Raw genomic sequence first — 72,089 nt, 5'->3', positions numbered from 1 at the left:
GTTCACATTTCCCCCTATACCCCCAAAAGGAGCATCACCCCCATATCCATGGACTGAAGCGTAGTCCACATAAGTATCAAAAGCTCTGGGGGTGGAATACCCACCTTGGGGGAATTGGAACCAATCGGGAACTAAGGCCTCGGGGGGAATAACCCCTCGGCGTGCATAGTCATCGTACATCGGGTATAAACCCCTCCCGAGGTTCCTTTCTATATGACCCACCCGACTATCCAAAGTGTCTAACCTAGAATCTAGGTTTTGCACCATGCCCTCTACTCTCCCTTGCCCCATCTCTATACGGTCTAGTTGGCTCCGAAAAGTCGAAAAGTCATAAGGGGCATTGGGGTCGATGTTATAATCGACGGAGGAGGTGGGCATGCCATAGGTAAAGGGTTGGGGTGGTGGTTGGGGGTAGTGTGGTGAATGGTGTTGGGGGGAATGGTGGGGTTGTGGTGAAGGGTAAGGTTCTTGAACCTCACCTTGACCGTTTATCTCGAATGTATAAGAAGGCTTCCCCTTCTCAAATTTGGTCAAGGCGGGGTTGGGTAGGGTAAAAGCTTGGTCTCTCCTACCCGATTCCCGGTGGACTACCCACCAAGTCTCACCGCCCATGGGTTGCACCCAGTTTAGGCTCCCTAAGTAAGCTGGTCCATGAGGGTTGAACCCACTACTTTCCTATGCCCATTTGGGTTCCATCCTAGGTGTTTAATAGCAATATGGGTCACTAACCCCCCAAAATAGATAAGCGCCCTTGACCTACCCGTTTCGGCCGCATTAACCGCCTTTTGAAAGTGGTTGGAAATCATATGAGGTATGTTTAATTTCTCAGCATTAGGGATCATATAGGATGCCAACAATTCTAGTTCATCCCTCCTCACGTTTGCCGGTTCATGCCTCCCAAAAATTTTAAGGCCGGCAAACCTTTGCCAAAACTTTGGGACGGGATGTTGAATCCACGTCCCTTTGGCATGTTGGAGGTTAATCAAACCCTCCCCGGTGAGTCTCTTGTAGACCACGACAATGTGGTCTTGGGAGGGTTCGATACGTTTGTCCGATTTTAGCTCAAACAACTTCCCAAATTCTTTTAGAGTTAATCGCACATCGTTGTTTAGCAATCGGAATTGTACATTAGTGATCAAAGCATTCATTTTAATAACATTAAAACTAGAAATGAATTCTAATGTCAAGTAATCATAAGTATCATGATTGTTAATTGAGATGAACACTACAAGAGGGGGGGTGAATTGTAGTTGAGTTCCTAAATAATAATTTTGCAAATATAAAACAGAACAAAATAGGAACTTGCGATGCACACAGATTTTACGAGGAAACCTTCTAGTGCCCAACTAGAAGTAAAACCTCGACCCTACCTTAGGGATTTCAAACACAAATAATTCCACTATAATAGGGCAAACACCAAGTTACAACCTATTATAATTCAGCCACTACTCTCAAGTTCCAGAATGAACTTGCTACAGAACAACACCTTGTTCTACCCAGTTTGAGTCCCACACTCAAACTCACTCGTACTCCCTAAGTACAGATCTTCCCCCTTCTCACTAGAAGCTCTCTCTGTATGCAATGATAAAAAAATTCTCACCCTAATAAACCCGAAACCAAATACAAGAATTAACACCTAGTATATGATCGGCAAGCTATGCATGAAACTCGAAACTAATATGACAGTATGATAAGCTTGGCAAACTTACGCAACTATAGCTCTGTAAATTCTTCACGCATTAAACTCACAAAAACCTAGGCTCATGTTATTCTCTACTATTTATACGAGTATTACATGTATAAACAGTAGGTTTACTAAAGATAAATAAGTAAAACTTAACTTATCTTAAAACACGTTTTTTTAATTAAATCCTTTGAAGAAAATCTTTTCAGAAAATAAGATAGAAATATTGAATTAAAAAGCATAATATCTTTTTAACAAACTGATTTTAAAAGATAAATATTTAAAGAAAATCTTTTTCCGATTTCTATCTTTTATCTTTTCCGATTTTAATTTATTTGCCAAGCTAACTGTCACGCTTCTAATAAGTTTCAAGCATATCCTACTTAACATATTTAACAATGAATCTAGAAGATAAAATCTTAACTAAAACATTGATGCGCTGTACTCTTGTTCTGGTAGGTTTACTTGGACTCCACGCTTACTAAGTTCCTCCAAAGATCTTAGTCAGCAATCTTCAAGTTCCTGTGAAGGAACGTTCCTGTGAGGGAACTCAGTTCCTGTTAGGGAACTCTTCTTTTATATTGAACAACTTTCTTGATAAAGAACTCCTTCAAGTCTTCTCAGCTTTAGTTACTTCTTCCATCTCCAAGATCAATTTCACCTAGGCTGCACAAACACTTGAAAAGTCTTTATGAGATGAGTTTGTTGTAACTTAAGTTCCTCATCATCAAAACCTTTAAACATCAACAATTTCCCCCTTTTTGATGATGACAAACTTAAGCAAACTCTTGAGAAAGTTAAAACAAAATAAAAGGTCGTATTTTTGTATTTTAATTTTATTGACAGAAAATAAACACACAACAGAAATAAAACAAAAACAAAAAGTAAGCTAAGTAAACTAAAAGTAAACTAAACTGAGAAAGTTATGATACTTTCTCAACTGGAACCCAGAACAACTTCAACCTCCATGTTTGCTTCTTCTTTTCCCCCTTTTGGCATTATCAAAAAGTCCTGTATTTTCAAGTTTATGAAACATCCACCAACAGCCCCACAAGCAATTCATCGAGTGTGGGAAACTAAAGGCAGCGCTGCTAAACAACCTCAAGTAAGATCTACTCTTCAGCATAAGTGTTCGAAATATACACAACACACAAGTATAAGCAAGAGTTCTAACTTTTCATTAAAAATATTTAACATCCAGATGAACAATTTTAAAAATTTACAATCAAAATCAATTGTTCAAATACTTAAAAACGAAAATTAAATATGTTCATAACATCCAGAATCTTGTTGAAGTCCTCCTTTGTTTGCTTTGCAGAGGCCTCCAACTTTTCTTCAACCCCCTTGAGCTTCACTAGGAACTCCTCCTTCTGTTCCTGTAGAGCCTTGTGAAGTTCTATCTCCTGGAACTCCTTCTGTTCTTGAAGGTCCTTGGTCTGTTTAAGCGTCATTCTCTTAAGTTCCTTCAACTCCTTCCCCTGCTCCTGGACCAGTTTTTCAAGTGTCAGCACATGAAGTTTTCCAGCAAAGTCCTTCATTTGACTCTCTACCCTCTCCATTCTGTCAGCCAACTCAGCAACTTGCCCTTCATGGATATTCTCCTCGACATCCAATTCCAGTGGTTGTTCCATGCTAGTTTGAGGAACACCACTGGCAGAAATCCTCCTACTCTTCCTTACAGGCTGCTCTGACATAGCCTTTTCCTTCCTCTTCCCTGTCACTTTTTCTTTCTTTTTCTCTCCTTTTTCTAACTTCTAAAATTTTCCTTTTACAACTTCCAAACTTAACCCAGCAAGGGTTTCCTCATTGATCACATTTTCTGGCTTCTCATTCAAAGCCCCATATTTTCCTTTTAAAATCACTCCTGCATTTTCAAAAACAGTAGACAAAATGGCCCCATACCCCACTTTTGTCCTACTTGGAACACAATGAGCTAAATGCTGATACATCAAAGAAGGAAAGTTCACCTTAATCTTCTTTGAAATGCAGAAGATTACAGCCATATCCAGTAAACATGCCTCCCCCTTTTTAGCAGTCCTAGGCAGAATAGTCTTTTTCACCAAATTAAACAGCAGCTTATTTAGAGGGCTTAGATCATTATGACTCATGACCTTCTTACCCCTCTGTCCTCCTAATTCCTCTACTATATCCCCAGCCATGAAATTTCCTACATTGATACTACCCTTTCCCTTTAAGTAAGTATCAAAACCTTCAGTAGGAGCTTTTAGAATTTTACCTAGAGTTTCTAGGTCCAATTCAATCTTTACATCATTCACCATGCTCGTTATTATTCCCAATTTTGCCTGAAAATTCTGGCAAAATTCATTCATAGCAGCAGGATACAAGTAATTTGATGAAACCCTAGTCAACAGAAATTCCCAACCTTGAAATTTTATTAAATCAAGAAACTCTAAAAATCTTGCTTTTCTACACCACACAGTGTCAAGACGATGACCTACTACATACCTTCCTGCCATTGATTCAAGTTCCTCTTGATCAGTTACCTCCTCTTCTTCATCTTCCTTTTCCGATTCTTCCTTTTCTGAGTTGTTCTCCTCTTCTTTTTCTTTCTCTTCTCCCTCACTTATTCTTCTTCTTCTCTGTTCTCCTCTGTTGTCTCTTCCAGGTTTTTCTCTTTCTCAAATTCATCAACTTCCTCAATGTGCTCTTCCAAAGACTTTACACTTTGTTTTCTTTCCTTCCACTCCTTTAATTTTTGAAGAACACTCGAGACAGAGGAGTCCCCTTGATCGATTTTACTCTCTACTTCTTTTGGTTTTGGAGGAGATTTCTTAGGGTTTTCAGAAGGTGTTTGAGAGGTAGAAGATGCTTTGTAGTTTACCATGGCTAACGGAGATGATTCTTCCTGAATTGAGTTTTCTGGACTTTGGGATTCTTCAGAGGAAACAAACTCAGCAATGATCACCATTGAAGCTTAAGGAAGGGTTTTAAAGGGGTTATTAAAGTTTTACTGAGAGGGAGTAAATTTGATGTGACAGTGAGGTGAAAGAAGTGGGTGAAAATTTGCTTTTATAATAAATGAAGCGGTGTGAGGGAATTTAGGAAGTATTCACTGTTTAGTTATTAATTGAACAAATTCAATTAATTTTTCAAAATTTAAACACTGGACGAATATTTCAAAAATTTTAAATTTCCAAATTCAATTAATCTTGAATGAAGTTTCTATAAAACACAATTGGAACACGCTTTCAACATGTATGCTATGTACAAATTTAATAACTTAAGCCGTTGAGCAATTTAATGAACTTACCTTTGGCAGTTAACAACGGTGACACTTTAGCTATGTTTATCACACCAAGTTTGTGGTAGAAGTTCTTTTTGCTCTATTTACAATATTTTTGACTTTGCCATATCTTGAAACTTCAGAGGCTAGTACTTCAGCTTGATCATTCCAAGTTCCAGTCTCAATTTCTCAAATCTTTCTCTGTTCAAGGGCTTGGTTAGAATATCAGCAATTTGATTTTCAGTTTGACAAAATTCTAACTTAATATTCCCTTGCTCCACATTATCTTTAAGAAAGTGATGCCTAATGTGGATATGTTTTACCTTTGAGTGTTGAACTGGATCTTTAGAAATACATATAGCACTTGTATTATCACAATAAATAGGCACACAATCAAAAATAATACCAAAATCTCTGACCTGTTGTTTTATCCATAAGACTTGTGAGCAACATGCTGCTGCAGCTACATACTCAGCTTCTGCTGTAGATAAAGCAATTGTGTTTTGCTTCTTGGAACCCCAAGAAACTAAACAAGGTCCTAAAAACTGTACCATACCTGAAGTGCTTTTCCTGTTTACCAAGTCACCTGCATAGTCAGCACCTGTAAAACTATTCAAATTAAAAGAATCACTTCTAGGATAGAAGAGACTCAAATCGTCAGTTCCTTTCAGGTATCTAAGGATTCTTTTTACTGCTGTCAAGTGAGACTCCTTTGGATTTGCTTGGAACCTGGCACACAGACCTACACTAAAAGATATGTCAAGTCTACTAGCTGTTAGATAAAGTAGTGAGCCTATCATACCTCGATACATAGATTGATCAATGCAAGTTCCAGATGGATCTTCATCCAATCTAGTAGCAATTCCCATAGGAGTATTGTTGGTTTTGGCATTTTCCAACTTGTATTTCTTGATCAGTTCCTTAATATATTTTTGCTGATGAATCATAATTCCCTCTTCAGTTTGCTTAATTTGCAAACCAAGAAAGAAATTTAATTTTCCAGTCATGCTCATTTCAAATTCTCCACTCATAAGGTCAGCAAAATACTTGAACAGAGATTCGTTAGTTGCACCAAATAAAATATCATCAACATAAATTTGTACAACTAAGATATCAGTTCCATTTGACTTTAAAAACAATGTTTTATCAATTTTGCCACGTTTAAAACCATTAGCCAAAAGGAACTTAGATAATCTTTCATACCATGCTCTAGGAGCTTGCTTTAACCCATAAAGAGCCTTGTCAAGCTTATAGACATGGTTTGGGAACTCTGGATTTTCAAATCCAGGAGGCTGTTCCACATAGACTTCCTCATTTAAGTATCCATTTAAGAATGCACATTTGACATCCATCTGGTACAGCCTAAAACCCATATAAGCAGCAAAAGCAATAAGTAAACGAATAGCTTCTAACCTGGCTACAGGTGCAAATGTTTCTTCATAGTCAATTCCTTCTTGCTGGTTGAAACCTTGTACAACTAGTCTAGCTTTGTTCCTGACAATAATACCATGTTCATCTAGTTTGTTTCTGAATACCCATTTTAGTCCAATGGACTTCTTGTCTTTAGGTCTAGGTTCCAGATGCCAAACTTTATTTCTTTCAAATTCATTTAGTTCAGCTTGCATAGCATTAATCCAGTCTGCGTTAGTTAAAGCCTCAACATAATTTTTAGGTTCCATGGAAGAAAGGAATGCATTGAATGCACAGAAGTTCCTAAGCTGAGATCTGGTTTGAGTTCCTTTTGTGATGTCACTCAAGATTGTGTCAACTGGATGAGATTTCTGATATTTCCAGGGCCTTGGAGTGAAATCTTTGATTGGATACATCCTCTCTTCATTATTGTTGATTGGTTCTTCTGTAGGAACTTGATTCTGGAACTCAGGTTGAACTTCTTTAGGAGTTTCCACATTTTGGCCTTCATTCTGATTTTCAATCTGTTCTTGAAGTTGAGTTCCTGGTGCATTCTCCAACTCTGGTTCAACATTTGCTTCAGGATTTGTTACTTCTGCAATTTCAACTTGCTGCTTCTGCAGTGATACTGATTCCTCATCTGGATTTTGCTTACGCACAAGTCCAATCTCGAAATCATCATCACAATCCTGTACATCAACCAAATTTTCAGTCTCATCAAATATAATATGTACAGACTCCTCAACACACATTGTTCTTTTATTATAAACTCTATAAGCTTTACTATTTGAGGCATATCCTAAGAAAACTGCCTCATCACTACGTTCATCAAACTTTCCCAAGTTCCTTTTACCATTATTGTGAACAAAACATTTGCAACCAAAAGATCTAAAGTAAGAAATATTAGGTTTTCTCCCTTTCATAAGTTCATAAGGAGTTTTGTTAGTGATGGCCCTAACAGATACTCTGTTGAGTATATAACATGCAGTGTTCACTGCCTCAGCCCAGAAGTTCCTAGGCAGCTTGCTTGATATCAGCATTGTCCTTGCCATGTCTTCAAGACTCCTATTCTTGCGTTCCACTACTCCATTTTGTTGTGGAGTTCTTGGGGCAGAGAAATTGTGATCCATACCATACTCAGCACAAAATTCATCAAATTTTAAATTCTCAAATTCTGTTCCATGGTCAGATCTAAGATGTATCAACTGATTACATGTTCTTCTCTGTTCTTCTTAACAAAAGCAACAAACTCATCAAACGTTTCATCCTTGCTTACAAGAAAGAAAACCCAAGTGAACCTTGAAAAATCATCAACAATAACCATTACATATTTCTTACCACTTCTGCTTTGGATTCTCATTGGACCACAAAGATCCATATGAATGAGTTCCAAAGGTCTTTTGGTACTTACCATCTTTTTGGACTTGAAGAAAATTCGGGTCTGTTTACCTTTAGCACAAGCTTCACACACTTTATCATACAGGAACTTAATGCAAGGAAGTCCTTCCACTAAGTTCTTAGATCTTAGTTTATCAAGTAAAGAAAAGCTTGCATGGCCAAATCTTTTGTGCCACAACAGAGGATCATCCTCAATAACACTAAGACATGTTAAACTGCTGTTAGGAACCTCGTTAAGATCCACAACATATGTGTTCCCTTTACGAGTTCCTTCTAAAATTATGTTCCCAGTGTCATTGTGGATGATTCTACATTTGTTTGAAGTAAAGCTAACAGAGTTACCTTTGTCACAAAACTGTGAAATACTTAACAAATTATGCTTGAGGCCCTCGACCAAAAATACATTATCAATAGCATGGGAACGTGACCTTCCTATCTTGCCAATAGCAATTATATCACCTTTCATATTATCACCAAAGGTCACAGTCCCACCATAGTAGGCATCCAGTGAGAGAAATCTAGTTTTATCTCTAGTCATGTGCTTAGAACAACCACTGTCGAGGTACCAAGTGTTGTTCCCCCTCACTGGAACCTGCAAGAAGAATTTAAACGTTAGAGTTAGGAACCCAGGTTTCCTTGGGTTCCTGTGTAACATGGGTTAATTCATTTTTCTTTACCCAGATTTGTTTTACATGTTTGATATTCTTCTGAGTACTTTGTTCTTTCTTAGGACACTTAGCTTGCTTATGCCCTGTATTGCCACAAAAATAACAAACAATGCTACTGGGCAAGTTGACATACTTCTTTTCTTTCTGGAACTTCTTTTTAAAACCTAAACCTTCAGTATTCTTAGTTTGAGCCTTAGTGATCCATTCAGGAACTCTATACTCCATTGGTTGCTTACCTTTCCTAGCCCTCTCAAGTTCCCCCTCAAGACGTGCCTTATCCGTTTTTAACTCTTCCAACTCATGTTTTAATTTTTCAAAATTCGGATAATCAGTAGGTGGAGGAACTTCAGAGTTAGGAGTATCAACAGTAAGTTTTAACAAAGACAATTCCACATTCAAGAGTATGTTATTTTGTTTGAGGTTCTCAATGGTGTCTTTTAAAATTTTATTATCATCAAACAGACTGAAGAACCTGTATTGAATATCAAACTTCATGTTATCAACCCATTCACTGTTCTCTTTGAAAGTTACTAAAGCTTTATCACTTTGCTGTTTGGATCTATGCAATTCCTTTAAATCTTCTTGAATTTCCAAAACAGTATTTATTAGATTCTCTTTAGACTGATGTTTTAATTGGTTATAAGAGAACCATACCTCAGACTCAAGCTCCTTTAGCTTGGCAGCTTCATCAGTTTTTGCCATTAAACATAAATGAGCAATTTCTTCTGATGGTTGATCCTCCTCTTCTTCTTCTGAATCTGTATCTCCCCAAGCAGCAAGCATGGCTTTCTTAACGTTGTCCTTGGTGAAGTAAGGCTTGTAGACTCTTGACTCCTTGAATTGCTCCTTGACTTTAGTCTTTCCTTTCTCTCCATCCTGAACAGGACAATCTTTGATAAAATGATCCTTTGATCCACACTTGAAACACGTTGTGTTTCTGGAACTTGTATACTTCTTGTTCCTGTCAAACTTCCTATTGTTCATCATCTTCTTAAATTTCCTCACTAGCATAGCCATCTCTTCTTCATCAACTTCTGATCCTTCTGAGTCTTCAGCCTTGAGTGCCAAACCTTTATTTCTGGAACTTTCAGTGTTGGAACTCAGATGAAGTTCATGAGTCATCAATGATCCAGATAGTTGTTCCATATTGAACTTAGTAAAGTCCTTAGCTTCCTGCATGGCAGTAACCTTGGATCTCCAGCGTTCATCTTGTGGTAGGCTTCTTAAGATCTTCCTTGCCTGTTCATCAATAGGAATTTTCCTGCCAAGGGAGTTCAGTTCATTAATAATATCATTGAATCTAGTAAACATCTCTTCTATGGTTTCTTTGGATTGCATTTCAAACCTTTCATACCTAGACATCAATAAATCTATTTTAGAACGTTTTACCTCGTTAGTACCTTCATGAGTTACCTGTAACAAATCCCAAATCTGTTTAGCAGACTTGCATCCCATGATACGATTATGTTCATGGGGTCCAAGTCCACAGTGCAGATACTTTATAGCTAAAGCGTTCATTTTAAGTTTCTGATAATCTTCTTTATCATAATTAGAAATAGATTTAGAAACTACCTCATGCTTGTCATTGGTTTGAGTTATTTCAAAATCACCAGTTTCAATTACACGGCAAACCTGGTAATTTTCGGCCTTGATGAATATCTCCATCCTGTTCCAGTAGGCATAAAACTTACCGTTGAACATAGGTGGACGTTGGGTAGAGTACCCTTCTTCAAGTTTCTCCTTGTAATTCATCTCTCCAGGAACTTACTCAGCAAAATTATCTGCTTGCACGTGAGAACCGTGCTCTGATACCAATTGTTAATTGAGATGAACACTACAAGAGGGGGGGTGAATTGTAGTTGAGTTCCTAAATAATAATTTTGCAAATATAAAACAGAACAAAATAGGAACTTGCGATGCACACAGATTTTACGAGGAAACCTTCTAGTGCCCAACTAGAAGTAAAACCTCGACCCTACCTTAGGGATTTCAAACACAAATAATTCCACTATAATAGGGCAAACACCAAGTTACAACCTATTATAATTCAGCCACTACTCTCAAGTTCCAGAATGAACTTGCTACAGAACAACACCTTGATCTACCCAGTTTGAGTCCCACACTCAAACTCACTCGTACTCCCTAAGTACAGATCTTCCCCCTTCTCACCAGAAGCTCTCTCTGTATGCAATGATAAAAAAACTCTCACCCTAATAAACCCGAAACCAAATACAAGAATTAACACCTAGTATATGATCGGCAAGCTATGCATGAAACTCGAAACTAATATGACAATATGATAAGCTTGGCAAACTTACGCAACTATAACTCTGTAAATTCTTCACGCATTAAACTCACAAAAACCTAGGCTCATGTTATTCTCTACTATTTATACGAGTATTACCTGTATAAACAGTAGGTTTACATAAAGATAAATAAGTAAAACTTAACTTATCTTAAAACACGGTTTTTTAATTAAATCCTTTGAAGAAAATCTTTTCAGAAAATAAGATAGAAATATTGAATTAAAAAGCATAATATCTTTTTAACAAACTGATTTTAAAAGATAAATATTTAAAGAAAATCTTTTTCCGATTTTTATCTTTTATCTTTTCCGATTTTAATTTATTTGCCAAGCTAACTGTCACGCTTCTAATAAGTTTCAAGCATATCCTACTTAACATATTTAACAATGAATCTAGAAGATAAAATCTTAACTAAAACATTGTTGCGCTGTACTCTTGTTCTGGTAGGTTTACTTGGACTCCACGCTTACTAAGTTCCTCCAAAGATCTTAGTCAACAATCTTCAAGTTCCTGTGAAGGAACGTTCCTGTGAGGGAACTCAGTTCCTGTTAGGGAACTCTTCTTTTATATTGAACAACTTTCTTGATAAAGAACTCCTTCAAGTCTTCTCAGCTTTAGTTACTTCTTCCATCTCCAAGATCAATTTCACCTAGGCTGCACAAACACTTGAAAAGTCTTTATGAGATGAGTTTGCTGTAACTTAAGTTCCTCATCATCAAAACCTTTAAACATCAACAATGATGCATTTGGAAGAAACCATTCATGCCTATACCCTTAAATAATTTCTCTACATGTTTATCAAGACCTAATCTAGATAATGTAGGATGATGAACAAAACGGGTAGAGATTACCTGCCTCTCGATGAGATTGAGCATCCTTTCCCGTTGTTCCGTTGAGGTGATAACAACCTCCTCCCATCCCGGTATTTGAAGCTCCGGGTCGACCATTGGTTGTTGTTGCCTCGAACTTTCACCCCTTTTTTGTCTAGATCGTTTGGAAGCCATTTGTAGATAGAAATTTGGGTATTGAAGCTTTCTCTCTCTAAGGGTTTTAAGAAATTATGAGAGAAAGTGGGTGGAAAATGTAGAGGAGGATGTGAGGATTAAGAAAATGTAAAAAATTTAAGGTTTTGATGGATGAATTTGAGAAGATCTTGGAAAGAAAGTGAGGTTGAAGGTTTGAAAATGGAGGTTTTAGAGAGAGAAAGTGTGAATAAAGAAGAAGAAGTAAGAAAGAAAAAGAAAAGAAAGGGGGAGAAGGAGGAATTAATCCTCCGGAAAATAGGCGCGCCCGATCGGGCGAAATTAGTTTCTTCTGGAATGTGAAGTGCGTGCCCGATCGGGCGACCTCCCCCCGATCGGGCGCGAACACGAACCTTAAAATCGCCAGATCGCTCGCCCGATCGGGCGAGCTTTGCTCGATATTTCTTTTCGTGGCACTCGATTTCTCCAAATTTCCGCCCGATCGGGCGAAGTTTCCCTTGATTTTCTTCCTCACTTACGCGCCCGATCGGGCGTGCTTCGCCAGATTGGGCGATTATATGCTCCGATAAAATCCATATTTCGCGCCCGATCGGGACTCCTTTCCCGATCGGGAGAAATTATGCTCAATTCTGACCCTTAGGTGCGCGCCCGATCGGGCCCGCACCCAATCTGGAGCTTCTCTTTTCTTCGCCTTTTTCTCTTGAAATCTCCGTACTTTGTGATCTAAAACCTGTACAAAACACTCATGAAAGGTAAAATTTCACTCTCCTCACCTCTCTAAAAAAAATAAAAAAATAAAAATAACGAAAAAAAATAATCTAGAAAGCAAGAAATACGGGTTGCCTCCCGCAAAGCGCTGGTTTATCTAGGTCCCGCACGACCCTCTTACCACATTAAAGCTCAAAGTGAAACGGAACCACTTAGGTGAAGTAATTCAACTGCACCAATCGTAGCCCCCTCATGATATAGCTTGAGTCTTTGGCCATTAACCTTGAACTCGTTACCATGTTCATCGAAACCCTCCACAGAACCGAATTTATTGTCCCTTTTTACAATAAAAGGACCCGGCCACCTTGACCTCAACTTTCTTGGGAATAGTTTAAGTCTAGAGTTGAACAACAACACTTTATCACCCTCTTTGAATTCTATCGGAAGGATCATCTTGTCGTGCCACCTCTTTGTCTTCTCCTTGTAGACACGAGCACTATCATAGGCCGTCAACCTAAACTCATCGAGTTGGTTAAGTTGAAGTAACCTCTTTTCTCCCGCTAGTTTGGCATCCAAATTTAGCTCCTTAATAGCCCAGTATGCCTTATATTCTAATTCGACCGGGAGATGACATGCTTTACCGTACACGAGTCTATATGGAGTAGTACCTATAGGGGTCTTGAATGCAGTTATGTACGCCCAAAGGGTGTCATCCAACTTATCGCTTCAATCTTTCCTTGACTTTGCTACCACCTTATCTAGAATGGCCTTGATCTCATGGTTAGAAACTTCAACTTGGCCACTAGTTTGGGGGTGGTAGGCTAAACCTGTTGTAGACACCCATTTGTGTCTCCCCAAAACAAAACCCAGTGATGAGTACCTTTCGCGTAGAATCATAATCGAATGAGGTGAAAGTGTGGAAAGTTTAGTGTTGCGGATAGTTTAATCGAATGAGCCTCGACTAACGATAGACCTTTCGTTTTTCAACCCATATCTACCTAACCTTGGGATGGGATGGTGTGCAACTTATGCAATTTTCAATTTCATAAAAATCTTGAGTGACTTCAAAAGATCAAAATAAGAAAAAGAAAGAGCAAAAAATAAATAAAATAAGAAAAAATAAATAAAAGTGTACAAAAAGGGCAAGTGTTCCAATGTCTTTGATAAGAACATGTCTCAGATTGCGTCTCTTATCGAGTGCTCGGTACCGTGCCTGAGAAACATGAATGCCAAGTGAGTGATAGATCGCATGATCAAGATTGCCCACTCTTATAAAAAGAAAATAAATTCTAAAGCAAAAAGAAATAAAAAAAAAGAGTGAGAAACCTCAAGCATAAAAATATAAAGATTCAAAAGCAAGGTTGCACACCTTAGGGGCTTATCGAGGGTCTTGAGCCTTTATCCCTTTCTTCTTCAACCTTTAGCCTAACAACGTTACAACCCTTAAAAAGACCTTTTGAGGTATACACACACTTGTGCGAGGTTCGGCTAGAGCTACGTTCGGTCTGATTCCTAACGGATACGTAGGCAACCTCACATCGAGGTGCGGCCGTAATAAAAATGCATTCATATTCAAATTCACACACTTACACCATGATCATATCAAGGGATCTCCTATGCTCATCCCTATTCACTTAGAGCTAGACTTGGGGGGCTTGATACCTACATCATTAGCTTACCTAACCTAAGAGTCACCACCATTTGACTATTCTTGAAATAATATATTTTCCCACACACTTAGCCTTTGCGGCCTAACTTTAGTATCACTTTCACACACTGCACAAATACATGACTAAATATACTTCCTTTAGGAACCCTTTGTCATGAAATCTTAAAACAACGTTGAAGCATGCCTTGTCATATCAAAATCGCTCATCAATCATAAATTGTCATTGCATCACGAAGTATGAAGTGCTTAGCCTCCGTGCCTAAGTTACCAAAATACTTTCATCATTGAGTCAACCATTGAGATAGCCTAGGATGGATTAATCCTTACACCTTGAGAGATAGTATCAAACAACATTTGACTAAGCTCATTCAACATGCATTCGAACACTTCGATTCTTTTTCGCGTCTTTCTTTTTCGGGAGAAAGTCGGTACCCTCCACAAAAATGACGAAGGAAAATTTTTGCTTTTTTGCATTTTTGAGTCGCACGATCACAATACAATGCACACACGATTCATGAGTCACACGTGTCCTTTCACTTTGAGCCGAGTCAATTACAGCGAGTCAAGTTTATACCTTAAGTCATGTCAAGTCAATGAGTTGAGTCAAGCGACATTAAACCTTAGGTCAACCATAAAGAAAGATAAGAAAAGTCCTATAGTCAAAAATATAAATGCAGGTGCATCCCAGCAAGCGAGGACATTCCCGGATTTTTTTCAAAAAAACCGCGAATATGATACAGGAGATTCCTCCAAGATAGGAGGAGTTACATTGATCGCTAAATTAGAGATGAAGAGCTTTAATTTACAAAAGATTTGAGCGGATTTGGTTGAAAGGAAACGACCAAGCTCAAAGTTCGGAGCAAAACCAAGCAACAGCGGCAGCAAGAGCAGAATAGGGAAGACCCGACTCCAGCGCCAGATGGCAACATCTAGCGTCTGGCAATAGATTTCAGCGCCTGGCGCTAGATCTCAGTGTCTGGCGACAGAGTCAATTCTTGGCGCCAGAGATATTTCAGCAGCGACAGAGCTCGAAGCCTCTTAGAAAGGTGATTTCGACCTCAAACAGCAATTTCGGGTTCCTTGGTACGCCAGTTAGCCCCTATAAGCAATTTGACATGATTAAGTAGTTGGTTTGATTACAATCGCAATAGGTGATCGACCTGACGAAAGATCGTTTCACTTAGCTTAAAGCGCCTAAGCGTTGGCTCATCATGGAGACACCGACATAATGGTTCACAAGCAGCAAACCGCCGACGTACTGGCATAACGGAAGCAAAGTTCAAGCGAGCTTTAGAGATCGGCAAGCGTTGGTCTTCGGAAATTTTTCTTCGGAATATTATCGCAACAAACATCCTATTATCAAGCTCTTTGTTCAGAGACGCGTGGACACATCAGTTAGAAGTTCATGTTAAAAAAATATAAGCTCTTTGTTCAGAGACGCGTGGACATGTATTTCAAGCTCTATTGTTCAGAGACGCGTGGACATATTAAAAAAAGAAGCTCTTTGTTCAGAGGCGCGTGAACATATCCAAAAAAGAGAAGCTCTTTGTTCAGAGACGAGTGAACATCGAAACAGCAAGATGGTGTTCCCTAGATTGTGGAGAGTTGTCACAAACAACTGAAGGTAATTTCAAGCGAAGTTGTCTTCGATCATGCTCCCTTAGACGTGGAGGATGGTCACAAGGCGGAAGAGGATCGTTTCAAGCGAAGCAATCTTCAAAATTGGAAGCAGTTACAAGCGTAGCAGTTTTCAAACGGGATGGCATTCTCTTGGCAGGAGGTCATTAAAACAGTAAAGCGGCAGCAAATCGGTTACTTCAGAGACGTGTGCTCGACGGTGCAAGATACGCGTTTCTTAACTTTTTTATCTGTTTAACTAACGCTAGTTTGCAGATATCGGCGTTAAAAGAGTGATTTGGGATCGCAGAACGTTCTGAATCATTCTCCGTCCCTATCAATACTTTGACTTTTGTTTTCGAAACTTGCGTTTCTCCAAACTCAGTCAAAGTGGGGGATTTTGTAGACACCCATTTGTGTCTCCCCAAAACCAAACCCAGTGATGAGTACCTTTTGCGTCGAATCATAATCGAATGAGGTGAAAGTGTGGAAAGTTTAGTGTTGCGGATAGTTTTAATTTATTTTCTCTTTTGTTTTTGAAAACCTATTTTAAGAAAACAGACAATCCAGTTTGGTTGGTCCATGATATGGGTCCAATAGTAGTGTAGTTGGATGGGGCTTGAAAAGAGCTTTTCAACGATATATTATAAGCCGAATTCCGATAAATATTGAGAAAGTTATTGCCAAATTACTGAACTGGGCCCGGTTTGAGCCTTATATGCGGCCCAATGATCTAGGGAAGGGCCTAATATAGATTTATCATTCAGGAATGGTTTTAGTCTTCTAGATTCTTCTAGAAGGTTCTTTTTCATTCCTAATTCAATTAGCATTGATTAATTGACTTTCGTTGACTTTTTAGAGTTTTAATCAAAATCAAAGAACGTTTTTTGAGGAAAATACGATTTTATCCTCCTGTACGGCAATTTTTATTTTATTTAAAGAAAACGCGTGAATTTCTGAGTCAGCGCCAAACGCCAGTTGTAGCGCCTGACGCTACGCTTGGCGCATGGCGCTAGCCTTAGCGTCTAGCGCTAAGGTCAGCGTTTGGCGCTAACTTGGTTTTTTGCGTCAGAACTTTGTTTTGATGTTTTATCTTTTTGGCTGATTTTCTCTATAAATAACGTGTTAAAAACTCCGTTTTGACTCACCAACTCTCATCAAGATTCTCTTGATTACTCTCTCTCTCTCTCTCTTTTCTAAACTAGCCTTCTCTCATATATAAAAATTCCGCATTCATTATATTTAGATACACCTAGCCAAGTTCGAAGTTGCCTTTGCCCTAGACGTGAAAGGTTTAATTTCTGAGGGTTTGGTCCCAAATCTCTCTTTCAATTATTTAATTTAATTGTTATTTATTATTTTCCTTGAAGTTACTAATGTGTGTATTTTGTTATTAGAAAGAGGTACGAGGCATCAAAGTAAGTACTTTAATGGTTTTTATTGATGTTAGGATATAGAGTTCATGCTTAGGTTGTTATTATGATATTCCTAGTATCATGTCTAGGGTAAATTTAATACTAAATATGATTGTTATGATGCCTTTTATTTTCTTCCTAATATTTATGATTGTTAGTATCATGTTAGGGCTAAATATATGATTTTTTATATGTTAGTAACATGCTAGGGTTTGTTATTTAATCTTGTTAGTATCATGCCTAGGATCTTGCTATTAATATGCTTTAACGTTGATATAATTATTTTAAGTATGATTATAATTGTTATAATTTATGATGATTATTTTTATTATTATTATTATGATTATGACGATTGTTATGATTATTATAATTATTATATTGATTATTTATTATGTTGCTTGATATATTTATTGTTATTGATCATACCTTTTATGCATGTTTAAAGGGAATTTGTACTTGTAATCACGCTTAATAAGATAATTAATAATCTTGTTTAGGGATAATTTGGTTATAATTCAAGTGATCGCCAATAATAGTTTTGTTTGTGCATTAATATTCAACCAACATAGATTAAACAGGTTTAGGGTTAACCTATTGATTGTATGTTAGTCAGAAAGCGCACATGAATACGATCAGAATAAAGTAGAGGCCTATTATTAGGGCAGGTTCAATCTCTTTTAGGTTGGATTTGTACCTTCATCCCCGAACCCTATTTGGTTCAAGACCTTATGGAGTTGACGATCTCTTGGATCGTTAAGGGGTGTAACCTTCACCTCGTGAACGGTTTACAAGTTCCTAAAAAAACTTGTTGGCGACTCTTTTACTCTATCTTCTTTCCCTTTGGACGCCACCGTACTTTAGTGTATGATAACGGTGGGGTTCAAGCTAGGGGTTAACGCTTGAAATATTCCCTACACCTGTCCTATGGTAGACACCATACTTTTTGAGGAGGGTGTCTAACTTCCGCTCATGAAAGTGAGATCCTCCGTCATTGATTATCGCTCTAGGCAAGCCAAATCTTGGAAAGATGGTCTTCTTGAAAAGTCTATGGACCACCTTGGCATCATTAGTAGGAGTAGCGATGGCCTCAACCCACTTGGATACATAGTCGACGGCGACAAGTATATAGCGGTTCCTTTTTGAAGAACGGAACGGTCCCATGTAATCAACACCCCAAACATCAAAAATTTCAACTTCTAGAATTCCGGTTTGAGGCATCTCATACCGCCGCAAGATGTTGCCAGTCCTCTGGCAAGAGTCACAAGCCTGCACAAAAGTGTTAGCATCCTTAAACATTGTAGGCCAATAAAAACCCGACTCATTAATCTTGGCCACCGTTTTAGTGGGGCCATGATGTCCTCCATATGGTGAGGTGTGGCAACTAGTAAGCACACCGTGGACTTCCCATTCGGGAACACACCTGCAAAATAATCCATCTGCACACTCACGAAACAAAAAAGAATCATCCCAAAAATAATGCTTAACATCAGAAAGGAATTTCCTTTTTTGTTGATAGGACAAGTCAAGAGGTAAAGTACCACCCACTAAATAATTAGCAAAATCGGCATAGCATGGGTGTTGCTCTACAACTGCATATAGGTTGTCATCAGGGAAAGAATCATCTATAGGAAGAGAATCCTTACCCTCATCATACCTGATACGTGACAAGTGGTCTGCCACTACGTTCTCTGCTCCCTTTTTATCTTTTATTTCGATGTTGAAATCTTGGAGAAAAAGAACCCATCGGAGTAGCCTTGGCTTTGATTCCGCCTTAGCTATCAAGTACTTCAACGCTGCATGGTCAGTAAAAACAATAACTTTAGAACCAATAAGATATGATCTAAATTTTTCTAAAGCATATATAACAGCAAGAAACTCCTTCTCCATAGTGGCATAGTTGACTTGGGCTTCATCCAAAGTTTTGCTTGCATAATAAATAGCATGCAAAACCTTGTTCTTTCTTTTTCCGAGCACGGCTCCTAGTGCAAAGTCACTTGCATCACACATGATCTCGAAAGGAAGATTCTAATCGGGAGCACATATGATGGGTGCCGATATCAAGGCCTGCTTAATCCTGTTGAAAGCCTCAAGACACTCTTCAGTAAAAATAAAAGGAGCATCCTTGAGCAAAAGCTGAGTCAGTGGTTTAGCAATTTTAGAAAAATCTTTGATAAAGCGACAATAAAACCCCGCATAACCCAAGAAACTTCTAACTCCCTTAACATTAACTGGGGGAGGTAATTGCTTAATCACTGAAATCTTAGCTTTGTCTACTTGTATTCCCTTATCAGATACAATGTGACCTAGAACTACTCCCTCTGTCACCATAAAGTGACATTTCTCCCAGTTTAGAACTAAGTTGCATTCTTCACATCGTTTTAGAATTTTAGCGAGGTTAATTAGACATGAATCAAATGAAGAACCATACACGCTAAAATCATCCATAAAGACTTCCATAATAGACTCTATGAAATCAGAAAAGATGCTCATCATACAACGTTGAAAGGTAGCGGGAGCATTACATAAACCGAAAGGCATTCTACGATATGCAAAAGTGCCATAAGGGCATGTAAAGGTTGTCTTTTCCTGATCTTCAGGGTGAATCGGAATTTGGAAAAATCCCAAATACCCATCCAAATAGCAAAAGAACTTATGGTTAGCTAACCTCTCAAACATTTGATCTATAAAGGGAAGAGGGAAGTGGTCCTTTTTAATGGCGATATTCAGTCTACGATAATCAATACACATACGCCACCCTGTTACAGTTCTAGTGGGATTTAATTCATTTTTTTCATTAGTTATCACAGTCATCCCACCTTTTTTAGGCACTACCTGCACAGGACTTACCCACTTGAAGTCAGAAATAGGATAGATAAAACCTGCATCAAGTAATTTCATAACCTCTTTCTTGACTACTTCTTGCATGTTAGGATTCAATCTTCTTTAGGGTTAAATGTAGGGCTTATAGTTATCCTCTAGATGTATCCTGTGCATACAAAAATCAGGGCTAATACCCTTGAGATCATCAATACTGTACCCAATAGCTTTCTTATGGGTTTGAAGAACCCCTAGAAGTTGGGAAGTTTGTAGGTCATTAAGTGCAGTACTGATGATCACGGGGTATAGTTCCTGTTCATCCAGAAAAATATATTTTAAATGAGAAGGGAGAGGTTTTAGTTCAGGTTTCTTGACCTCTGCAAGTTTCGATTCCTGAAACTAAATTTACTACCTTCATTTTTTCCTTGGGCCTAACTCTTTTAAGGAAAGAGCTCTTTCAATATCTTGTACCTCATTACCCCAAACGCTTGCATTGTCTGTAGATAAATTCCCACAAAGAATTTCCTCCAGGGGATCCCTTGCAAGAACCTGTGGCAAGCTATCATCACAAATATCGTCCATTATATCAATTATATCAATATAACAACAATTTCCATGTAGCATAGGCCCCTTTAAAACTTTCCCTAGATTAAAAGTAACATTATCATCACCAACAGAAAGGGTTAGTTTGTCATCTTTCACATCAATAATGGCTCCTGCAGTATGGAGAAAAGGTCTACCTAATATAATGGGTATTTGTGTATCCTCTGCCATGTCTAAAACAACAAAATCAACAGGAATAAAAAATTTACCAACTCTGACAGGAACATCCTCTAAAATACCTAGGGGTATTTTATAGAACGATTTGCCATTTGCAAAGTTATATTAGTAACTTTTAATTCTCCCATATTAAGTTTAGCACAGATAGATGATGGCATAACACTAACACTGGCACCCAAATCACACAAAGCTTTATCAATAAAAACATTCCCTATATGACAAGGGATAGAAAAACTACAGGGATCCTTTAATTTAGGAGGGGATTTATTTTGCAATAGAGCGCTACACTCCTCTGTGAAAGCTACAGTTTCTACTTCATTAAAGGCTCGTTTCCTAGTCAGAATGTCTTTCATAAATTTAGCATATGCAGGAACCTGAGTGATTAAATCAGTGAAAGGAACTATTACCTGCAGGTTTTTCACAACCTCTAAGAACTTACCAAATTGTTTATTAAACTTACTCTTCAATTGTCTATTAGGGAACGGTAGTTTGATAACCGGGCTCTGCACATCTCCTCCCTTATCCTGAGATTTACCCTGCATAGAAACATTAGAAGGGTTGGTATCTGTTTGTAGCCCTGCAAGGTTAGCAGGATTAGCGTTTGGTATAGAGGAATCTAAATCAGGAACTGGTCCATCTTCCTTCGGCATAGGAGGTCCATCATAATGTGAACCACTCCTTAGAGTGATTGCATTGGCATGGTCTGTAGGATGGATAGGTTGTGATGGTAGAGCTCCCTGCTGAGGGGATTGTAGGGTAGATGAAAGTTGTGCAATTTGATTATCCATGATTTTATTGTGGGTTAAAATAAAATCAATTTGCGCATCCCTACTTTCCATATGATTTTGCATATTAGTAAGCATTGCTCTAATTTCTGTCATGGCAGGGTCAGAAGATGTTGAGGGTGATGATTGGCTTTTCTACCCAGAATTTGGATGGTAATATTTTTGCCGTGATAGGGGTTTCTGTTGTGGTTGTTGTGGAGGTGGAGGGTTTTGTACATTGGTACTCCGGTACGAAAGATATGGATGGTTCCGGTAACCGGCATTATAAGAGTTGGAATATGGGTTATTCTGCCTATAGGTTTGAAAGGCATTAACTTGTTCCATGGAACTCCTACAATCTTGCTCCCAATGCCCTACAATTCCACAATTTTTCACAAAAAACTTCATTGTTAGCAACAGCAGAAACATTAGCTATAGAGTTAGGAGTAGTAGTAAGATTATCTAATTTTTGACAAATAGACGTTAATTGAGCTTGCAAAAAGGATACGTGTAGACACCTAAAAATGTCTCCCCAAAACCAAACTCGATGATGAACAACCTTTCACCGCCACTATTGGTCGGGTTCAGTATTTAATCCCGAGAGTGCTTTAAAAATCGTATTTTATTAAATTCATATTTTTGAACAGTCCATGGATTAGTCTTGATGTTTGGTAAAAGCATAGTTTTAATTTCAGCCCAAACTTATTTTTAGCCCAAACCTTTTTTTTTATTTTATTGTTTTATTATTTTTGGCCCAAACCCTTTATTTATTTTTATTTTAATTATTTTATTATTTTAGCCCGAATAATAAAAAGTCAGAAAAGGCCCGAAATTATCAATCGACACTTAAAATGCCGAAGGAAATGAGGGTTAAAAATGTATTTAGACGGAAAAACAGGCTGGAATTTCCCGCGCCACGGAAGGTACCTACCGTGTCACGGGAATCCTTCCCGTCTGACGGTGAGATTTCCAGTGACACGGGAGGTCTGCCGTGACACGGGACATTCCATGTCTTTTCCGCGTAAACCCTTAACGCGTTTTTTATCCCGTTTTCTGAAAACTTCCCGCGTCACACCAAAAATGTACCGTGTCACGGGAAAGTGTACCGTCTGACGGTGGAGCTTCCCGTGTTACGGTACAGTTTGACCGTGTCACGGGATACTTTTTTAGGGTTTTTATCATTTTAGGGTTCCGTGTGCTCCCTCATCACATTTTCCCTATAAATACCCCCTCATTTCTGATGAACGGGACACCGAGTAATTTTCTTATTTTATTTTCTCTCTTCTATGCTTTAGCCTAAACACTAGCCTACCCTTTTCTACTTCAAAATTCCTCCTTCAAGTACTCAAAGGAGTCCATACTTCACTCGTGGTTCTATCCTTAAGCCAAGGCGTGAAAGGTAGAATTGTTTGAGGGTTTGGCCCCAAAATCAACTTTATTTTATTTAATTTAATTTAATCATCGTTTTATTATTTCCTTGAAGTTACTAACTCGTTTATTATTTTGTAGTTGCAAACAAACAGAATCAAAGTAAGGATCATGCTCCTTTTGTTTTTATTATTTTTCTAACGATTTTATGTTGTTGGAATTGTGATTAAATTGGTTTTAATATTAATGTTATTCTATTGATCACTATATTGCATGTTTAAAGGGAATATGTAATTGAAAATCACGCCTAATAAGATAATTTGGACAACCGGTTTAGGATCCCTTTTAATCTTATTATTAATTGAAGTGGTCACCAATATTTTAGAATTATGTGTGCATTAATATTAAACCAACTTAGTTAAATAATAGTTTGGAGCGAATTGAATTATTGTTTGTATGCCTTTGAGATCACAGGAATGCTTTTCAATATAAGAATCGAGTAGAGGCCAATACGGGCGAATGTGACTCCATGACTCACTTCGTACCATTATCCCCGATCCTCCTTTCGTGGTTCCGAACCATATGGAGTTAGTAATCTCATGGATTATGAATGGGGTGTAACCTTCACGGGTCAATCGTTGTTGCCTTCGTTGTCCCTTTATCGTGGTTGCCTTTTTATGATCCGTGAACGGTTTACAAGTTCCTTAAAAACTTGTTGGCGGCTCCCTACTTTCCTTGTCCCTAATCGTATTATGTCAATTCCTACTTCCTATGAGTGCCAAGCATATTCACACATGCTTTTACGTAGGCGCACTTCGAGCGACGCCTACAATACGGAATCGACATTATGTTTTCCTTTATTTGCAAACCCTATCGGATTCCCGTATTAGGAATTGTGTATTGTCATGTCTTTGATAATCTGTCCTGCATCGTCCACATTTAAATTCATGAATCTCCCACTAGCTGCAGAATCTAGAACTGATCTAGAAGAATTTCCAAGTCCATTGTAGAAAGCTTGGATCAATTGCCATTGTGCTAGGTTGTGGTGGGGGCATTCTCTCTGTAGATCCTTGAACCGCTCCCAAGCCTCATATAGAGTTTCATATCATAATCCCAAGCCTCATATCGGCCTCTTGAGCGAAGTTCTGAAAAGCACTCCTTAGTACCGATGTTCTCTCTGCAGGATAATATTTATTATAGAAATTCAAAGCAAGAGTTTCCCAGTCAGTAAAGTGCAGTTCTATTCAAACCATTAAACCATAATTTAGCTTTGCCACATAATGAAAAGGGAAAAAGAATCTCCCTGATTTGGTCCTGCGTGACCCCGACTTGTCTAATGGTGTTACAATACTGGCAGAAATCTTCGATGTGAAGATTAGGATCTTCACCCTTAGCTCCACTGAATTGCTTCCTCTCTATCATAGTGATAAATTGGGGCTTAATCTCAAATTGAACTCCATCTAGAGCCGGAGTGGGAGTAAGGTGCGGGAAATCTGTGAGCTTCAGCTGCGAGTAGGCACTGAGTTTCTTTTGGGTCGTCATCTCTGATTCTGAATCTGAAGGAATTTCTGCGTCACTAGAATCAGAGGGAGGGTCTCTTTGACTGTTGTCCTCCTCAGAACCCGCCAGAATTTGTCTATAAATTTTCCTTTGCCTATGAAACGAGCGCTCGATCTAAGGATCGAAAGGAATGTAACCTGATGTGGAACACCTGAGCATAAACAAGGAACTAAAAGACAAATATGAGAATTGCCTCAAAGAACTAACGTTCTCTTAGACAAAAGGGGATAATCTAGACTACAAAAAATAATTAGAAAATAAAAATAAAACTGTTTCCCCAACAACGGCGTCAAATTTTGACAGGGTAAAGTCGTATCCCCTAATCAAAAGTATTACCTAAGTCCTCTAACTAATGCAGATAGGGAAGTAGGGTCGAATCCATAGGGAAACAAGTCTTTCTACTCCTAATTAATTATTATAACCTAAATTATCAAGGTAACCAATGTTGTTGTAATTAAAGACTATACTACAAAGAATATGATCAAAGAAAATAAAGTAGGGAGAAATTAAATATTAAAAGGCATGGGGCATAGGTTCACTAATAACAATATTCCAGGGCAAAACATAATAAACAATCATCAAGCATTGATTAATCAGATTATAAAAGGCTTTCGCTACGTATTATAATCACAAAGTTAATTTACCGGTATTAAATCTCATCTGTCGAATCTCGACTTAACCATTTATAAATTAGTCCGCCTATTAAAACTAAGCCTAAACATCAATTCTCATTTGTCGAATCTCGAATTAATATTGCTAAACTCATACAATTAAATCTGGCCAAACCTAATTGCATAGCATTAAATCAATCAATAGGAAATTAACCAAGCATTGATAATCAACAATCACAAATTTACCCCTTCATATTATTTATTAGATCCCCATAAACCCTAGAAATAAAACTACTCAAGCATAATTAAATCTAAACTAATCAAATCAATAAAGCAAGACATAATGAAAGAATTAAATAAAATAACCGAAATTAAAAGAGAAGAAATTTTTACCAAAAGAAATCTGGATTAATGAATGTAATTAAGAACAATGTTGAGAGAGAGTTTAAGAGAGTTTAAGAGAGAGAGAATATCCTAAGTAGAGAGAGAAAATCTAAAAGAGAAGGTAATAAAAAATTACGTACAAAATTCGTACTTAAACATCCCTAAAACAAATCCTTAAAAAAAACTAATCAGGTCCTTAGAAAAACACGCGCCAGATCGGGCGAAGGGCCGCCCGATCGGGCCCGCCTTTTTTACTACGCCCTTGCTAGTGTGCTGCGCCCGATCGAGCCTACGCTCACCCGATCGGGCGCGGCTTCTTCCTTGAGGCTGCTTTGCGAGCGCCCGCCCGATCGGGCGTATGCTTGCCCGATCGGGCCCGACTTCTTCTTCGAGGCTTGGATTTCGATTGGGCTCGATTCCTCGGCCCATTCCGGATTTCCTCATCGCGTCTTGATTACTTGATCCAATTTCCCCGGTATCACATACCGAGCCCTTAATCACCGGCTTTCACCGGTCCTGGGCTTAAAGGATGGTCGTGTCCTCCTAACGCTCGTAGTTGCTTCATGAAAAACCCGGAAAACGCTCTAAGTGTGCAATTACCTACAAAACTCAAGCAAAACTACAAAAACACTAGAAAACACAAATTAGTAATAAAAGTGGCCCTAAAGAGCCAAAAACACTACTAATTATGACCATGGGACGGGGGTAAAACACTATATAAATTGGACATATCATCTATCCAAGAAATGGAAATCCTACTCTCATGGGATATGCTGATGCATGCTGCCTATAAAATTTAATATAAACAAAATCATAAATAGGTTATCTTTTCAGCTATGGCAATATAGCGATCTCATGGAAGTTAACTAATCAAACATTAACAACGACTTCATCAAACCAAGATGAATTGATTGCCCTCTATGGAGTTGGTAGAGAATGTATATGGTTGCGATCTGTGACCCAACATATACTCAAAGAAAGTGGCATCAAAACAACCGAAGAAGACATAATTACAAAATTTGAAGCCAACACTACTTGCATTACACAAATTAAGGAAGGCTATATCAAAGGCGATAAAACAAAACACATCGACTCAAAGTTCTTTTCTACTCATGACTTGGAAAAAGAAGGAAGGATCGAACTCAAGCAGATCTAGTCATGCAACAACTTAGCCGATATATTCATGAAGGCATTACCACCTAGCAAATTTCAAGAACTCGTGCATATGATCGGCATGCGTTGTCTTTGTGATATATGTTAAACTTAGGGGATCCCTAGTTGTGTTGTACTCTTTTTCCTTCGTCCAAGTTTTATCCCACAGGGTTTTTCTTGGCAAGGTTTTAACGAGATAGTAAACATATAAGTATAATAGCGGTAATATTTGTTTTTACATAAATGTAAACTTTAGATAAGATTCATTCTATAGAAATCCGTTCAAGGGGGAGTGTTGTATTACACATTATCTGCGTAATATGAACGGATTAACAATATTGCCAAATATCACCGCTTACCTTCCCATGCAAGAGTATATATTGACGCTTAGAACCTCATGCTTGATTAGACATTTCACTACATGTTTAATATATCAAGCAAACATCGTTCATGTAGGGGTGCTATAAATTCCCGCATAATCTAAAGATAATATACACAACAATTATCAGAGTATCTAAAAGTTTTCTTTTGATATCTTGGAAATAAATCCTTTTTTTTAAAGATCTTGGAAATCCAAGTTGATTTTGATGTTGTAACTTAGGCCCTGTTCTCTTCACCTTAAAAAAATAATATTAAGTAAAAATAATTTCAATTTAGTAAAATAAATTCAGTTTAGTAAAATTAATTTCAGTTCAGTAAAAATAAGTTCAATTTAGTAAAATTCAGTTTTCTTAAAGAAGAATTATAACAAATAATTCAGTAAAATTAATTTAAGTTCAGCAAAAAATAATTTCATTTCAGTAAAATTAATTTAAGTTCAGTAAAAATAATTTAAGTTCAGCAGATATAATATTGTTTCAGTAAAAACAATTTCAGTTCAGTAAAAATAAGGTGAAGAGAACGAGGCCTTATACTTGGGCTGCAATGGTCGGTTTTGGACTGGTCAACTTTATGGAACTCTGCTTAGCTTTGTTCTAGTGAGTATTAGTAATCGTATTAATAATGTGCTGACACTTGTTATGTCGTGCTGACACCTGCTCTGCATATGATATTCCCTGCTTTGCTTAGAAGCTAAAAAAATAGGGTCTTACTCTTTTATGTCGGTGGCCACGCAATGTAGCTAGCTATTATGGGGTTTATTTTGTCAAAGTTATAGAGTTTACCGGTTTAGTGTTATAGGGGTTACTCGGGTTGCTCAAGTTAGTGTCTTGCTTTAGGAGTTATATACTTTAATCTGTTGCAAATATTTATTCGGTGAGACAAGTTGCGCAAAAACGTGTTGTACATTTATTTTTTTATTATTTTTTTATTTTTTTGGTTTCGATGATTAGAGAAGGGGAAGTTATTTAGATGGTAGTCCCTAAAAAGTGCATATAATTGAAGGGTTGGGGATTTAGGGTACTATAGTGAATTGTTGATAAAGGAACTGTATACTCGTGCTAATGCATGACATATATTATAGTATGTTCCAAAAAATATTCGTAAAATAAATTGAAATGTTAGTACATATTGTTTAAAAAAATGAAATGTTGGAGATTTTGAGTGCTATATTAGCATGTCATATATTATACTGCGTACCAAAAAAAAAAAAAAAAAAAAACAAAGTGAAATGTTAGTAGTAGTTCCTTAAAAAAAAAAAAAAAACAGAAACAAAAAGGAAATATTGGATGGGTAGTTATTGAATTTTTTAAAAAATGATAAAAATAAATAAATAAAAATAAAATAGTGGGATAGGTACTCATTTTATTATTATTATTATTATTATTATTATTATTATTATTATTATTATTAAAAAAAAACTAATAGAGTTGAGTATTGGATTTTGGAGGATTATCGTGAAAAGTGTCTCTTTATAGACTTTTATTTTATTTTATTTTTTCCTAATAAAAAAACAAAAAAGTTGGTTGATTTACAAACACTCAAACAGCTTAAGTACGTTCTAAAGGGAAAAAAAAAACAGCTTGATAAATTTGATTTTACTCGTTTTTACTTCCTCTACTCGGTATTGTTTTTCGGTAAAGACTAAAATAGACCCGGTCTATAATAACTTATTGTAGACCCAACTTTCTAGTGTACCATACGAATGTGATTATATCATACGAAATGTGATTATATTACTACACAAGTGATTATATCATCCTGAAACTATTATGTAAATGTATCACTCAGAAAGTAAATTTATCATTATAAAAAGTATCAAATAGTAAATTACATCATTCAAAAGATAGATTTTTAAATTTTATCATCCTAAAGATAATTATATAATCTCATTAAATGGTTTAATATAAGATTATATAATTCAATATATGACTCACAAAAAGATAATTATATCGTTTAAAAAAGTAATTATATCAATGTAATTATATCATTTGAAACTGTGTCAAATTTTGAGTATAGAATAATTTATTGTACACCGGATCCATAGAAGACCAATTGTTATTTTTCGAGTAAGTAACCAATTCTATTACCCCGTATCTTCGTAAAACACCATTGTGTGGAGAACTCAAACCTTAAAGATTAGGCATCAATGGCGAGAATAGCTTGTCATCAATGGCGGCCTGCTCTATCTGGTTTGCAAATGCCATTCAAGTCTTCCTTTCTCTCTACTGACCCATCTCTCACTCGTTGTATTACAACGAACCATGTAATCCTTAGCAAACGAAGCTTATCTTCTTCACCATTCAAAGTTTCCATGAGTTTGAAAGCTGGCATTGTTGGTCTCCCTAATGTTGGAAAATCCACTCTTTTCAATGCTGTTGTAAGCCCATCTTCCTCTTTCTCGCTATTCTACTCACATTGCTGCTATTTGGGTTTATGCCTGAAAGGTGTTTGATTATATAAGTTATGCTATTAATTTTCGATTAAATGTCTTGACTTTTATGATTTTTTTTTTTTTTTTTTTTTTTTGTTTGTGGGTAGTTTAGTGAATGTTTTATCTGATTAAGTTGTTCACTGTTAGGTTAGCTTTGTGTTCTTTGTTGGTGGTGATGAACGAGTTACGGCATGTTGAATTTGGGGTTAACTTTAGTTATTGGCAATAGATATTTCAACTGTAAATCCTGCCAATTTGTTTAGATTTGGGTGATGTCGTTTCATCTGATGTTCATCTGTTAGCAGGTTATTTTTTATTTATTTATTTAATTATTTTTATTTTCCACTCTTCTGTTGTACTTGAATGCCTAATCGGTGAAGCTAGAGCTCGAGAATAATGAAAGGTGAGGCATTGTTAACATGAAGGGGTGGAAAGAATTCACATGTAAACTATAAGAGTATATTGTAGGGGGAGTGGACAATCAAGTAGAATGGCTTGAAATAGGAAGCCAGACAATAGGCTGCGAACGAGCTAGTTATGTATTTACATGGTAGTGATTCTAAGGTTTCAACTATAGAGTTGTATTTGATAAAAATCTGGTGTGTTGGGGATACTAGATCTCTTGGCCTATAATTCCTTCTTTGGAGTTTGGCAAAGCAGTAATAAAATAATAAGCACATCAATAAAGGTTCACTTTCAACTCCATTGTTGTTGTCCTGTTTGTTTTTCTCTATCACAAGACCTTGCAAACTTTTAGGTCCTGTGTGATTTGATGTAAAACATTTTCAATGAAATATTAGTTTTCAGGGAAAACCTATTTTCAAAGAAAAGCACAATTGCAAATTAGTTTTCCTTTGTTTGGTTGCATACAAGAGAAGTTCAAGAAAAGTAAAAAATAAGAGTGGAATGTGAGGATGGATGCGAGAGAAGTAAAAAAGAGGTAAGGAGGAGGGAGGAAAATGTGGCTTCTGTTGTTTTGGAAAGGAATTTTTTTCCATCATTTAGGATGCAATTTTACACCATTAGGAAAATTGTTTTCCATCCCTTCACAAACAAAACAAAGGAAAATGGGAAAAAAATGGGAAAGTCATTTTCCATGATAACATTTTACACAAAAACAAACGAGGCCTTAGTAGTAGTTATTAGGAACATCATGCTGGGTATGATAGTTCCTTTTTGTGACTTGTATTTACTTCTATTTGTATTATTATTTAAAAGATCTTCAAATGAATTCCTTAGCTGTAGTTTTTAGTTTAAAACTATCACAACCTGACTTTTCATTACTAATTTATAAGTGTTTAGCCTCAATTCTCCAAGCACAGAGGCTGCTGAATTTGTAAATATGTTCCTTAGATGTATGTGATTATGTCTCTTTGTGTAGATAACTAGAGACTGATTCTTCGTTACTTATTTTGTTTGACAAGTTCCCTTTTTAACAGTAGAATCCAATGCCAAAGTAGTGTTGCACTTTGTTACCGCAAATGTTTAATATTGGAATTTTTTTATGTAGTTTTAATTCTTTACTCCATGGCATGTCAACTGTCATATTAAGTGTATTAGAACTTTACAGGTTGAAAATGGGAAGGCGCAAGCTGCTAATTTTCCTTTTTGCACAATAGAACCAAATGTTGGGACTGTGGCTGTTCCAGACCCAAGGTTACAGGTGCTTTCTGATTTAAGTAAATCTCAGAAAATGGTCCCTGCATCTGTAGAATTTGTGGATATTGCTGGACTTGTTAAGGGAGCCAGCCAGGGAGAGGTTTGAACATATACTTTAATAGAAAGTGTATATCCTTGTTTAATTTCCTTCTTTTTGGTGTCCCTTATAGGATTGATGTCCTCATACACACTACTCTAATTTGCTGTTGTTCGAATTGCAGGGATTAGGGAATAAGTTCTTATCTCATATTCGTGAAGTTGATTCCATACTTCAGGTGCTTATTATATATGTTACTAGTAATTTAGTTCAGTTATATAGACCCCTTAGCCAAGGAAGGCTGTAAATCACAGTGACATGAAAGTGGGTAAGGAGAATGTTTGATGTGCAATAGCGAGTATAGTTTTGCTGTAAAGAAGTTTTATTTTTCTCAATTGTATTGTGTGTGTAGATTTAAATCTACTAAATCATTTATATATCAAAAAACAAGGTTCAATTATAAAAATATTAAGTGATTTAAAGATAATGCAATACCATCCAAAGATCCAACTTGCATCATAGAATTTTGAGAAATGTGAAGCCTTTGTCATGGTGCCCAATGACCATATAGATGAATGTGGGTTTGACCATATAGGGTATATGATTGAGTACACCACCTGAGTTATTATTTCATAGTTGTCTACATTTATACAATAATGTTATTTTATTTTTTGTATTTTGTAATTAATGTTTGTGAAAAATTATCAGAATTAAGAATTGCAGAGAAGAAAAAGTTAAAAATTGTAATTGGAGTCTTGTTGGGATAATTGCTACACAGAATGTAAATTAAATGGGAGACTAATGGTGATGGCTAAAGAGGCTGATTTGGTGTCACTTATGCCTCCCATTTTTATATAATGTAGAAAATGAAGCACTTGATTTTGGATGAATGATCCTTGGTCTTACTCATAAAAAGCTTTTTGTCCATGTGTGTTACTTTCCCTTCTAGGTCTATATAGAAAAAAAAAAATCCCGCTCAAAGTATAATAGAAAACTTTGGGATCTTTATATTAAATTCCCTGAAACTCTTGGGCCTAATACAACACTTAAATTAATACATGAGCTGCATGATCTACTGTTTCAGTCTTTCCATTGTGAGGTATTAGTCATTGCTACAATGCATTTTATAAGCTGTAAGTGTCAGATTAATGTCATCATTATTTTGGTGCCAAATGTAAAGTTCTTCTCTTCTGAATCATAGACAATAAAGTTAGTTTTTATTCTTTACTATATATAATACAATTGGTTCTGACTGTTAACGTGTTTAGGTTGTACGATGTTTTGAGGATAATGATATTATTCACGTAAATGGACGTGTTGAACCAAAGTCTGACATTGATGTCATCAATCTAGAGTTAATCTTCTCAGATTTGGATCAGGTACATTGTGTGGCTGTTATATTATGTATAGATCTTTAATGCTTGAATTAAATTTATATCATTACTGCTTTTAGGGCTACTGCGTGGGTGTAGAGGTTTAGAGAAATGACAAGATTTTCCTAATTAATATGTCTGATGAAATATTTTATTTTTGTAATGAATTTATCTTCCTGCCTTCATATTGGTCTTATGTCTTTGGTGTTTTTGTAATTTTCCTTAATCTTGTATTCAGAGCAAAGGGTATTATGGGCCTAGAAACTAGGTGTCCTTGTTTTAAGTCATCAAGTTTGATTCTAGACAAATTCCTGGCAAAGGTTTAGGCTATTCTGCTCTCAAGTAGCTTCCGAATCTGTTTGACTCAGTTTCACTGTTAACTATTCTTGTGTTTGCTGTTATACTATAAATTAACAATGATCTTTAAAAGTCTGTATCAAAGATATATTAATTGAAATATTAGCAATGTTTTCCAGATTGTCAAGAGTGCTTATATAGTTAATGCTGGGGAAAATTCTTTGATTTAGTGCTAATTTTATTTGGATTTATGTTCACTAAGATAGTTACTGGCAGGCTAATTGCATACATAATCAAAGATAACTTAAGGTCCACATTGTTTAGGGTAAAAAATACCCTAGTACGTGGTCCAATCTTGTGATGACACGTGGCCCAATCAACGGGTGACACGTGTCACCATAGGAAGATGACACATACAAAAGAGCAAGAGAGCACCTAAAATAAAGAGAATGACAAAAGGCCTTCTTACATCAGGAGGCCCAAACTCCTAGAAAGCCGCAAAACGGCGCCCCCAAGAGGCCACGTGTCCTTCCTTGATTGCGCAGCTAATCAGGACCCTGAATCTTAGGTCACTTACCCTCTGGCACAAATCCCCACCCCTATAAATACCCCAATCATTGATGATGGGAGCGGTGGATTATGACATAACATTCAATAAAGCACTAAATAGCTCCAAATTCTCTCTACTTTCTTTCTCTTGTTAAATCCGTTTTCCGATCACTAACTTGATCGTTGGAGGCGGATCTTCGGCCACTGAAGTTCCGTGTTTTTGCAGGTGTCCGAGTCTCACTGCCAGCAAAGCGTGACCAGTATCCTGAGGGATTCCAAAAAACCCCGAAACACACGTCCACGTCCACGTAATACTATAGATAAGGATGTGAGAGTCGAACCATGAGGAGATAATTATCCTATGGATGTCAAATAAAAGGATAGACTATGCAAAAGGGACTTGTTTTGGTGTTGTAAGAAATATTTAAATAAAGAACTAGATCAAACAACACGAATATAATCAAATAATACCATGAATGAATACCAGAAATGGATCAAGAATCATATATATAACACTATTAGGTGAACAGGTCCTCTCAAATCATCCCTTATAACATCATTACTATCTCTTCAGTTTTAAGCTCGTTTAACATAATTATGTGGTATTCTCAAATTGATCTTTCTGTTAAGGCTTTTAGTATGGTCACTGCACTTCTAAAAGATGCAATTCACATTGAAGGCTGTAGCTAGTGATTCTTTTTCATCCATTTATTGTTTACTCCCAACTATCCATGTATGAATCATTGGAAAATTTGCTTGTACTCGATATAAAATGGTTCACCGAATTTATACAGCCAATTCTAAATACTTAAAAAGCGAAAAGTAGCTATTGAATTATGTTGAATTAGCTGTCATATTTCTTAGCTTACTTTTCCTTTGGAGATTCCTTCCTCGAAGATTTGTCCTAGGGCAAAGGACTCTTGAGCTGTAAAGACTTAATTGGTAAAGAAATTAAAGCCTACCCCCTCCCCCCTCTCCAGGTAATCGTAAATAATTAACCTGTCATTATTTTTCCTTGAAGTCTCTCATTATTGGCAGTGAACATTGTTCGAGACAATCATTCTTATGATGGCATATACAGATATACCATAAATAGTAGTGGCCTAGGACTTTGTAGTCAGCTAATACGTAGTATTTAGGATTATAGCTCATATTCAGTTAGAGAACAGGTTTATAATTTTGGAACCAGTTCGCAAAGATACTGGATACCACTCAATACTAGTTGATACTGGTTTCTTAATGCATCAGTCAGCACTCAGCAGTTGTTACATGCATTACTTATTCGACTTGTAAAGGGCTGTCATGTGTTGACCTGTAGAAAGTAAAACTGATATCATGCTACATCAATCTTTACCATTTACATAAATTGTTTAGTTTTTTTTTTTTTTTTTTTTTTTTTTTTTTTTTTTTAGTGATGTGAGATTTTTACTCCTTACTATGATTTCAACCTTAATCATGATATACTTTGCTTGGAGCTAGTCTAAAACTGGTTGTGGCATGAGTTACCCAGATACTTTTGCTTACTTGAGAACAAGATTTTATATAATTATATTGAAGAAAATGTATTTTTAGTTGATTTAAATGAACCCGCTCCCTTTTTCTTTTTTTTCTTTTTGTCAACTTTTCCCTAACTGTATCATTTTATTCTTAAGGTTAGATAAACTCTACGAATTATAGTTTACAAAAATGATACTGGACCATCCCAGATGAGGTCTCAAATCCAATAATTATGGATTTGGTATAGAAACTGAAATTATTTCAGTTAGAATAATTTAAACTGGAATCAATTAGGACAGGTTTCAAGCACTATGTCACCACCATTCTAGGAAAAATCATCCGGTTGTTACCCATTGCTAAATTTTTTTGCTTGCTACTAATCATGCACCACACTGTAACCCCACTTCCTCTTTTTTTCCTAGGAGTGGAAAAACGATTAAGGTGGGTTAATATTTGGAAAGCATTTTGATGAGATATTTGGTTTGGTTTGGTTCCGTTCGGTTTGATTGAAATTTAAGGTTGGGTTATTATTGAGTCGGTTGTTAATTAACTTGTTGATCATTCAATAGGTATAAGTGATACTGTTTTAGGAGTAGATTCGTTAGAGGCTGATTAGAATGAGGTCATGTCACTTTGGGTTTAGATCGGGCATTCCAGATCTGGTAATTTGGTATGGGCTGGTTTTGTATCTTTACTCTGGGATGGTAGTTGTCTGAGAAAAAAAAAGGAAGGAGAGGTGGTTGTAAGGGAATTTAGACTTTAGATTAAACTGTTGTACTCGTACATTTGTGAATAGGCTATTTTGCATTACTCGTTAATCTGATTGGACTTAGTTGCTCAGTGCTTATGTTGGATAATCTGATTGGATCTTTAGTTGTTAGCTTGTTACAGTGCTTATGTTGGATCTAAGTCCTCTTACTGATCATAATGGTTTACACTAATTTAATTAATCTAAAAGACATTATTACAACTTAAGACGACTCAGGTCTCTCTGTCTATAAAAAAGACCAGGGAATTATGATGGATCTAACTTGCATCTCTGGATGTTGAATAATTTTCTGAATGCAGATTGAAAAAAGATTGGATAAACTTAAAAAAAGCAAGGCAAAAGATTCACAAACAAAAGCAAAGGTAATTAAAATTGTAATTACATAATTATCAAGCTGTACAATTACTTTTTTGTTTAATAGAGAAGCTGATCGAATATTTGCTCCAACTTTTGGTACATTCAGGAGGAAGCAGAAAGATCTGCGCTGGAAAAGATTCAACAGGTGCTTATGGATGGAAAACCAGCTCGATCAATTAACTTGTCAGATCCTGAAAAGGATGCTATAAAGCACCTTTGTTTGCTTACGATGAAACCGGTAATTTATGTTGCAAATGTAGCAGAGTCTGAAGTGGCTGATCCTGAAAAGAATCCTTTTGTCCAAGAAGTAACAAAGCTTGCATCGAACTTGCAATCAGGAGTGGTGACTGTCTCAGCACAGGTTTAGTAAACCAGTAAAAAAGCATCTTTAAGTTGATATATCTGCAAGGATGATGTAGATATTATATTGATGATAGATCCTGAACACTGTTAAGCCTGAGTTGGTACATGTGCTTTTGGTTCATTATATATCGCCAAAACAAATAATTCCACTAGATTAAGGTGTTGTTTCATAACTTTCTCTCTCCTAACTCCATAATTTACAATCTATTGTTGGCATAAAGTTTACAAAGTACGCCCTTTTGTAAGAGGGATCCCAGTCAAATGTACCTCTCTTATAGTACTGTGTTTTTTTAGTTTATTTTGGATATAACGCACATATTTCTTTATACTTGGTATTTTACAATATTTGGTTAATTATAAGTGTAAAGGTGGAAAACTGGAAATGGATCCATCACCCATATGTCATGTGATGCAAGGATATTAAGTAGGGTCCCTTGAGCCCACTTGAATATAAAAAAAGATTTCTTATCAAATTAATTTTTTTTTTTAAATTGCTTATATTTTTAATCAAATGACCCCATAAAAATTTATCAAATGAATTTTGATCCCGTTAAATATTTTTTTAGATCTGCCACTATCAATGTAATCATTTGGTTGGAAATTACAGGGTACATCACGTTCATAATCCTTTGGAATTCTGCAATTCTGATATGAACTAACATGGGATATATTTGTAGGTTGAGGCAGAACTTACTGAACTTCCATCTGAGGATAGAGTAGAATACTTAAAATCTCTTGGAGTCAGTGAAAGTGGTCTAGGAAATCTTATTAGAGCAACATATAGCCTTTTGGGTTTGCGAACATATTTTACTTCTGGAGAGAAGGTAATGCAGATTATTTTGGTTTCTATAATGTTTTTGGGTTCCAGATCTTTTCTAATAAGCTCAATAATTATTTCTTTTTTTATGTAGGAAACAAAAGCATGGACAATTCTTTCAGGTAAGATTTTTGGTCTTTCAAAATCATAAACCAGGGGAAGTTCATTTCATTACCCCTTCTTTTCAAAAAGTTTGAAATAACTCTTCTGAATATTGTTTGGACAATTATACCCTCTAAAATGTTTATTTACTTTTTTTTTTTTTTTTTTCCCTCATTAATGTTAAATGCCTCTTTTTTTGAACTCTTAAGAACAGTGTGCCGATATTTATATCCCTATAATAGTTTTTTTTACCTATTTCCCCTCATTTGCCAACAACTAAATTTGTGACACAAGGCAAACCCAAAAGAGCTCCTTGGACATGGCTAGCCATGGCATGCATATCCCGCGCGTTAGCTGCCTTTGTTAATTAGAAAATGTTTATGTTTTCAAAACCTAAACATACATCTCAACATCTGTTTAAAGAAAACTTTATATGCCATTTATGTACGTTTAGCCTGCACATTCTCTTTTCCTAATCCCTCTGATCGTTTTTTATTATTCTCAATTTTCATATTACTTAGCTCTTCTTTGTTCAATTCACTTTGCTCTATTTTATTTTTGGTTTACCTCTAATACCATCTTACACTATAACTTCACAATAATTACTTCTTCCCACACACTATCTCTTACTTAATTTCCGTTTTTCTAACACAATTTTTACATTCTCTCTCTTACTCTACCCTACTTTATCTTACACCCCCTCACATTCTTCAGTACTTTCTTTAATTTTGTATCTATTGAGTAGAAAATAAAAGAATGGAAGAAGTATACTGCAACAAATCCTTATATATTGTGCAATTTGCAAGGCTTTTAACTGTATTAACACATTCTTTTTCACCTACATATTGTGGTGTATATGTAAAGAAAAATGTAGTCATGTGGTGTAGAGATGGCAATTTAGTACGCATCTGGTCCAAATCGAAGAAAAAAGTTCCTTTCGAGTTCAATAATAAAATGCATGAATCTGAGTCTAACAAAAAGTGTGTGAATTTGAATGGAAGGTGGACCGGACTTACATTCTTTGTAGAGTCCGACCAAGTCCAATTTATTAACACTTTGTTTTGATAGAAGAAAATGGAAGGAAAAGAAGAGAAGGGAAAGGAAGGAGGACAAATCTTTTTTGTTTAGGTAAAGAGTTAGGGGAAGGAAAGGGAAGGAGAGGGAGGGATCTATTTTCCCTCTTCCTTTAATAAGCATAATTCCTTCATAATTGGAGAGATTTGGAGGGAAAATGAAGCTCACCTTTTTCTTCCCTTTATTTTCTCTCCCCTTCGTCCTCTATCCCTCTCCAAACAAATCGTAAATGACTAGCTCTATATATAACCTTTATAATTTGCACTCATATACAATTAAATATATATTCATGTTCAATGATATGAATTGGAGACTGAAAATCTACATAAAAAGATGAAATCAAAGGAAAACATGAAGTTAAAAGTTAAGGAAACCAAAAAAAATTTAAAGTAAATGAACTTATCAGCATCAACAAATAAATTAATATTTTGCTCGAATAAGAGAGAAAACTGAGAATGATACCATCACGTATTTTTACTCTATATCTTTTTTTTTTTTGTAGTAAAAAGAACTCATGTTGCTTCAAGAACTTTAGATATTCGAACTTCTTAATTACCTCAAGCTAAAAATCAAAATTTAATTGAAACAATTTGTTCCAAAACAACAGAGAAGAAAAATTATGAAATATAGAGACACCATAAGGGAAAGAATATAGGGGGAGGATGTAGTCTCATGTAGACATTAAATGATAATGAAGGAGAAGTTAATTTTCTAGGGAGAAAGAGGCACAATAGGCAAAAAGAGGAAGAGGAAAATAAGGTAAAGAGTTTTATTTTCTTCCTTTTTTTTTTTTTTTTTTTTTGGGGTGTGTGGATGGGGTGGGGTGGGGTGGGGTGGGGGGAGCATGATCATTTATTAGGTGAATGGGTAGACACACTTTTCAGGTTTGATTAAAAACAAAGAAATGAAAATTAAAAAGAAGATGACGTCAAAATTAGATTTGGTAAGTAATTTTTCTGATGAAAAATCGACACTTCTCCAAATGTCCATCATTGATGTTAGCAACGTCTTGTTTTATTAATTGATTCTCAATTCAAACATGGTTCTAAAAGGAAGTTGAAAGCCGTTTTCAATGGCGAGAAATCTGTGATCTAAAATGATATGATCTGATCTTAATTAAACTTATTAACTTTTAATGAACTTTTAAATCGTTATGATTCCAACTCAGCAGTCCTTACATGGATTTTTTATTGGCCCTTATTATAATTTATTTATATACTTCTCTTAAGGTGTATTGAACTAGACCTTAATCCACCCTCTTAAGACAAAAAAGCTTCTTGGAGCCTTCTAAACAGTCTTTCATTTTATGACGTGATCCTAGAATTAACATCCTATTGAGGACCCTATCGGTTATGGGAAATTAAGGATGGAACATAATAGGCTAAGTCGTAACCACCTAATAAAAAATAATTCCTAAGTCCTCTAAATATGCAGATAGGGAAGAAGGGTCGAATCCACAGGGAAACTGGTCTTTCTATTCCTAATTAATTAAAGCAATCTAAATTATTAAGTACCCAATTGATAATTTGGATAGGAAACTAAACTACAGAGATTAAGAGTAAGGAGAAATCAATGAATAAAGGCCTAGGGCATAGGTACACCAATAATTAATAATCCAGCATAAAACATAACAACTAATGATTAACATTGCACGAACAACATGATTATCAGGCTCTCGCAATTTATTAATCAACATAGATCTACCTGACTCTTGCAAATTACTAGATCTAAGTTCCTATTAAAAATAGCCTTTAATATTAAATTAACATCTACTCGATTCATCAATTCAATATTGCTAAACTTTTACAAGCAAATCGCATTTGCTCGATTCATAATCTGGTTGTAAAGCGTTAAAACAATTCAATAAGAAATTATCATGCAATATTAATAATCAACAATGACAAATTATCCCTTCATATTAATTATAGATCCCCATAAACCCTAGAATTAAACTAGTCAGACATAAATAAAACCAAACTAATCAAAGCAATTAAACAAGACATGATGAAAGAAATAAAGTAAATAGCTGAGATTAAAGTAAAAAGAAATCGTTACCACAGTAATCGAAATTAAGGAGTTGAATTAAGAACAAAATAGAGAACAAAGTTGTGGAGAGAGAAACTAATCTAAAACTAAGTAGAGAGAGAGTCTAAGAGAAGAGAGGTACTAATCGAAAGCATTAAAATCGTATTTATACTTTAAATAATTACTCCTAATTAAAACTAAGATATATCTCCGAAATCAGCTCCTAAAAACCTCGCGCCCGATTGGGCCCGCCTTTTTCCCATTATGGCCGTCTCTCGTGCCCGGCCGGGCGCGAGCTCGAGCGCAAATTACTCTTCCTCGCCCGGCCGGGCGCGCCTTCAGGCGGGAGCTCACTTGGCCGGGCCCGGACACTTGGGCAAGTTTGGACTTCTCGATTGGGCTCCGATTCTTCGGCCTAATCCGAATTTCCTCTTTGGCTCTTGAATGCTGGGTCCAAATGCCTCGGAATCTCAAATGCTAAGCCCTTAACCACCGGTTCGATCCCGACCCTGGGCTATAAAACTGGTCGTGCTCCTCCAATGCTCGTAGTTGCTCCATAAAAATACCGGAAAAATTCTCCATAGGTGCAAATCCCTACAAAAGTCAACCAAAACTACGAAAACACTAGAAAACACCAATTAGTAATAAAAATGGCTCTAAAGAGCCAAAAAAACACTACTAATTATGACCAAGGGACGAGGGTAAAATACTATATAAAGTGGACATATCAAACCCCCCCAAGCCAAACCTTTGGTTGTCCCTAAGCAAAGATCTCATCAATGAATAAATAATTACACGCCTTACCTTAAATAGTCAAAATCAAGCACAAACAATTCAAGGCAAATCTAATAAACATGCTTCAACATCGACCAATCTCATCCATCCAATTACTCTTCCTCCCTAACAATTGTCAAATAGAGCAAACCACAAGAGCATATAGAATTCAAGACTAGTGCTCACACACTCAACTCTCATTTATGTGGCGAGTAAAAGATGTACTCGATCGCTCTCCATCCTAACCCCTTTATGTGAACAATGCCCTCCCAAACTCACAACTCTCCTGTGTTTAAAAAGATAAGCATTCAACCTATATAGTCGACTCGGAATATGTCAAGTCATTCCTTGCATTGATAAACAACACTTTCACATTCACACAACTCTATGCCCAAGGTCGGAAGGTCTTTAAAGCTTATAATTTAAGGCTAGGGTAAAAGGTAGGAAATATTTGGGAAAATATGAGAGTAAAGCCATGCTTAAGGGAGCAAAACCTAATAAACCCAATGTCAAAAATCAATAATGACCAATCATCTCCAACATACTCAACTCCAACATAATTTCACAAAATATAACTCCAAACATAACAATCCCAACACTTACAATATCACTCACAAAAGATATAATAATGTGACACTTGAGCGAATAACAACCTTTACTTTCCAAACTCTGATTTTCATTGAAACTCACTTTTTTTCTTTTTTTTTTTACTTTTTTTTTTTTTTTCTTTTGATCTATTCCGACTAGAACATTTGAACATTAAACAATTTTTTTTTCTTTTGCTCTTTTTCTTTTGAAGTTCACTTATTTTTTTTCATCATTTTTTTTTCTTGAACTTCTCTGTTTTTTTTTTCCATGACATTGTACTTTATTTTTTTTCTTAAGAAGATTAAACATTCAAGCTCATCAAAAATAGACTACTATCAAGAACAAAATAACTTCTCAAAGCCCACCCAAATTGTGCAAATAATAAGCACAATAAAAACTCCCTCACCTCACTCACTAATAGCTCCCTCAAGCCAAGGTTGAGACTAGTAACCAATGGGGAAAAATAGGCTTGTAATGGCTAATAAACAACAAAATGGTCAAGGCAACAACAAGGGTAGCAAGAAGGGAACAAAAGTATCTAAAATCATCTGAAGGCTACCTAAAAGAACAAATGCCTTCGTCCTCCTCAATGTGCATAATAATCAGACATGAAAACATTACTCATATTTGCAAATCAATACTCAAATTCATTGACATACCAGGAACTATCACATAATTCCTAACCAAATCAACTAGTCAAACACTATATTCACAAGTAGTTTGGCAAAATTGACGCATGTTAGGGCATCCAAGCAATCAAACTTCAAATCATGATCAACAAATCCACAATGCTTATCATCATATACCAAGAATCAAAACAATATTTTCCAAATATGGGGCACAGGGAAGCATGATTTACAATCCATTGGAATGTATTTTTGGATTTTTTTTTATTTTCTAATTTTTTTTGTATTTTTCATATAAGAAAGCAATAAAACTATACTAGAAAGCAATAAATCTAATCTAAGAAAACACACCAAGAATAAAAGAAAAGGGAAAAAGAAAGATACCAAATCCAAAAATCTCCCCCCAAACCAGAATCAAACAATGTTCTCATTAGCTCAGGAACTAGCCCAGCTGGCTAATCCTCATCTATGGAGCCGAATCCTCTACCGCTACCACCTGCACCACCATAAGAGCTACCACCAAAATAGTTAGGCCTAAAACCCCCCAGCCGGTCCCCCAAAAGGTATGTCCTGACCGTACCCGTAGAAAGATGAATAGTCAGTATAAATACCATGGGCGGTGGGATCTCTATCGTTTCCTTGGGGTGGGGGCTAAAACCAATCAGGGTAAATAGCATCGTCGGGAATATTGCCCCAACGAGCATAATCATCATACATAGGATACAAGGCTCTACCCTGGTTCCTCTCAAGGTACCCTAATCGCTGGTCAAGGGAGCCTACCATCCTCCTAAGGTCGCTATGTGAATACTTTATGCGTCTTATGGCCTGACCTATACTCTGAAGATCCCAAACTGTCTAGAGTCGCTATGGGGAGAGGGTGGGGCTGGATGAGACATGTGAGGTGGTAAAAGCACTACCTCGGGCTCAGGCCGGGGTGGTGGTGGAACTGGTGGTGCTTGCCCCCTAGCGTGGGCAACGAAAAGGTCATATCTGTAAAAAGCGGTCAACTCGGGATTAGGCAGGGGAAAGATAGGCAATGGTTGCTCCGTCCTAATGCACCAGTGGGGGACTCTCTAGTGGGGGACTCTCTGCTATCCAAACGTATCCAACCCAAATCCTCTAGGTACCTAGCATTCATGTAAGTGTCTGGTCCACAGTTAGTGAGACCGTGAGGTCCACTCTTAACAAACCCAGCCTTCTTAACTGTGGTAATGAGGCCTCCTAGACGAATCGGGGTACCAGCATGGTTACTAGCCTACTAGCCGAGGCATGTCTACCAAGGTGAAAGATGATGTATCTAGCAATGTTTAGTTTACCGTACCCAAACACATAATGTCCAATTACAGCTAATTCATTGTTTAGGCGTTATGCGGCTCATTCCTACCTAAAAAACATACACCTGCAAATCTTTGCCAGATTTTAGGAATAGGGTGATGGATAGGTTTGGCACTAGCATATGTTGGGCGTTAGGCGCTGGTAAACCAGTCAAAACATGATATATGTCTTCCATTTTATATTGCTCATGCCATTGAATGGGTAGTTCATAATTTAAATAAAAAATCTTACAAAAATCAACAAAGGTTAAAATGATATTTCTATTATTTAACCTAAACATCAATTTCGGACCATTTTTGCTATTTACAATAGACAAAGAGGAAAGGAATTCACACGTTAATTCACGATAAGTAGGGTAGTGCATATTTACAAATTTTCTCATTCCTATATCGTTCAAAAAACGTTAAATATAATCAAATAAACCATAGGATTCAAGAGTAGGGCGGTGTAACCACCGTGAAGGGATTACCTCACGCCCATAGAGTTGCTCAAGCCGTTCTCTTTGCTCCGGGGTAGCAATTCTGATGGTCAGCCATTGCGGAAATTGTAATTCCGGATCGTATTGTTGACTTGAGCTAGAACTCCTCCCTAGAATCGTCCTTGACCTCTTTGATGCCATATTTCAAAAATGGGTATGATTTTTTTCGGATTGGAATTTGGGGATTTTGGTATGGAAATGTAGAGGATGAAGAGAGGGTTAGAAATATGTAAAAATTATTGAATTTGGGTGAGAAATGGAGAAGAGATCTTAGAGAGAAGTTAGAGAGTTTAAGGTTTTAGAGAGAGAAAAAATGGTGGAAAGAGAAAGAAGTGAGAAAAGAAAGAAGGAAGAAGAAGAAAAGCATCGGTGGAGATATTCGCGCTCGGTCGGGCGGGCTCTCCCCCGATCGGGTGATCTAAATTTCTGAAAATGCATAACTCTCGCGCCCTGTCAAGCGCAGTTCGCCCGGTCGGGCGACAAAATGCTCGAATTTTCTTCGACTCTCGCGCCTGGTCGGGCGCCCTTCACCCGATCGGGCGATCAAAAGTTTCGTACTTCGTCAATTCTCGCGCCCTTAGTCTTAAATTTTTACCCTTAGTCTCGCGCCCGGTCAGGCGTTGCTTCGCCCGGTCGGGCGTTGCTTCGCCCGGTCGGGCCCGAGAGTATACTTGGTACGAGAGAATTTATTTTCTTTTCTCTAAATTTAACTAACTCTTTTTCTCCTTTAAACCTGTACGAAAACTCAATAAACACATTAAACTCCCTCCTCTCTCCTCTCCCAAGAAAAAGAGAGAAAGGTAGACTAAAAAGCAGGAAAATACGGGTTGCCTCCCGCACAGCGCTGATTTATCTAGGTCTCGTACGACCCTCTTACCAAGATAAAAAATTAGGACCCTTGGCCTACCGCTTGATCGGGTGGTTTCCCGGTTGAGCGGTGTTTAGACCACGACGCGACTTCCTGACATATCATGTGGGACGCCAATTCACCTTATCCGGTGGATCCTCCTTGTCATGAACTGGGGGTTCCTTACTACTACTCACAAGAGACCCTTTTTGACCGATGGTTGCTTCAAATTATCACTGGATTGAGCAATTGCAACTCGATCTGGTGGAACACTTACCGTAGACTCAATTTCCACAACTTGCTTGTTTATTTTCACCTTCTCATCTTCAAAGCCAAGACCGACAGTATAGAGGGCTCTTTCTATTACATCAACTTCCTTTTGCCATTTGTCTATTTCATTTGTAGAAGATGCAACACAAGATATCGCCTTCGAGGGATCTTTTACAAGAGCTTGGGGCTTATTAGAACAATTATTCACCACATTAACACTAAAACACTTCTCCTCTATCATGGGGCTTTTAGGGGTATTATTCAAATTGAAAGTAATTTTATCGTCCTGTATTGATAGTGTCAATTTGCCACATTTCACATCTATAATTGCTCCTGCAGTGTTAAGGAACGGTCTACCCAAAATAATTGGGATTTGCATATCCTCAGCCATATCAAAAACAACAAAATCCACAGTTATATAAAATTTACCTATACTCTAACAGGGACATCCTCTAAAACACCTAAGGGGTATTTAAAAGAACGGTCGGCCATTTGTAGAGTAATATTAGTAGCTTTTAATTTACCCATATTTAGCTTGGAACACATAGATAATGGCATGACACTAACACTAGCACCCAAATCATATAATGTATTATCAATCATTAGATTGCCAATATGACAAGGGATAGAAAAACTACCCGGATCTTTCAGTTTAGGTGGAGATTAATTTTGTAGTACGACATTACATTCTGCAGTGAAAGCGACTGTCTCTACCTCACTAATAGATTTGTTTCTAGTTAATATTTCCTTCATGAATTTAGCATATGCAGGAATTTGTGTAATTAATTCTGTGAATGGAACTATGCTGGCCTGTTGACGGGCTTGTAGAGTAGAAGAAATCTGCGTGATTTGATTATCTACAATTTTATTATGTGCTATGATCGAATCAATTTGGGCATCTCTACTCTCCATGTGCTTTTGCATACTAGCCGACATCGCTCTAATTTCTGCTAAAGCGTGGTAATATTTCTGCTGTGTTTGTTATGGTACCTATGATTGTTGTGGAGGTGGCGGATTTTGAACATTGATGCTCTGGTAAGAAAGATATGGATGATTCCAGAATCCAGGATTATAGGTGTTGGAGTATGGGTCATTCTGCCTATAAGCTTGAAAGGCATTGACTTGCTCCACGGAATTTCTGCAATCTTGCTCCCAATGACCTACAATTCCACAATTTTCACAGAAAGCCTCATTAGAATTATTATTAATTGCAGAAACATTAGCTATATTTGCAGTACTAAGATTATCTAATTTTTGGCAAATAGAGGTTAATTGAGCTTGTAAAAAGGATATAGAGTCTACACTATGTTTCCCCTTGTTAGCAAAGCCTCTAGGATACCCATATTGGGAATTATGGATTGCCATATCTTCTGATGAATTTCCAATCCCATTGTAAAAGGCTTGGATTAACTGCCACTGTGCTAAATTATGGTGGGGACACTCCCTCTGCAGATCCTTGAATTTTTCCCCAAGCCTCATACAAAGTCTCATCTAGCTCTTGGGCAAAGTTTTGAATTGCACTTCTTAGTAAAGCTGTCCTCTCTGCAGGGTAATATTTATTATAAAAATTTAAAACAAGAGTCTCCCAGTTAGTTATACCAAGTGCAGTTCTATTTAATCCATTATACCATAATTTGGCTTTTCCACATAAAGATAAAGGAAAGAGAATCCCCCTGATTTAGTCCTGTGTGACCCCTGATGGTATTACAATATTGACAGTAGTCTACAATATGAAGATTTGGGTCTTCACCCTTAGCTCCACCAAATTGCTTCCTTTCTATCATCGTGATAAATTGGGGTTTAATCTCAAATTGTACCCCATCATGAGCCGGAGTGGGAGTAAGGTGTGGAAAATCTGTAAGCGTCGGCTGCGAATAATCACTGAGCTTCTTAGGTACCGCAATCTCTGATACTGAATCTTTTGAATCACTAGAATCAGTGGAGGGTCTCAACGATTATTGTTATCACCAGCACCCGCCAGGATTTGCCTGTAAAAATTCTTTTGTCTATGGAAAGAGCGTTCGATCTCAGGATCGAATGGGATATAACCTAAAATGGAACACCTGGGCATAAACAAAGAACTTAAAAGCAAATATGACAAGAAGAAATAACCTAGACTACAGAAAACAATAAGAAATAAAAATAAAGCTGTCTCCCCGGCGCCAAATAAAGATCAGGCCTAATCTAGTCACAGTCACAACATTAAATCAATCAATAGGAAATTAATCTAGCATTAACAATTAACAACAATAAATTATCCCTTCATATTAATTATAGATCCCCATAAACCCTAGAATTAAACTACTCAGATATAATTAAAACCAAACTAATCAAAGTAATTAAACAAGACATGATGAAAGAAATAAAGTAAATAGCTGAGATTAAAGTAGAAAAAATCGTTACCAAAGTAATCGAAATTAAGGAGTTGAATTAAGAACAAAATAGAGAACAAAGTTGTAGAGAGAGAAACTAATCTAAAACTATGTAGAGAGAGAAAGTCTAAGAGAAGAGAGGTACTAATCTAAAGCAATAAAGTCGTATTTATACTTAAAATAATTACTCCTAATTAAAACTAAGATAAATCGCCGAAATCAACTCCTAAAAACCTCGCGCCCGATCGGGCGAAGGGCGCCCGATTGGGCCCGCCTTTTTCCCACTATGGCCATCTCTCGCGCCCGGCCGGGCGTGAGCTCGGGTGTGAACTACTCTTCCTCGCCCGGCCGGGCGCGCCTTCGGGCGGGAGCTTACTTGGCCGGGCCGGATACTTGGGCAAGTTTGGACTTTTCGATTGGGCTCCGATTCTTCGGCCCAATCCAGATTTCCTCTTCGGGTCTTGAATGCTCGGTCCAAATGCCTCGGAATCTCAAATGCTAAGCCCTTAACCACCGGTTCGATGACTCTAACCGGCCCTGGGCTATAAAAACTGGTCGTGCTCCTCCAATACTCGTAGTTGCTTCATAAAAATACCTGGAAAATGCTCCAAAGGTGCAAATCCCTACAAAAGTCAACCAAAACTACGAAAACACTAGAAAACACCAATTAGTAATAAAAGTGACTCTAAATAGCCAAAAACACTACTAATTATGACCAAGGGAGGGGGGTAAAATACTATATAAAGTGGACATATCAGAACACTGTTCTTAGAATATTATATATCTTAAAGCTTGAATCAACATTTTTATTGCACATTATAATATCTTAATATAAGCTGGTTTCTTTACAGCTTAATAGTTCTTACAACATCTTATATGCGAGCAATTGAAAGGACATAATAATACAATATGACAACAGTTTTGCATGTTGGTTATTCATTTTGGTGTTTGTTAAGAACATTAGGCATCACACCAGGTTCCAAGACAGCCCAAAATTATTAATTGGAATTGATTTGGAAATTAGTTTACTTATAGTGAATATAGGGCTGATCACGGATTAGATATCCGATCCAAAATTGGATTTCGGATGATATCCGTATCCGATCCGTAAATTTCGAATATCTGAAAAATTCGGATATCCGAAATTTTCGGATCGGATAGTCCGGACATCCATCCGAATACTTTACTACAAGGGTTTTTGAATGGCAAAATTGATTTTTTTGACCCTTTTTTTCCCCTCATGTTATTGACTTGTGGACCTTTTTAACTAATAACTATGTAGACAATTACTTTATAACCTGAACAAAGAGTGAAAGAAAGCTAAAATAGAGTTGAAATTTTGTCTAACAACCAATTTTCAGAAATTACAAAATAATAAAATTATACGCATTACACAACCTGCAAAATGCAAACTAATTCAAGAGAAAAATCTAGCACTTGCCGAAGATCTGAGAAGTGAGGGAAGTCGCTGCTTCTGTTGGAGGAGTGAGGGACACGCTGCTTCTGGTGGAGGAGTGAGGGAATCCGCTGTTTCTGGTGGAGGAGTGAGGGAAGCCGCCACTTCTGGTGGAGTGAGGAAAGCTGCCGCTTCTGGTGGAGGAGTGTGGGAAGCCGCTTCTGGTGGAGCGAGGAAAGTCACCGCGAGGAAAGTCACCGCTTCTAATAGAGGAGTGAGGGAAGCCACTTTGAACGACGGTGAAATATGGGGGTTTCTCATAGAGAAGAGAGAAGAGAGATTCCGGAGATCAGAGAAAAGAGAGGAGAGAGAAGGGAGGAGAGAGAAGAGAGAGGCGGACATGTGAGTGTGAGGGACAAAATATTGAAATTAGGGTAAGCTGAGTTTTTGTCTTTTGGGCATATGAATGAAATTTGAAAATTGAAATATGGTTAAAAAAAAAAAAAGTAATTTTCGGATTTGGATATCCGAAATTTTCGGATCGGATATCCGATCCGAATTTTTTTTTGGATCGGTTATCCTAAATTTTCGGGTTGGATGCGGATCAGATTTTCGGGTTATAAGATAATTTTGCTCAGCCCTAGTTGAGTACAAGAACCATAAGGGCTTTTTGTGAAATTTATCTTCATAGTTTGATATGTACATTTTTTCACTTGGCATCAACATCAGCTAACATGTTTTGAGCGTTATGAAGGTCATGGTGGCGATTTATTGATGGGTATTTTAAAAGGAATCCTTAAGCGGATGCTATAACTATTAGTATTTCCATTTTTGTAATTACATAGTGAACCTGTATGACTTATGAGGTTGGTAGCGTTGTTTTATTGGCCAACTTTTCATCTTAGTCTATAGCTAGTTTATTCTCTAAAGTATTTTCTTATTTCCAGGGATGACTGCCCCTCAAGCTGCTGGAGTTATCCATTCTGACTTTGAAAAAGGTTTTATTCGTGCTGAGACGGTAAGCATTCATGATATTCTTCGTCTCAAGGAAAATTTGCTTTGCTAAACTATGCTTAGAAATATGAGAGGTTTGTATTCCTACATTAAGAGACTTAGAGTAGGGAAGCTTAGTAAATACCAGATCCACTCTTCTTCTTGATGCAACAATAATTTTGAATAATCTTGATGAATATACGAGTTTTGGCAACCTAAACATGGAAATCAATTGAAAATAGTTAGAAGTAACGTAGATTGTTGAAGCCATGAAGAGAGACATTTAACATAATTGAGAACTTAGGTGAAGTGAAGCAGCACATAATCTTATCAACAAATTGTGTAGGAAAAACCAAAGCAATTATCATCTCATGAATACATCTCCATTCAACTGTAATTTAGGATTTCAGCTGAATCTTGAAATGATGGTCAGTATTTATCTTCTTAATGCCTCAGCATGTCATAATATCCTGCATACAACCCACATGTTCATTGAGATCAACTTCTTACCACCCTGTCCCATATTAATGAGGATAGCAACTCCATTCTTACCCTTATCCCTTTCCAAGTACTAAAGCTTATAACCCCATGGTGCTTTTTCTCTCGCCTTGTGTCCGACCCACTTGGTCTTGTGTAGACAATTATGTTAATTCTCCTTCTCTTTATGACCTCTACTAGTTCAACTAACCTCCAATCAAAGAGCCGATATTTCACGTCCAAAGACACATTCTACTGCCAGCTTCATTATGACTTTATCTGCATTCGTCTGTCTTGAGGGAATCCTTGCATATTTGACACCACCCCCAAGCACTGGGATGGTGTGTTGCTTCTGGACGATGACCTAGAACTTCTTGCATATCTTAAACTACACCAGCGCGTCACTGAGAAGGGAAGGCCCTCACAATATTTAAATTATGTCCATAAGATATGACCAAGTTTTGACGCTGGTTGTCGTAGACCTACAACACTCCCTGAATGCCACAAGGTGACACTCTCAGAGTCACATGTGGTCTACCCCAAATCTAATTTAGGATATTGTACCCAAATTGACATGACTTTACAGCTTCTTCTTTAATTCAATGTTAGGTGCATGCTTTGATTGCCATTATTCAATTGACAAGAAAAATGATAACTAGCAGCCAAAATTCTCTCTATTCTCAACAGTTTTAAGTTTGGCAATGAACACTCCTCTGAAAATTACAGCAATCTTATCTACACCAGAATTTTCCATATTCTCCTCATAAATCCTTGCATTAGAATCTAAGGTGAATTTACGCCAATCACATAACAAACAATTGCAAACTTCTAGGAATCCATTTCTTCCTGTATATCTTCTAATTCAATTCTAACTCTAAATTGTATACACATCATGTTTTAACTGAGCATTATCTATTCATACCATCACTAGGTATTCTATCAGCATTTAGAGTTTAAAATTCGAAACTTGGCAATGGAACAGTAATTTATAATTTATGACTACTTTCAACATTATCTAACCTCTAAGTCGAGTTCCATAATATTTTATACCCATCTGAATCTTTTTCCTCTAAATTAAAAAGTTTCTAAGGCTCATTTGTACTCTATTGCTACCATAATACACAAACTAGATAATAATTTCATAACAGTATGCGTCAATTTCATTAATACCTTTTACACATAAATTTAAAACATGACATGTCACATCTAACATGAAGTAACTATCTATCTAGCAAGATATCACTCATTTTGCTTATTCAAAAGCATTGATATTCACTAAAGATTTTTTATCAATAGTTACAATCATAATCTTATAAGTAAAATTAACTTACCTAATAAGGTGGTGCAAAACAGCAACAGTTACACAAATGTTTGGGTAATTCAAAATCTTAAAATTCCGTATACATTTTTGAACCATTAGTATGGGAAATTACAATTATAGCTTGATAGTTTATTCTTTCATCTTTGTTCATATAGTAATTATAACCTCATTGCACCTAAGCAAGAACTTTTTCTCACAGTTCTCTTACATTGGGCTATGATGTAGCATGAAGATAATGTTTAAAAGTATCACTTTTGGCAATTAAAACTAACTTTTGAATGAACATTTAGAATGTCATTAAAGGACTAAAGTTGGCCAATTAAAAGTATCACTTATTCTAAGGGCTTGCTTTATAAATTTTTTTTAATGAATTGCCTTTTTGAAATATCTTTCACCTTTTGTCTTGAATATTCGACCACATGTTTACACCTATATTTATCCAATTTTTGTTTAAAACAAATTAGGCTGTATTTCACTCATCCTACGTGTATAAGTCAAAATTTCTATTATCAACTATACATCATTTAGGTTTGAAACTCTTGGGATTGAGTATATACGAAGGAAGTGAATTGGTGAAACGAGAAAGTTGATATAGGTCACATTAGTCTTACCAATTTGGACTAAGTTGTGGTTAGAGAAATTGAGTTCAAAGGAAGATAAAATGATGTTTGTGAAATTAGGGATGAAGTGGAGGTATGCCCAACTTTGTTTTCCATTAAAATCTTTGACTATAATTTGTTTGCCGTTATTAATAATTCCTCCCTTTGTTTGTCATTTTCTTTTACTTTTTGGGTAGGGATGTTCCTTACTAATTTAAAATCTTTTTCTTTATTCCTTCTATGACAATACAGTTCTCTTTTCCCCTTTCTTACCCAATCAAGTTTCCATGGGTTTTCTTATGTTATTTTATAACACATAAATCTTAACTTTCTCTTTCCTACTCAAAAGGTAAAAGAAAATAAAAGACCACTTTTCACAAATTTTCTCCTTGTGATACAACGAATTAAGATCACTAGGAAACATAGGGAGTAATTTTCAAATATGAACAATAAACAATTATCAAATTCTTGTAACTAATAACTAACTAATCTCGACCGTTTTTTTTTATATTTAAATAACTAAAAAAATAATTTAATTAGTAAAGAAATAAAATAATAGACAAATTACTATATAAAATGTTATTAAGTATGAGATTAAGAGCCTTTAATAAAAGAATGAGAACAGGAACTTCTCTTAATTGTTAATTGCAACCCTTCACTAAGTAATCTAGAAATTTTTATAATTTTTTTTTGTAAGGATTCAGAATATAATTCTGTATTTTTAAAGAATATATAGGCTCCATTCGTTTTTGCTGTACTCATTTCCATTTTGGGTCGTTCTTTTTTGTTCTACTCAATATCTTTTTCTGGTCGCTCTATTTTGTTCTACTCGCTTTAATTTTACTATTATTGGCGCCCTTTTTTTTTTAATTTTTTAATTTTTTATTTTATCATCTTACGTCTTCAACCACAATAATTGCACCTTTCCATACTCTTTGTTTACTTTATTCACCTTTGAAACAAACCCACCTTTTACTTTCTCACACTAAGTCATTATCCTAGTTTATCTTCATTCTTCAATATTTTTGTATGTTACGTATTTATAGTAACCGATTAGAACATAAAAGAACGAAGGGAGTATAATTTCTGGGAGATTATTTAAATATTTGAAAAATCTTGGTAGATTTTAGTGTAAACATTTTTTGGTGTATGAAATCATTTGAAATATTTGAAAAAAAATGAGAGGTTAATTGGTGTGGGAGGTTCATGGCTGGGAGTTTGAAATTGTTGTAAAATATTATTTGTTTTGAAATTTTGTAAATAACCACCCCTCAAAATACCTCATTTAAAAGTCCCTTTTTTCAAATGTCTTAGATTACCACCCATTGTTATAGCCTGGCCAGTTTTCTGACCGTGGAGCCTACACCGGCTAGTTTCATCTTTTTATAAACCCTTTGCCTCATTTTTTTTCCTCACTTCATTTTTACCTACCAATGATCCTAAATTTTTTTTTCAAATATTCAAAAAATTCTCTAAATTCTCCACTTTTTGCAGAAAATCAATGAAATCGAGGCAAATGTTTTTCAAAAAGAAGAAACTAGCCTTTATATAGGCCTTAGGTCGGAAAATTTGTTGGACTCAATCAATGGGTGGTGATATCATTTCAAGGACTGGTAATTTAAAATATTCGAAAAAAGGGGGTGGATACTAGGGTGTTTTGAGAGGTGGTTATTTACAAAGTTTCTTATTTTGTTGAAAATATATAAATTTTGGAATAAAATAGGTGTGAATTAAAAAACATTTTGTTACAAAAAAAAAAAAAAAAAAAAAAAAATAGAACATGGTTTGAAAATACGATTTTGGTTGTGATTATGGGAATAATTGTGGTGTCACGAGTGTCGGGTGCGGATATGATGCGTTGATCATGGACCGTGTCTCAGTTGTCACGATGCAAATTGTAGCCAATCTCCATAGTGTCATAGTGCTTCATTAAACTTCTTTGTCACTTAGTGCTGGCTGCTGCTCCTTTTTGTCTTGTGTCTCAAGGTGCCTCCTCCTTCGAGTATAAACTTGCATATAGGTGGCTGATTTGGTGGCCAACCAAAGCCCACCAACCCGGTTCATCACAATGGCTATAGCTACTTCGAGGCCTTTTGACTGGAAGCAAGCAGGCTTAAACAGGCTCATTTGGGTAGAAATGAGACGAATTCAGATCAGCAGTTAGGGCCCTGCACAGGGGCCATCTTTGAACAATTGGTTAATTTATTATATGAAGGTAAAACCGCTTGGTTGAGGAAGTATAGTCTGAGCTTTTCAGTGATTTATCCCTCATAATTAGGGGCTTGCTTATTAGCTTTGGATGATGTAGATGAGATATTCAGCTCAAGGATTGTTTTTAGTGCTCTCTTAACTGGTCTACAGTATCTAGTTCTTTGATTTTGTTTCATCTTCTAAATCCTTTGTGGTTATTGTTTTTCTGAGCTCATTTGTCATGGCCTTGTGTTATAAATTGAACAACGCTCTTGAAATCTTGGATGGAGGTTACTTTATATTGTGTTGGCATCTGATCTAGATGTTCATATTCCTACATTTTTCCCGCAAAAATCAAATACAAATCCCCTAATTTTTTTTTTCCTTTGAAATTCTGATTCTTACTTGCATCAATTGGCTCAAACATGGATAAGTATATGTCTTATGGAGGAAGCAATTATTCCCCAAAGTCTGTGGATGATCCTCAGACACGATGCTCTAGTCATCATTGCTTCTAGTGGAAATGCCTTTTGTATCTATACAATTAAAGTAGACAATTAATACGGTTGTTGATAGGAGATAAGATGTAATGGGTAAGTCAAAGCAACAAATTTCGCCTAGAATTATGAGCTAGGCTTGTGTAGCGAAGCTTAATATAATATATGTGCCATTTTGCAAGTCATGGGCTGGGTTGTGCTGTTGACAAATACTAGGCCTAGGCTTGGCCTGTAATCTAGTCAGGAGTGTACTATTTTTATTATTGGGGTATCCATGGTGTAGTACCGTTGTATATATTTTTTGTTGGCAAAATTAAGAAAAAAACAATTGTTTTCATTAACCACTACTGTCTGTTGAGTTGAATTGTTAATCTATTAGAGATTTTTTATTTCTTTCATAAACAATACCAGTTTTTAAAGGCACCTTAAAAGTGTTTGCAGAAAGAGAAAGTCTATTGACAAGTCTACATAACATCCTTTGTTGTGCTCTACTGTACTTCCAATCTTTTGTGTTAAGGTCTATTCCACATCCTATAATCTCATCTTTTAATTCTTCAGGTTGCATATGATGATTTCGTTGCTGCTGGTTCACTTGCGGCTGCAAGGGAGAAAGGACTGGTTAGTACATTACTTTGAGCAAGAAATTTAACTTAATGCTTCTTTACATTAATCATTTTTCATAACTAACATGTGAAATACTTGCAATCAAATATACTGAATACCAATAAATTGGTGGTTAATATTTTGCACATCAAAAATGTTATTCAGTTTGAAGATCTATGCACAGACTGCTAGTGATGTAATTTTTCTATAAATTATGTGAACTGATTTAGACAAAAAGTATATTGCCTGCTTTCCTTGACATTATGAGTCTTGTTTCACTAAAGCTCTCATTCTCTCATAATATTTCCTTGGCCTATTCCCCTGTATGGCATCAACTACTAAATAAAACACATATATAATCTCCCTTGATGCTTTCATACAAGTTCCTTTGATTTATGAAACTGACATTATCTTTTCTCCTTATCAATCATCAGACGCTCCAATGGTAGTTCTTGTGCCAGTAAACCTTAAATTTCAATTATTTCTTATTGAAGTAGTTTCATAGCAAATTCTTGTAGCGTAAACTCCATTAGCGCATTTGCTGAGTGTCCATCCTTCCCTTTCTTCGAGCCCTCAGCTTACCCCTTCTCCCAAGGTAGTACTGATACACATGAGCTCAAGCAAACAGACCCACACACATTTGTATATTTGCATTGTATCAAAGCACAGTTTCAAGGGCAGTCAATAATCCTAGTTGAGGACCTTTATCCCCTTTGATCCAATTTGAACGTGTTGGGCTCCCATCTTTACTATCATGTATTGAGGTCTGTTCTATCCCATAGCATTTGAGTCAATTCCATATGTAATGGAAACTTTATTAGAATACATACCGTGTTCTAGACGAATTGTAATCGATACTAAATGAATACCTATAAATTTGTGCAGTTGTAGGGAGGTTTGTATAGCATGTAACATTCATGTTGATATCTTGCTACATAGGTTATACTATACCACAACTACAGTGATGTGCTACACAATTACACATCCTGTTCAACTCTCATAGTTTTTTTGGTCCAGTTTTTGCGGGTCAAGTACTTGAAAGTGAGGGGGAAGGGTAAGAGATCCTCTCACTCTCAAGTACTGCAGTTCGAAGAATTCAACCTTGTTACCTCAAGGTTACAAGGTGAATTCTTCACCAACTAAACCAAGCCTTGCTTGGTAATTGATCTTAATCTAGTGATTAAATAGTTTCGCCATCAACATGGTGAAATTGGATTTTATTATCAAATCCTTGATGGTGAGAGACTGAGAGATGTTACTCATTGGTTTATTGCTTTCATGTATTGCAGTTGAGATCTGAAGGGAAGGAATATGTTGTACAAGAAGGAGATGTCATGTTGTTTCGCTTCAATGTTTGATTACAGTATCGCTGGAGCAGAAGGATTTGTTACCTGTCAGTTACAGCAAAAAAACGACATTGCTGACAAGTTGTACAAGCACATCACTATATTCTTGAACTGTGGGAGCCTGACCTCAAAAGTGAGGAAGATTCATTGAGTAATCACCAAATTTTGTCAAAGAAGCAATTGATTCGTTCATGAGTCTATACTTATTTCATGTATAAAGGCCAGAGATAATTGGATTATTGATCAAAGGAAGATAGAATAATTAAATATAGAATGCTACTAATTTTCTATACCGTATTGCATGCTGAAAGATAGTTTATAAAGAAAAGCAACATTAAAAAAAAAAAAAAAAAAAAAGCTAAAAACTATGATTTTAGCCCATAGTTCTTGTTCATGAGTCTGTTCACATTTACTGAGTTGAACTGAACTAATTGGAAATGAATTGATTGGAGCTGAATTGAATTGAGCTGAGCTGAAATGAATATTTTATGAGAGAGGGAAATTAGGAGCTAAACTGAATTGAATTGATTGGAGTTGAATTGAATTGAACTGAAAGTACGTAAATGTGAAAGGCCCTTAGTTGGAATAGTGGTTACTCCCTTTGATCCCTTGTGTTCTTTGCATTTTCCAATTAAATTGTTTTTTAAAAAATTATGGTTTCAAAGAAACAAAAAAAATTCTTTTATTTTCTTTTACTTTTTTTGGTGAATGAGCTAACATTTGTTACATTTTTCATATTTATATTCAGTAAAAATAATTTCAGCTTTAGAAAACAATTTCAGTTTAGTAAAAATAATTTCGATTCTATAAAATTAAGTAACATTATAGAAGAATTACAATAGTAAAATGGAAAAAAATTATTTTAGTTCAGCAAAAATAATTTCAGTTCAATAAAAATTGATTTCAATAAAGTAAAAAAAGTTCAGCAAAAATAAGATGAAGTTAACGGGGCCTTAGATAAGGTGATAATGTGGAGCGGATTTGCTTGTCTTATTTTTGTAATGTTATTTCTAAAAAGAAATACTTGATTCTACTATAAAAATTATATTGATTTCAAAATTAATTTTATTACTTTGATTGATTCTAAATAATGGGTTACATTCCAACATGATAATTTTGGTATATATATTTTATTATAAGACAAGCAGATCAATGTGTAGCTAACAAGTGTAACTTTATGATTCACTAACATATTTTTTATTAGTTTATTTTTGTAACTAGTTTTGTACCCGTGCGATGCTCGAGTTGTTAATTAAACTTTAAGATAAAACTTTTATCTAAAACATATATGTTATTTGAATTTTCTACTCATGGATTAATAATCCCATTTGACAATCCTACTTGTAAAATAAAAACTTTACTAAATACCGGGTGGCTATAAGAAAGAGTTGGGTTGGTAGTTCTTGAAAGTGACGCAAGTAGCATGGTTAGAGCAATTAGAAGAAATCAGTTTGAAGTTGCACTTATTTTCATATTATTGGAGAAAGTTTAAAAATAAGCTGTGATTTTAATGTCTTTAATTTTAGCTAGATGGGAGATCTATATGAATTAATAATACTTATGTATGATTTCCTCCAAAGCCTTCAAATAACACTAATCGAGTAGTCCCTATAACACTGACAAAATAATTCTTGTAACACTGGCCAAGTAACACTAAATAATCCTTGTAACACTGACCGAGCAACCTCTTTAACACTGACAAAGTAACCCCTGTTTCGGGGGTTTTTGTCGCTTGGAAGAGTTACAACACTAAGACTGGATTCAGCAAAGGGCGTCTGTACCTGCAAAGCAAACGTACTGCCGGTTGGTCAGTGGTCCGCCTCCGAAGATTAAGTTAGTAAGTATTTGGAGTAAAATGTGCGGAAATAAAGTTATCTGCTCGGATTCCAAGCTCAGGTAAGGTGCTGTCTGTTTCCGGAAAACGAAAGCTCTGTAATAAATGTGAAAGTGACGTGTTGTCTAGTATTCAGTGTATTCCTCCCATAAATGTAGGAACTGTCCCTATTTATAGGGTCTTTTTGAAAATTGTGCCCTCCCTAAGATCTGGTGACCTAGGGATTAGGTCACGCCGTAAAACGACGCCTCAAGGTTTGGGCCCTTGAAGGCCGCCATTCTAGAAGCAATGTCTGAGTGACACGTGTCACTGAGCCCAAAAGGCTTTTGGGCATCTCTTAAGGTGACACATGTCGCCCTCTTAATGGTCCATGCTGGATCATCAATCATCCCAGAACGGAGGAATGTCTGCCTACCACGTGTCACCATCTCAAAGGTCCAGGTGGCACCTCTACCAATGACACGTGGCGGCTTCTGATTGGGCCACCTGGCCGGGTATAAAAATACCCAAATCATTTGTCCCTCACAGGGGTTATGTGCATTGCACATGACACCTGTGACAGGTGTCAACATCCGACTGGCCGGATTTTCAAATTATATTTTTTGGGGGAAAAATTAGGGTTTACCCCTTCTATAAATAGAAGGGTTTGACCCCCCTTTTGTTTTCACACCTTTGCGAATCTTGGAGAATCTTTGGACTTTTGACTTTCAAAGACTCTCAAAGACTTAAACTTATCAAGCATCTGGCGCTCGGCTTTCAGTCCGTCTGTTTCAGCAACCCAGGCGTCTCATAGTACCTTCTTCTAAGGTAACACCTGCTTTCCTCTTTTACTTATTTTTTCTTGCATTTTTTCTTTATCAAATGGTTTCCCAAACGCACACGGCACGGCCTAGGTTAGCGATCAGCCGGTCACCGAGGACGGCTGAATCTAGAACTAGGAGTGCCGAATGCTCGTTCGAGAACTTTCCTTTAAGTACATCTCCAAATCCGACAGTGTCTGTGCATCTGCAGGACACGATGGCCAGAACAAAGCAGACAACGAGGAGATATAGGGCGGATGGTTCCTTTTACCATTCGGACAGTGAGACTATCAACTCTGATGGCTTCATTAGGGTGCCTGCTAGTGAAATTTCTGAGAACCCCCAAACCCTTCTTCGACCTTCCCCAAACTCCAACTTATTACTCTTCCCCTTCTTCAAGCGGCACCCCCAGTGATACTATAATGCGGGAAGCCGACAGTCAATACCAGGCCGAGCCTTCAGAACAGGCGTCGGAGGAGAGTCTAGGGGAGGAACCTCTTGGCCCCAGCCGGCAGTCCCCTAGCTCTGGGGAGAGCTCTGATGACGATTTGGCCTCGTCATCTTCTGAAAATGCCTCCGTTACTTCAGAGGAGGCCAGAGCAAAGATAAGCACTGCAAGGGAATCCTTGTCAGTGGAAAAGGGGGAAGGTTGGGCGGAGCCGAGTGCTTCTAGGCGCTTGGAACGTGCCCCCTACTATCACCATGTCTCGCAAAGTAAGCGGACTTCTATGATATCCGGTCTTGCCAATTTTAAGCGCAAGACCGCAATGGGTCATGGCTTTTCCTTGTCTGTTCCCAACAAGGATGATACAATAACCTGGCTGGCCTTGGCCAGCTATAAGGACCAAGCATTCGGCTGCTACGAGGCGTTCCTCTAGGCTGGTCTACGCTTCCCTCTCCATCCGGCCGTGGAGAGAATACTGGACGGATACCAACTGGGTATCTGGCAACTTGTCCCGAATTCATGGATTAATATCATCGGGTACGTTGCCGCATGTGAAATGCTGGAGGTGGATCCCAACTTTGAGGCATTCGCCCACATGCATTATCTCAGCCGAGCGCCTGTTAAGGGCGGCGAAGGCTGGTACACCTTGTCCACCTGGAAGGGGTACATAATGGCAGTCGGCAAGGAGAACAAGTGGAAGGACTGGAGAACAAAGTTCTACATAGTCCATTCCTCTGATAGCCGACTGAACCAGAAATACAATAGGCGGAACAAGGATCCGCCCCTCCTGGCTGGCAAGAGTGCCTTGCCCCCTCTCCCTAGGCGGGCCCAGGAGGAAATTTTTGATCGGGGTTTGTTCAAAGTGTCCGTTCGGACAAATGAGCAGGGGGAGAAAAGAGTCGTCCCCCAGAGCTACATTCCCCTTTACAAGTGGCTGGAAGATGGGGTGTTCTTGGCCGCTTGTGGGATAAGCTCTAAGATGCCGAGAGGTAGTCGGCCGTCTGATTTTATGAAACCTTTAAATTGCTTTTCAATGTTTGTTTATAAAGTCTAACTCCTGATTTTGGTGCACACAAAGCTATGGAAAAGGTCTCGGCAACAAGGAAGCTGGCTGCTGTCTCTGCAGCAAAATATCGCTCAAACGTCCTTAATCGAGCGAGTGACGAGCAGAAAACAGTCGGGACTCCCAAGGTAGCTGTTTATAACACTTGGTATAGTTTTCAACAAAGGTTAATTTTTTCCCGCATGTTTTTCTGACGCCTTTCTTTTTGCTAATGCAGAGTGGTTCCACTAGGCCCTTTCCATCCAAGCAATCCCAACCCAAAATCCAGAAGACTGGGGCTGGTGATGTGAGTGCATCCGGCAAGAACCGGAAGCACATTGCTCACAAGCCCAAGAAAGGAGACGGCTCTACTCTCGAAGCTGACAGGGAGGTCATGGGAAGGAGGAGGAGGTTCAAACGGACGGTATAAACCGCATCTTCATTGAATTTCAACATCAAGATAGTTTCTTAGAATTTTCTTGACTAACTTAATTTTGCATCTCCTGTGCAAAGGCCGACTTTCGTCCAGATGGCCAAGGAGATGCTAAGGGCGCTTAATCCATAGGACAAGGCGTCCGTGAGAGGAGTCGGCACCCTTAACTTGGATGCCATCTTGGGGAACCTCTGTGAGGTAAAAAGTTAGCTTAATTTTCTTATTGTTTAAGCACATATCCGACTGGTCTTGACCATTCGGCTCTTTTCTCATTTTCAGGCTATGCTGCGCATCCAGGGGCTAAGAAGGCCAATCTAGGAGAAGTTCAAAGAGGTAACAGCCGCTAAAGCTCGAGTCGAGTCCGCCTTAGACCGAGCTCAATTTGAAATTGCTTAGAATGAGCTACTGACCCTTGATATGATGTATTCCCAGGCGGATGCCAACCTGTAGGTAAAGAAGGACCTGGATTCGGCTCGCTCCAAAATCATTGACCTTAAGGCTGAAATTAAAGGTCCTAAGGAAAAGCTTGAGCCTCTTCAAGAGGCCAAGAAAGAGGCCGAGAGGGCCAAGGAGCGGGTTGGCCGCCTGGAGGTGCGCCTGGCAAACCAAGAGAAGTAGCTGAAGGCCAAGTTCCAGTCCCGAGCTGAGGAGGAGAAGGAGGCCCTTGTCAAACAAATGATGGAGGACTATGAGGCCATCATGCGGATGGCATGGGAGGCGGTACAGCCGGGTGCTGACTATAGCACCTGGAAATCCAAGTTTGATCAAGCTAACGAGGATTTCAATGCTAAACTTCTTCGCCAATCTCAAGAGGAGGCGAACAAGGCTGATGCTGAGGGCGAAGAGGCCGGTTGCTCATCAGGCTCTTCTGGGGACGAGGAGGGGGACGAGGAGAATGATGAAAATGCGGAGCAGCCGTCGGGTGATGATGTGGCTGCCAATGTTGATAACTCCCCTGCCCCTTAAGCTTTTAATAAGTTCTTTCTGCGGCCGAATGGCCATTTATCTCTCCGGCCTGCGTTCCGAGTAAATGTGTATCTTTACCGACCGAGGGGTCAGGTAAACTAACAATTTCTTAGGCTTTTCCAGCAAACAATCTTACCCAGTCGTCTGGTGGCGATTGGGCTTTTTAATTCAAAAACATTCGGTCGTTTGGCTGAAGTTATTCATATTGTTTTCCTTTAAACTTTTTCATTGCATGTTTTTTGGCTAAGTATTATAACCTGTATACCATGCGAATGTTCTTGCCCCTGGACGGATGTCGAGTGGTTTCGGTTGATTGGATTGATTGACTTAGAAATTATTGATACTTAGAAGATTATGCATGGTTTCTAAGTCAATCAATCACTATGGTGATTGCCCCAAACCACGCGACAGACGGCCATCCGGAGCTTATGAATAATTGTTTTCATTCGGCCATTGGCACAAACGAGATACAAAATTCGACTTAGCAAATTTGCTAAAAAGAAAACCTCCGCCTGTTTTACCCCAAGAGCTAAAAACAGGCGCATCCGACCATAGGCCTCGTCGAGATAGGATGCTAAGTTTTAACTTAGCTTAATTTTACTTAAGAAGAATAATCCGCCTGTCTTGCCCCAAGAGCAAAGAACAGGAGCATCCAACCCACAGGTCTCTTTGTAATCTGCTAAGTATTTTAGCTCGTTTTCTTCGTAAGTAATAGTCCGCCTGTCCTGCGTTTGAGCAGAAACAGGCGTATCTGGCCAAAGGCCTCATAAGTTAACTTAGCTTGTAGATTAGAAAAAATTTTCCGCCTGTCTTTCCCTAGAGCAAAAACAGGCGCATCCGGCTTAGTGCCTCAATAGCCTCTACTTATGAAACAGTGACCCTTTTCCGACTGTGCTAGAACAGTTAGAAAATTCTAGCCTTTTAGATTTCACTTTCAATTAAATCAAACGATTGCGAATGCTGCCTTAGCATTAGGTAGGGCCGCCTGATGTATTTGTAGAGCAATGTGCCACCCAAATGGGAGATGCTTCTCCTCGACGAATTCGCCCGAATGGACGTCGCCGGTTATCTGACTCATGTTGGAGCAGACGGTCATACTCATGTTGGAGCAGACTATGACCATTCGACCTCTATTTGTTTATTAATATCCGACCATTGGCCTCATTATGATTTTATCTGGCCTTAGGCCTTTAAATAATTAAGCAAATATTCGTTAAGTGTTGTCATAAATTTAAAGAATTTCGTAGGAACGACTGCTTTAAAGCAGTCGGCTTCTTCAGAGAGATTGGGGCGTCTGCTGTTGGGGAAGACGCTTTCCAAATACTTTGGTCGTCTGTATTTTGTACAGGCGACGCTAATAAAAAAGGCAAGTTGGGAAATGAAGGCATATTCTCATTAACAAAATTTGAGATGACAAAATTTGACGTATTTACATTCGTACTTAGAAATAGTACTTTTTCAAGTTGTCTACATTCCAAGTTCTAGGCAGCTGCCTGCTGTCTGGTTCTTCCAGGCGGTAAGTGCCGTCTCTTACTTCCTCATATATTCGGTAGGGGCCTTCCCAATTTGGGGTTAGCTTTCCCTGCTCATTCGCCCTACCGACTGCCTCCATTTTCCGTAGCACAAAGTACCCCACTTTGAGAGGACGCTTGTGTACTCTTTTGTTGTAAGCCCGTGTGATTCTCAGACGGTAAATCTCATGGCACAAGGCAACATTGCCCCTGCGCTCTGGAAGTGAGTCCAATGCCAGCTGCATGGCCTCCCAGTTTACTTATTCGTCATATAACATGACTCGAAGAGTCGGCTCATAGTGTTTAATGGGCAGGACAACTTCTGCACCATATACCATGAGGAATGGGGTTTCTCCAGTCGGCCCTTTAGCAGTCGTTCGGATGGACCAGAGGACGTGTGGTAATTCATCTGCCCAAAGGCCACCAGCCCGTTCAATTTTCTTTTTAATCCCGTCTGAGATTAGCTTGTTGAAGGCTTCGACCTGGCCGTTTGCTTGAGGCCGGCCGACTGATGCATAGAAGCTTGAGACCCCTTGGTCTCCCAGCCAAGTCTTGAGTTGAGGCTTCTCAAATTGAGGACCATTGTCAAAAACCATAGACATTGGCACCTCGAAACGAGTGATAATATTCCTCCAGATGAAGGAAATGACATCTTTTGTCTTGATGTTTTTGACCGCCTCCGCCTCTACCCACTTGGTAAAGTAATCCACAACTACCAATATGTAGCACTTGCCGCCTGGTGCTGCTGTGTAAGGCGCAAGTATGTCCATGCCCCAATATGTAGCGCTTGCCGCCTGGTGCTGCTGTGTAAGGCCCAAGTATGTCCATGCCCCAAGTAATTCCAATGGGGTCTTCATTAGATATACTTCTCTTTTCCATGAACTCCCAGAAAACCGACCGAGGCGTTTCACAGGAGGCGGATGATGCCAGTTTCGACAAAGCATCCGCCTGATTGTTTGAATATCTAGGCACTTGGGTTAGATGAAACTCCTCAAGTGTCCCGACTTCGTTTTTGACCGCCTACAAATATTTTATCATGGCCGGATGAGTGGCCTCGTACGTTCCATTGACCTGGAGTACGACCAGTTGAGAATCGGAGCAGGCGTCAATTTTCTTTGCCCCTGCCGCCTTGCAATACCGAATCATATTAGGCCTCATTGTTAGAGACCATGAACTTGAATCGCAATGCATATTCGTACTTATCTCCCTCAGGAGATTGACTGATAATCCCTGCACCGCAGCCGCTCGTAGTGGAGCTCCCGTCCACATACGCTTTCCAAACCTGGTCAGTATTATCCGGTGCAACTGGCCTTGTCATTTCAACAATAAATTCGGCGAATGCTTGCCCCTTTATTGCCTTCCTTGGTTCGTAAGTGATTTCTAATCCTTGCATTTCAATCGCCCATTTGAGCATTCGTCCAGAAGACTCCAAGGTTGTGAGTGGCCGCTTGATAGGTTGGTCAGTATAGACCTCTACCGCATGCGCCAAGAAGTAGAGTTTTAGCTTCTTGATGGCCATGTAAAGGGCAAGGCCAAAATTTTCAACCATGGGGTACCGAAGTTCCGCGTTCCTAAGAACATGGTTAATGAAATACACCGGGAGCTGGATGCCGTCTCTTTCAGCTAAGAGAACGTCACTGAGGGCATGATCAGAGACGGCTAAATACATGAATAGCTTCTCTTTGGGAAAAGGGCTAACAAGCCTCGGCAAAGAGTGCAGGTGAGTTTTCAGCTTTTGAAAGGCCGCCTCTGCATCGTCCCCCCATTCAAAGTTGGTCTTCTTTTTTATTGCCTGGAAAAAGTAGAGACACTTGTCACCTGATCGACTGAGGAATCTCCCCAAGGTCGCCAGGCAACCTGTTAACTTTTGCACTTCCTTCACAGTACGGGGCGACTGCATGTCGATTACCGCCTGTATTTTCTCAAGGTTGGCCTCTATTCCCCTTTGGTCAATAAAAAATCCGAGAAACTTCCCAGACTCAACACCAAAGACACACTTTTTTGGGTTTAGCATGACCTTGTGCCGCCTGAGTGTGGCGAATGTTTCTCGGAGATTAGCAAGATGATCCGCCTGTTGTTTGGATTTGACTATCATGTCGTCAATGTACGCCTCTACATTCCTTCCGATTTGATTAATGAAGACCGCATTAATCATTCGTTGGAAAGTAGCAGACGCATTCTTCAAACCGAACGGCATCACCGTATAACAGAACAACCCCTGATCAGTGACGAATGCCGTCTTTTCTTGATCTTTTTTCCATAGGGGGATCTGATGGAAACCTGAATAGGCGTCCATAAAACTCATCAAGGCATGTCCGACTGTTGAATCGACCAGACTGTCGATCTTAGGCAGTGGATAGCTATCTTTTGGACATGCCTTGTTGAGGTCTGTGTAATCAACACACATGCGCCAAGTTCCATTCGGCTTTTTTACTAACACAACGTTAGCTACAAACTCAGGGAAATTGCACGGCCGAATGAACTTGGCGTCCAACAGCTTTTTAACTTCGGCGGCTGCCGCCTGACTTCTTTCCTCGCCATGGTTTCTTTTCTTTTGCCGGATGGGCTTCTTTTTAAGATCCACGGCGAGTTTGTGGACAGCGAGATCCGGGCTGATGCCTGGCATCTCTTCCACTTCAAAGGCAAAGATGTCTTTGAATTCTCTCAACAGCTGGTGCAGGCTCTCACCCAGCTTAGCAAATGCAACCGTCCCCACCTTAACCGTCCGCTCTGGGCGACTGTCATCTAGAGAGATATCAATGTGTTCGCTAGCAGGCTGGGGACGGAGATCATCTGACCATTCTCCGGTCAGTGATTGCTATTGTTTTTCTTTTTTGACCACCACCAGCTGATCAGTCTTTCTTTTCTTTCCGGCTGGTGGGGCCGACTGTTCTTCCTCGACATCGTCGAGGTCGATTGTCTGCTTGCCCTGGCCGAATGCTGCGGCCGCGGGCTTGATGTCCGAGAGATAACACTCTCGAGCCGTCTTCTGGTCCCCATTGAGGGAACCGACTGTTCCATCATCCTTCTCATACTTGAGCAGCATGAGAGCAAGGATGATGACGGCCTTACACTCATTTAGAGTGGGTCGGCCGAAGATGAGGTTGTAAGCTATGAGCTCTTTAACCACTAGGAAACGGATGGTCATGTGTCGACCGTCTCCCCTGCTCCCCAGGCGGACAGGTAAGTCAATTCGTCCGACTGGGTGCACAAGTCCTCCCCCAAACCCAACAAGGGCGTGAGAGACCTCAATCATGCTATCCGATTTCTATTTGAGATTGGATAAGCATTTGAGGCTGATGAGGTCCGAGGAGCTTCCTGTGTCAATCAAAATTCGACCAACCAGCTGGTTGGCCACCTTACATTCAATGACCACAAGGTCATCATGCGGCCGATGGACTTTGCCTCTGTCCTGCTCGGTGATGACAACTTTAGGGAAGGTGGATGTGCCTGCCGCCTCTCCTTCTTCAACAGAGTTGACCATCTTTCTCAGATTGTGGTCTTTGGTGCCTCGAATGGTCGGGCCACCCCCGGCAAATCCGCTTGCTATGGTGTATACCGGATCTTCATCAGTTTCGGCACTCACAGCAGGCTGGGGAATATTTTTCTTAAACTGCCCCGGATTTGCCTTTGAAGTCACTTTGGACTTCACATAGGATTTCAGCTGTCCTTTGTCGGCCAGACGGTCGAGCAATCGCTTGAGACTGAAGCAGTCGTTCGTGTCATGGCCGACATCCTCATGGAAATGGAAATGCTTGTTTTTGTTCCGATTTTCAGCGGAACCTTTCATAGGGGTCGGCTTCTCAAGAGTCAGCCGATCCTTAATTTCCAAGAGGATGGAGCAGCAGTCCTTGTGGAACTCGTACCTTGGAACGTACGGTTTCCACTCTTTTTTCTTCTTCTGGGCCGGTTGATCAGAGTTATCAATGGCCCAGATTTGCTTTTTCTTTTTGCTCTCTTCTGGCTTAGGAGCCGGCTGAGCAGGCCGACTCTCCTTCTGTCGGTCGGACTTCTTAAGGTCCGACATCTTATTGGAGGAGCAGAGTTCGGTCGCCTGTATATAGGCTTCCGCCTGTCGTAAGGCTCCCTGCAAAGTGAAAATTTATTTGCGGACGAGTTCATACTTAAAAGTAGACCCGTCCTTCAGACCCTTAAAGAAGTCTGTGAAGGCGACCTCATCAGACATTCCATGAATCTGGATTCATACCAGATTGAACCGCCTGACATAGGAACGCAGGCCTTCTTTATCTCCCTGTTGTACATTGCCCAAATCAAGGCTTGTCTTTTTTGCAGGGATGTTCATAGAGAAGTTTGAAGCGAACAAGAACGCAAGCGTCTTGAAGCTATTAATACAACCATCCAGCAGATTGCAGAACCACTATTAGGCTATGCCCTTCAGGGTGGCTGGAAAACAACGACACCATGCAGCATCATCCAACCCCTGTAAATACATGAGGTGGGTGTATGCTAGCAGGTGGTCTTCTGGGTTGGAGGTCCCATCATAGGTTCCAACCAGAACATTTTTAACCTTGGCCGGCTGTTCGGCTTCGGTTATTTCCCTGGAGAAGGCAGAGGGTTGATCTCCAAGGTGTTGCAGCCTGAGCTTCCAGTCCATCGGCTGATAGCCGTATGCCGCTTGTCCTCCAAAGAGGGCAGGCTGCATGTAAGGTAAAGTCAGCGACTGGTACAATGGCGGAGCCATGTACTGGGCCGACTGGATCACATGAGGGCCAGAGTGAACCCGTGGGCTGCTTGTTGGGGTCTCATGTACAGACTAGGATTACCTCACAGAGGTATTCCGAAAGCTATTATGGTAGGTTGACGTTAAAGCCGACTCTGATAGCTGGGTTTTCTTCTACTCAATGTAATGTCGAGCATCAGAGAATGTTTTCTTGCTACCCTCCGGCTGTATGTGCCGGAACGGAGCCTGGTGAGGTCGAATTAGGGTCGAGCCTTCTCCGTAGGGGCAGGATGAGGAGTCGGCTGGCGGTCCCTGACCGACTTCTGTTTGCCAGTCTGGGCTGGCTTCTTGGCCGACTGCTCCTTTCTAGGAGTAGGCGACTTCTTGGAGGCGAGTTTTTTTATTTCACCCCTAAGACTGCTCAGGAGTTTTATGAGTTCATCTCGAGTGACGGGAGTCGATCCTGCCGCCTGGGAAGGATCACCCGTCCGCACCGAGGGCTTTTTTGGCTGACCAACAGTTTTGCTTGGCCCCACCTAATCAGTGTGACACTCCCGCTTTTTCCTACTGCGGATGCGTCTTGTGATGAGGGACCCGTTAGGATCCACATAGGTTTCGACGTCAGCGTCGTCCCCTGAGTCATGGTCCGTCTGGACCACTATGTCTTCTGGAGGCCGATTGGTCTCAGGATTCGGTACAGGGACTTGTGAAGCCATCTCAGAGGTACTCTCCCCACAGACGGCGCCAAATGTTTCAGGGGTTTTTGTCCCTTGGGAGAGTTACAACACTAAGACTGGATTTAGCAAAGGGCGCCTGTACTTGTAAAGCAAACGGACCGCCGGTTGGTCGGTGGTCCGCCTCCGAAGATTAAGTTAGTAAGTATTCGGAGTAAAACGTGCGGAAATAAAGTTATCTGCTCGGATTCCAAGCTCAGGTAAGGTGCTGTCTGTTTTCGGAAAACGACAACTTTGTAATAAATGTGAAAGTGACGTGTTGTCTCGTATTCAGTGTATTCCTCCCATAAATGTAGGAACTGTCCCTATTTATAGGGTCTTTTTGAAAAGTGTGCCCTCCCTAGGATCTGGTGACCTAGGGATTAGGTCACGCCGTAAAACGACGCCTCAAGGTTTGGGCCCTTGAAGGCCGCCATTCTAGAAGCAATGTCTAAGTGACAAGTGTCACTGAGCCCAAAAGGCTTTTGGGTATCTCTTAAGGTGACACGTGTCGCCCTCTTAATGGTCCATGCTGGATCATCAATCATCCCAGAACGGAGGAATGTCTGCCTACCACGTGTCACCATCTCAAAGGTCCAGGTGGCACCTCTACCAATGACACGTGGCGACTTCTGATTGGGCCACCTGGCCGGGTATAAAAATACCCAAATCAACCCCTTTAATGCTAACCAAGTAAACCATATACATTGACCGATTAAACTAAAGAACTAACTAAGTAACCCCTATAACACTAACTAAGTAACATCTGTAACACTAATCACTAATCCTTACATATGGCTAACCACATATAAAAATTCGTGATTACTGAAATTTATTATTTAACATTTTTTATTTTTAAATAAAGCTATACATAGTAATTTAAAGAAAGTAAATATTAAAGTAAAAAGCCGAGTTTGGCATAAGTGTAATGTAGGGTTGTAGAAGTAATAATGTACAACTAAAAAGAACGGTTGTCTACAACTATGATCTCTTTTTATTTTCTCTGAACATCTAGAGTAAGGTTTGTTGCATGTTAAGACTTAAGTAAGAGAACGTTTTAATTCAACTTAGTACATGTCTTTATGATACTCCCTCCATGTTTTATTTTAGTGTTACACTTTCCATTTCCGGCCGTGTTTTTTTAAGTGTTACACTTCCTTTTTTGGCAAAAAGCTACATTAAAATATTATGTCTCTCTCCTCTCATGGTCCCCACCTAAACCCACTACTATTTTTTTATTATATCTTTCCTCACACATTCATTATTTTTTAAGTATCTTTCTTTTACAATTTTTTAATACTCCAACTACCCTACATGCCTCTTATTTTATTTGAGTCAATAAAGTTGTTTAAATTATGTGCCGGTTAAATTGCAATACTTAAAAAAACACGGAGGGAGTATATATATATATATATATATATATATATATATATATATATATATATATATATATATATATATATTCCACTTGTACCACTTTTGTATCTGCCATTTGTATAGAAATATTGGTACGTTATAGAAATAAAATTCTAAACCAAAAATTTTATTAAAAAAAACTCTAAAATAATTTTTTAGGCTACTAAATCTATCTAAATTTTATTGAAAATAAAAAGATAAATAATTTTTTTTATCCTTATATATCTATCCAATTTTTTTTAATCTTTTTTTAAAAAATATATTCAAATAAATACTATGTGTTATACTGATAACTAATGGTCTCCTACGTGGTGTGACACTTGGCGAAAAATTACAATGTCAAGTGTCACTATCTCGTGGCCTTGCTAAAAGTTTAGCTTTATATATTATATATTGGTTATATATGATATGATGATATCTCTAAAAAAAGGAGGGTGTAAAACTAAACTAATAAAAAAGTATATTATCGACAACTCTCCATAGATACAAATATCTCGTGCGCTAAAACTAATATGACATCATGATCGACCACTCCAACAAATGAAAATGGATATTAATTTGCACAGTTCAATAGCTTAGCAATTTTACTTTATAACAAAAATGTAGAGTGCAATTATATTTTACATATTATTATTCATTGAATAATACTAGGGATGATAACGGGGCGAGATGCGGAGGATGGTACCTCCACACCCGTACCCGCCTAAAAATTTTATACTCATCCCCGCCACACCACCTAATCACCCATGGCGGGTCTAATACCCACACCCATACCTGCCCTGCCGGGTACATTGTAGGATCCATCATCCCCGCCCCACCACCTACTTGGATATCCATACCCACCCCAAACCTGCTGTCATAAATGATGTGTGATTTCATAAAAATTGCAATTATACAACACTAACGACTATTTTAACACTACAAAGTCCACCAAAAAATTACAAACTCGTTAATTAAATAGTTTCATATTTAGAAAAATTCACAAATCCAAGTCCATTAAATTATGCAAAGTTATAAAGTTCTAAACACATGAAAAATTAATCAGTCACTCCGGTTACTTTGGTATCACTGTCATCTTCTAGTTCCTCCAACCATTGATGATGCACTTCCTTCAACTCACCTAAAAAATTATATATAACTCATATTAGTAATTTTCATATGTTATACAATTAGAAAATATGATACGACAAATAATTACGTTTATAATTGGACCAAATCCAATGTTGAGTGCACATCAAAGCTTCTACTGTTTTCGGTAAAAGTCGAC

General features: G+C 38.0%; 1 protein-coding gene and 1 pseudogene across 2 annotated transcripts; both read left to right on the top strand.

The window, feature by feature from the left end:
- Positions 1-23,868: 23,868 nt before the first annotated feature.
- LOC145557089 (small nucleolar RNA R71) lies at positions 23,869-23,952 on the top strand (annotated as a pseudogene).
- A 5,048-nt stretch (positions 23,953-29,000) lies between these two features.
- On the top strand, positions 29,001-57,271 carry LOC145641712 (uncharacterized). 2 transcript variants are annotated; one of them, XM_081692632.1, is made up of 11 exons: positions 29,004-29,296; positions 30,921-31,109; positions 31,231-31,284; positions 32,315-32,425; positions 35,831-35,893; positions 35,995-36,249; positions 36,929-37,075; positions 37,163-37,190; positions 49,903-49,973; positions 55,591-55,650; positions 56,925-57,271. In XM_081692632.1, the coding sequence occupies exons 1-11, from the start codon at positions 29,066-29,068 to the stop codon at positions 56,991-56,993; spliced, it is 1,278 nt and encodes a 425-aa protein (XP_081548758.1). In that variant the 5' UTR covers positions 29,004-29,065; the 3' UTR covers positions 56,994-57,271. The 2 variants fall into 2 exon arrangements, with proteins under 2 accessions (XP_081548759.1, XP_081548758.1); XM_081692633.1 differs by lacking the exon at positions 49,903-49,973 and having other exon boundaries at positions 29,001-29,296.
- The last annotated feature ends 14,818 nt before the right edge of the window (positions 57,272-72,089 follow it).

Source organism: Chenopodium album, chromosome 8 (assembly GCF_948465745.1).
Source record: "Chenopodium album chromosome 8, dcCheAlbu1.1, whole genome shotgun sequence".
Lineage (NCBI taxonomy): Eukaryota > Viridiplantae > Streptophyta > Magnoliopsida > Caryophyllales > Amaranthaceae > Chenopodium > Chenopodium album.
Note: the sequence above shows the minus strand (reverse complement) of the source record. Positions and strands in the feature narration are given on the sequence as shown.

What these genes read in the sequence shown, in the direction of transcription:
- LOC145641712 (XM_081692632.1), top strand. Translation starts at nt 29,066, where the DNA reads ATGGCGAGAATAGCTTGTCATCAATGGCGGCCTGCTCTATCTGGTTTG. An exon ending in AAGTTGATTCCATACTTCAG is followed by an intron (nt 31,285 to 32,314) that starts GTGCTTATTATA and finishes TAACGTGTTTAG; the next exon opens with GTTGTACGATGTTTTGAGGA. An exon ending in ATTCACAAACAAAAGCAAAG is followed by an intron (nt 35,894 to 35,994) that starts GTAATTAAAATT and finishes TGGTACATTCAG; the next exon opens with GAGGAAGCAGAAAGATCTGC.